The sequence below is a fragment of the Panicum hallii genome, chromosome 4 (genome assembly GCF_002211085.1).
Source record: "Panicum hallii strain FIL2 chromosome 4, PHallii_v3.1, whole genome shotgun sequence".
In the NCBI taxonomy this organism is placed as follows: domain Eukaryota; kingdom Viridiplantae; phylum Streptophyta; class Magnoliopsida; order Poales; family Poaceae; genus Panicum; species Panicum hallii.
The window spans coordinates 36,578,779-36,650,867 of NC_038045.1; the positions used below are offsets into that span (position 1 = coordinate 36,578,779).

At 47.4% G+C, this 72,089-nt stretch overlaps 1 protein-coding gene and 1 pseudogene across 1 annotated transcript in view; one reads left to right on the forward strand and one right to left on the reverse strand.

The window, feature by feature from the left end:
- The window catches only part of LOC112890785 (auxin-responsive protein IAA21-like), a 3,552-nt gene extending 2,377 nt beyond the window's left edge, over positions 1-1,175 (forward strand). Inside the window, exons 4-5 of the mRNA XM_025957644.1 lie at positions 433-494; positions 807-1,175. Coding sequence (XP_025813429.1) covers positions 433-494; positions 807-844 — 100 coding nt within the window. The 3' untranslated portion in view covers positions 845-1,175. The remainder of the gene's footprint in view (positions 1-432; positions 495-806) is intronic.
- A 3,099-nt stretch (positions 1,176-4,274) lies between these two features.
- Positions 4,275-52,250, reverse strand: LOC112890454 (annotated as a pseudogene).
- Positions 52,251-72,089: the final 19,839 nt, after the last annotated feature.

The following is a 72,089-nucleotide window of genomic DNA, read 5'->3' on the forward strand; positions in this document are numbered from 1 at the left end:
CTGTTTACTGCTTTGGGTTTTGAAGTTCTTCGTTTGTGGGTGTTGATAACTTGATATGCTGCTCTTAGTCCTGTGTAAGTTCTATAGGGAAGATTTTGTAGATCACTTTTCATCAGCACATGGATTATTGTTCCTAAAGGAATATGGGAAAGATTAATGGTTTTTAATTAATAAAGTAAAACTATAAAAATGCTAAGGGAAGCTCGAATTTGAACCTGTTGAATCCCTACCTGTTGGGGGAGTGGTGGAGGTTATCTTCTCCCTTAACACCTTGTTATTCTACATCTTCCATAGGCCTACACAGGGTGCCAGTTACTGCCCCACTAACATTTTGCATATTCCGATGAGTTTTTGACTTGAACCAAGGGTGCAGGAACTGTGCTGTCTTTGAAAATAAAGCTGCTTCATCTCTGAAATTTTGCTCTATTGCAGAATGTTCATGGGCAGCTGTAGGAGGCTCAGGATCATGAAGGGCTCAGACGCAGTGGGCCTTGGTAAGTACAAGCGATATGTGGTTGAATATGGATGTATTGCTAGTGTTCATGCCTTTTTTCTGTGGCGGCATATCAGAGAATCTACTGCCTGCAGTTCTGCTGTCTGCACTGGTGCACCTTGTATAAGCTTTTCTATAAAATTATTAGAAATTCCAATTTGCTTGAACTAGGTCTGGTCTATTCCTTATACTGTGCACGTGAACATGTGTTCACCCTGCTTTTCTGGTCATGAATCAGGAAGCGAGTCTCCATTCTTCACTTGTTTTCATTTGTTACAAGTGTGTAATCCGATAGTGTACTTAATATTTGCAGCACCCACAGCCACCGAGAAGAGCAAGAACGGTAACTAGGAAAAAAGATGAACATGCTCTGCTCCCAGCAGCCTCATCATACTCTTACCTGTAAGGTCCCATTCTCAAACCCACAAGGTTAAAGGACTTAACATGTGAGAAGGGGATTACTTATATCCATATGTACCCCTATGGTTTTTGTTTTTTCCTCTTATTTTGCTTCTTTTTTTGGGTTTGGACTCAGATATGTTAGGTTGCAAACATAAGATGTGTGAGTATGTCTATGTCTGTCTATTTGACCGTGTATCATGTTTTCTGTTGTAAATGGTTTTTATGCTGTAAGTTGCCAACTGTTTTTGGAGTGCTGCTTTGTGCTTACTAACTTCCCGCATGATCCAGCATCTGTTTCTTTGTGAAACCCTCTCTTGAAGGGCCGCATTTCTGTGTGAGCATTCTTTTGTAACCTGATGATCATTCAGGTCCTTTAGCTGTTCTTGCAGAACCGTCAAATCCTGATAATTCAGCAGTTAGGAGATCAAATCAGGCTGTCATAATCATCTGTTCCTATTCCAAGCCATTGCACTTGCTCAGTTGCTCGCTTCAGTTACTGGCTCTGTGCATCCAAAACCCTACCAAGTGAGCTGGTCCAGAAGTCCGGAGTCCCTTTTGGTGTCTGGTCCATTCCAGTCTCTATGCAGCATGCACTGGAAGTCTGCAAGCGTAGTGCAGATCCTATTGTCAATAGTGGGCCTCAACCAGTGCTTGTGTTAGTGGGGGCCTCCCCCCCCCCCCCCCCCACCCCAATCTGTTATCCTTTTCCTGGTGCCATGATACTTTCTTTGGAAAGCAGGGGGTAGGCTTCCCTGCAATCATTCATCCAGCATCAAGTAAAGCAGGAGATGGTGGTGGAAGGAAACTGAATAAAATTCGGTGAGGGTTGTTCTCGTTGTCACCGCCGCGAATTCGGGCTTTTTTGTTTTTCTTGCAGGGCTCTTGATGTGTGTACAACATACACTAATATTTCTACACCGATGCTTTGACTCTGTTCATCATCCAGATCATCCAGGGGCTATGTTTATGTTTGGCAGTGCGGCTCGGTGGTTGGCATTGTGGTTTTGTTGGCCCATAACTGCATTGCATATTCTTATTATATATAAAGACGAACTGCATTTGCATATTGTGCTGTTGCTTAATATATGGATTGGTGTCCTTTCATGCCGAGACACAGGAGATGCTGATGCCTCCTGTCTTGCTTGTGCTGCCACTATTCTACCTAGTCCTGCTTCCTGCATGCTGCCATTGGCTAGTTTATTTTTGACGGGGAGAAAAAAAGAAAAACAACCAAATTAAAATGAAAAAGAAAAGAAGATATGTTCTGATTCCTCAGCAACTAAGCAAAGCTGCAACATGGTGTGGTTTTATTGCCTTGTTGGTGGCCTTGCTAGGGCATATATGTGTTCAACTGCTACTAGTGTGGTGTGGCCATCGGTGTAGCGGGTTGGTTTTGTTCTGATTCCTCAGCAACTCGGGCGCCAAATGTGGTCGCCCAACCAACCAGGGCCGTCGCGCATCGCTTTTGCCTTTTTGGCCGCTGCTGCTGTACGCGGTGGTCCTGCGCCTGTTGCTGCTGGTTCGTTCGTTCCTGTGGCATGTGCAACATTGTCAATTCATGTTTGTTTCCTTACCATTACCATATTATTCTCGCTCTCCTACACAACCAGACCTTTTTTGCATTCCCATCCCTGCTGCAAAACCTTTGCCTCGGATCCTCGTCGTCGGAAATGCGTGACTTCTGCGTGGATTTTAAGGAAAAATGTGTAGTTTATATGCAAATTTAATTATACACCCTTGGGACGCGATGATTGCAGCGAGGACATCTGCTTTGATGACTGGATCGCTAGATGTTCTCGCCATCTTGAGTTCTATGAAGTTCTTTCACAGTGTGACGAATGATTATATTGCAGGAGTTCCAACCGCACAAGCGCAAAATCTGCTGCTGCTGCTGGTGCAGAACGCGAGTGCCTACTCTCGGGATGCCTTTTCCGGTTCCCCTTTGGGTGTCCAAGTAACGAAGCCCATCCATGACTCCTCCATCGAACGTGCAGCTGCAAAGGAAAGGGAGGGAGCGAAGAACCGCGCGTGCGCGCGTGCATCAGCGCGTCCGGGCGGGCGTCCCTTGGAAACGTCTGTGTGGGTGGGTAAGCAGGAGGCCGTGATGATGGCCGGATCGAGAGTTTGGGGGCAGGCACAGTACTAATGGCAGTGCGCGCAGCTCCAACGGCCGCCGCACCTCGCCGCCGGCGAACTGGGGACACGGTGCGCAGGACTGCAGGAGGATCTGAGGTGCACCTGATTGTCCATCTCTGTGTGTGTTTGTGAGCGTGCTACTCTGGCTGTGGGGCGCTCGCTCTTGCTACGCTTCGTGGTCCTACGTACGAATTATCAGACGCGTACGAAGGCGTAGAAAGTGGCTCGAAGCAGAAGGGTCCAGTCCATTTCGAGGCCGCGGGCATGTGAAGGAACAGTTGACCCGGGCGCACACGGCGGATCCGCATGTGTTGCACAGATGAGATACCACCGTACCTTACGTGCAGGTGATGTACCCTGCTGCTAGTAGAATGTGAGACGTACAACCGTGAGGGCAAAGGCAGTTAACAGAGAGGGATGACATGTGACGAGCTCTAACCGTAGTAAATGATGGGGCGACAGGTATTCGCCTCTTTCCCCGCCGTATGGATAAAAAAAAATGAAAAACGTGCTGCAACTTTGAGTGGAATTTCTATGCATTATATGTGAATGATAAGAAACTGGGGAAAATGAAGAATTTTAGTGTGTGGTAATAAAAAAAACTCTACAAGTGGATAACAAGGGGAAGAGTAAAATGCAAACTGAATTTAACTCAGCCAGTACGTAGTAAGGTCGCTTACGGTAGAATACACTAAGGTTCGAGGTTCGAGTCTTTGCTCGGCACGTCTGCCTGTATTTTTAAAAATTTAATATATTAATTGACCGGTGTTATTCTTTCGGTGGTACGTTGATCGTGAGATGTCTATAGAAATCTTCAGTGGTAGGTATGGGTAAGTGTACATGTATGTACGTGAGCTTTGTTGTTTCGTAAAAGGAAAAAAAGAAGAGAAAAAAGAAGGAAAAAACACATGAAGGAAAAAAAAACTGTCCTGTAAATGTGCGACCAACTCAGCGCCGACATGTTTAGTGGTCGAGCGCGCTAGTTTATGTGCGATCGTTGAAACTTGCTAACGGCGAGCCAGCGTGGGAAACAATTTTCTTGTCTCTGATACCTTTTGTTCCACCTCCCAAAAAGTTTTCATGACACAATAGTAAATAAAATCTTTAAACCAATGAAACCATTTCATCTTTTCCTGATTCTTTGTGCGGTAGTGTCCTGTCTTCGTTTATTCATGTACGCAATCAAGCGAGAGAAAAATCATGGGCCAGCAACTTGCGACTGATGAACAGGAGCCGAGTACTGCTAGAGGCGGCCACAGTCGTAGTCGGCATGGTGACGTGACTCGTTGCCTAGAAGAGCCAACATGGCCACGCAGACAAGCTTCTTCAGCGGAAAAAAAATTGGCTGGAACACAGTTCTAAACTTACAGCGATGGAGCCCCTCACGTCCCTGTCAGCGGGCCTACAAAAACAGAACCTAGCGCTGGGACTCCGATCGGCTTCGGCTTGCGGTTGGGGCTCCGTCGTTCTTTCGGCTCGCTCACAGGTTAACGCGATTTACTCGATGCCGGCCCTAGCACGTGTCTGCAAGCCGAACTTTCCATCGCCTCGCAGTTTTCTTCCGCCGCCGTCTCACCACCTGTCCGTGCCTGCGCCGCCGATCGGATCTCGGCGATCCTCCTTGATGATTTGGAGAGGTGCAAGGGCCGGCAATAATGGATGGAGGAGGGCCTGAAAACTCCGTAGCAAACGACGAGCAACAGATTACACAGGTAGATAAAACTTTCTTTTACACGTAATGTAATTACCATCGATCTGTATTCTAATTATTATCGATCTGATTCATCATATATATACTAGATGACGCAGAACAACGAGTCCATGACTATGGAACCAGTGGCTGATCCGCACACATCATTGTTGTCCGTCGGTGCAAACACCCAAGTTGATGACGACATGGTAATAAATTAAATTGTATTATCATAATGTTTGTTTTTTATTCTAAACAAAATTTCACAATAGGTTGTTGATAAAGATGGACCACCTGTGATTGTTCCCAAAGTCGGAATGTCTTTTGCGTCGAAGAATGATGCGTATGAGATGTACAACACATATGCCGGTATGATTGGATTCAGCATTACAAAAAGCATGATAAAGTGTCGAGCAGATAAAACTATATATAGCAGAGTTATAGTCTGTAGCAGCCAAGGATATGCAGAAACAGGATCATCACATGCCACTACAAGAACAGGTTGCAAAGCTCTTATTAAGTTCAATGTCAGCAGAGAGGGAGTTTGGACAGTACAAAAAATTGAACTTGATCACAATCATATTTTAGCCACACCAAAAAAGAAATGTATGTTGAGGTCCCAACGATATGTTATAGATGCAGACAGACAACTCATTGCTCAAATACGGGAAGCCGGAATGAGGCCAACGCAAGTCTATGAGTTTATGAAGCAGTTTTATGGTGGGGCTGACAAAGTTCCCTTCTTATGGATGGATTGCAACAATGAGATTGGTCGCGAGCGGAACAAGTACCTAGAATCCAATGATGCACAAACATTATTGGAATACCTGAAGAACAAGCAGACAAAGGATCCTGCATTTTTTTATGCCATGGAAATTGATAAGCAAGATGGAAGGTGTGACACCCTAGGTGTTAAATATAGCAAGCAAATAGGAAGAATATTTTGTATGTTTAGAATTGTGTGAAATTTGTGTAAAGTTATGAAAATAAGGGTATTTATGTAATTTTACAAAAGTACAAGTCCGTTTATACAAAACGTTTTGAATTACAAAAGTAACTTTTACTTTTACTAAGGGCTAAAGTGTAAAGTGCTAGTCATCATTACACTGCAGATAAACTTGCAATTAGGCCCTAAACTTAGTGCAATTTATTTGGATTAGGACAAAAACTTTATATTTTTGCATTTGGTTCAATATTTCAAAATAAAACTTCACCCTTTGAGTTTGTGAACTTAAACCCTAAAGCAATGTTGTAGGTTTTGAAAAGTTCTACAGCTTTACTTTTGACTACTTTTTCATTTGAGCTTTTGTTTGGTGGGAAATTTTTGTTTACAATGAGGTCCCTAGACTTTTCTATTTTTGCAAACAAGTCCCTTGGACCCCCTCTCTCTTCTCTTCCTCTGGAGCCCCTGCTGCTCCTCTGCTTCCCCTCTGCTCCGCCGCTCACCGCCGTTCTAGGCCGTCCCCGGCGCCACCTCCAGCTCCTGGCTGCTCCACGCGTCTTCCCCTACCTCTCCCGATCCTACTCCCCTCCCCTCTGGCCTTCCCCACGCACGACACGCCGCCTGCGGCTCCGCCCGAACGCCACCGCGCCACCGCCGTGGCAAATACCGGCGCCTCCTCCCTCCCCTCACTCCTTCTTAGCTTGCCCGTGAGCTTCTTCAGCTCATGCCCCTCCCATTTCCCTCCCTTTCCCTTGCCGCGCACACCCCGAGGCCCGAACACCACCGCCGCCCCCTTCCTCCACTCCGGCGACCCCCTGTTAGCCGTGGGCCGCCGCCGTCAGCCCCCCATTGCCCACTACGACCCCTTGGAGAGCTTCCCCGTCGCCCCCTCAAGCTCCCCAGCCCATCCCTGCCCCGGACTCTCACCGGAGTACCCTCGCCGTCGAGCACCTCTCCACCGCCGCTTCGGTCCGCCGTGGGAACCCCACCTCCGGTCGTCCCTTCCCCTTCCCAAGACCTCCATAAGGTGCGCCTTGAGCTCCTGGTGCTCGCTGGGCGCTCCTTCTCCACCCCCGCCGCCCCACCTCGCCGGGATTCGGCTGGCGATCCTCCTGCCCCTTCTTCCCCCATGAGCAAGGACCCAATTGCTCTGATTTTAATCTTTCTAGGGTTCTGTCTGCAAATTTCCAGTCCCTCCCCCAAATTCAAATCAGTGAACTTCAAAAATATGTAGAAAATTGTAGAAAATTCAGAAAAATGCCAAACCAGTTTTGTTTGAATCCTTAAGTTAAATTAGACTACTTTTATATAGTGAGTTTGAGCTGTATGTGTGTATTTTATGATGTAGATTAAATATTAGGAAAAGAGTGTTTTAATTGAATCTCTTGTTCCATCTGTGCTGTAGTTGAAACTTGAAACTTAGGTTTTGTGTGTTATGTATAGCTTTGTGTAAAAGTTTCAAGTCCTTTACTGCTGTTTTGCTTAGACATTTAAATGCCTTTGTTTTATGTTGAGAAAACATTTAGGATTTATTTAAGGATGCTTCTGTTAGTGTTTGTATCTGAAATTTATACCCTAGCTTCCTTTTTGTATGTGTAATCCATAGTAAAAGTATTAGGATTAGTAGTAGGCTATGGACCAAGTTATGGATTTATGCTTGTTTTCAAAGATAATTCTTTTATACTAGTTCTTGCTTATGAAAAATGATGTAAATATTTTGAGGTGTTGCTATTGAGTAGTGTAACATGTTTCCAAAATTTCAGAACAAGTTCTTGTGTTGAACTACAGTTATAAATAGATCTTAATATGTTAGTGCTGTTCTTGTTTATTTTTGTGGCATGGTTTCTGTAAGGATAAAATTTTGATACTTTTGCAGTAGCTTAAACCTAGCTTTACCTGTAGCTGGTAAAAGTTTCAACCCCAGTTCTATAGTAGTTTGTTCTGTAAAAATGAAACATGTTCTAGGTGTTAACTGTTTGCAATAATTCTTCTGATTTATGTACTGCATAAAATGTTCTGAAAATTTAAAGGTAATTTTATTTCTATTTGTTCTGTCTACCATACTTGCTGTAGCATCAGATCTTGATCTTAAGATCAGATGGGTATATTTTATAAATCATGTTTGTTAGGTTAAAATAAAACCAACCATAGTTGTTTTATGAAGTTAAATATGTTGTTTAGTGTAGTTAACTAGATTAGTTTACACTCGATAAATGACTGCCCAGTAGAAGAGTGAATGATATGTTTGATGAGTGAAATGTGTTTCCGTTGGATTGCAACTTTATAGTGAAGTAAGAATGAAAGTGTATGCATCTCTAAACTGCATTGTTTACATGATATGTAGACTCGACACTTCTTGCTGACGGAGATTATCAGATCCTCCCGGAACCGGAAGTGAAAATTTTTGAAGACCCTGGGAACGTCGTCGGAGATTTAACTGAAGCCCCGAACCCGAGTTCGGAAGAGTTTATTAACGTCTCTGACCCCAGCCTCACCGGTGAAGGCAAGCCCCGGACATAAACCCACTACATTATAACACTGCAATTCATTTATATATCTACCTATGTCTACTTGTGCATTCAAGTTCATAGGAGTTATAATGAAACCCCAGTTGCACATTGTTAGGTACCTATGTATTGAATAGAACCTGAGTCCGACTAGTGCTATGCTAATAGGACCAGTAGAAGTCAAGTGATTTCCTATCACTCGCGCGATATAGGAATTGGTTGTTTACAATCTGCAATCACTATAAGAATGACAGACGGGGTTAGGTGCAGTATCATGGAAAGGAATGATACCCCGTCTATGTTGATGAATTTGGTTAAGGTCGCAGTGTGTGGTAGTGGTGGTTAAGCGTTTGAAAGTACTAGCCACATGCCGTGAAGTATGGTAAGCGGTAAGCCTAGTAACCAATCGGCCCTGGAAGTGGACTCGTCCTCCACCACTCGACTTTTATTTTATGTTTACACGCACCGACGTGTGGGAGTATGTTCTGCAGAGCAGACGGGAATACGATCATGCAGTCGCGCTGTAGACGTATGTCCTGCACATTGGATGTGCGTATGGTCCTGCAGTCGCTTGTGGTGGCATTGTTCCACAACCCGGAATGAAAGGCAAACGGTTGCTTCGGAATGACTTGTCGGTGTTCCAAGCGTGTGAGTTAGGTTTTCCTTGCAAGGGTTGAAATTCGATTCAGAATCATCCGTTTCTCACGGAGATTGAGACTGCTTAATACTTCTACTACATAGAGTAACAAGAGCAATCTTATGATGAGTAATACTAAGGTATGCTTTAAAAAGGCTCTACCTTGCTTGAGTAGTTACATGTGCTTACCTAGAATGGTTAAAGGAACTAGAACCTGAAAGCTAAAATATGAAATTAAGGACCTACTCTTTATTGCTTTTCAGCTGAGACAAAACCTAAAACCCCATTAAGCCTTCATGGTCTAGTTATGGGCTAAGTATACCCTAATCCCAGGTAAGCCTTGCTGAGTATTAGTATGCTCAGTCTTGCTAGATTTTATTTCAGGTATGCCCCTCGAGACTCTAGATGCTAATTCTTCTTGGCCCCGTTCTGTACCACCTGGCTGGTCCGTGGAATGGGATCCGTCCCCGGCCGGCAATGAGCCTTCAGAATGACGCTATACATTGGGCTGAGTGTGGTGCCTGTCGTCGCGGCGTGTAGTCGCGTTATATCTTCTTCCGCTGCTGTCTTTAAGCACTGATCATGGAAAACTGAAAGTTTTTCAACAATGTTTGTATAAATTTTCTTTAGCTAGATATGACTACAACTTATGTGTAATAATGTTTAATTAACCTGTGATGTAAAAATGTGATGGTAATTGTATCTCTGAACTCGCCTTCGTGTGGGGTACGCTTGTTTTGATCCGGAGTTAGGTGGTTTTATCGGGACTTTATCCGACAGACCAAGGGGTTACACCGTTTGAAGTGCGGTTGAGTCTTTGCTGCCTTCTGAGAAAGGACCAACGCACTTGAGCCGGTGTAATTCAGGTTGGTTCTGCCACAGAAGGATAGCTAATTTTTTTTGGGCCGACGGTCAGTCTATCATGGATTACGCATGCTTTGGTGATGCAGTGTCGTTTGACACCACATTTCACACAAATAAGTTTGAGATGCCTTTTGCTCCACTCCTTGGAACCAACCATCACAAGCAAACAATAATTTTTGGAGCTACATTGTTGTTTAATGAAACTATTGAATCATTTGTTTGGTTGTTTCAAACCTTTTTGACAGCAATGTCAGGTAAGCATCTAAGTACAATTTTCACTAACCAAGAAGCAGCCATGGCAGGAGCAATTGCTTATGTATTTCCTAATACAAGTCATCGACTTTGCTTGTGGCACATTTATCTTAATGCTGTTAAACATCTTGGTCATGTAATTCATAAGCATCCTGATTTTCTATATGCTTTTAAAAGATGTGTCTATGAAGATAGATCGGAGGAGTTTTTCACAAAGAAGTGGAATAAATTGTTGACTAAATATGACCTGGAAGAGAACTCATGGTTGCTAAATCTATATGACTTGAGAAGAAAGTGGGCTGCTGTTTATCGTACCTTTTTTACAGCTGATATGACCACAACTCAAAGGAGTGAAGGTATGAATAATGTCTTTAAGAAAATATTTTGTAGGAAACTTGGTATTTTTGAACTCCTTGTCGAATGTGACAAGGTTTCCGCTTCTCTACGTGAAAATGAGTTGGATGAAGATTTTCAATCACTTATAAAGATCCCAGTTAATTATATCTCCAATTTACCTTTGTTGAAGACTGCTACTGAATCATACACTAGGAGGATGTATGCAGAGTTCGAGGCAGAATTTAGAAAACAACATGAGTATTCATGTCAGTTGTTGCAGACCGAGGGGTCAATATCGACATTCATTGTTACACATATGCATTCAGATTATGGAGCAACAATTGTATTCAACATTGCAGATATGACCATTACATGCTCTTGCAGAATGTTTGAATCCATAGGTATGTACACTAATTTTAAAATAGAGTTTTGGTTGTCATATATATCGCTAACCACTATCTTCTGTATATTATAGGTATATTGTGCAAGCATACCTTCAAAGTATTCAATAAGAATGATATTTTCATTTTACCATCTCAGTATATACTAAATAGATGGACAAAATATGCAAAAAGAGGGCATTATGTTGAGAAGAAAGGCAGGGATAATTTAAACTTGAAAGCACGTGCTGCATGTATCTCTCGAATGGCAACATCTATTGCATTGAAATGTTCAGCACCAGAGCCACTTCTTGATGATTTGGAGAGGTCATTAGAAAAGTGGGAAGTGGAGGCTGATCGTTCACTAAACAAAATGCGAGAAAATGAAGCTCCTATAATGATCTCAAATGATCATGTTACGGATACAGAAAGCAGTACAATTTCATTTAGAATTCCTCATGTCATAAAAGGCCCCAAAAGTAAACGAGCAAAGAATGTTGTGGAAAAAAAGACAAGAAAGAAAAAGAAAAGTTGTGAAGAGAAAGGTACTAATTTAGTGGTGCATGTACTGAATTGTTTATTACCAACTCATGTTTTTTAATTGTTGCAAATATATTTCAGATATCGTAGGAGAAGAAGTGAGGAACACTGGAGACAATATTGGTGACAATGTTGCGGTACCAAACACTTCTAGCAATATCTTGATCAACTTTCCGACCACCGCGCCTAATTTGATGCAAGGAGGATATACAAGTCTATTGCTTTGTCTTGATCAAAATGCTTCAGCTGCACGGAAATTACACTTTGATACAGGAGCAAATGATACAACATTTGAGGAATAGGCCATCTTAGTTTTTGTCCTCTAGTGGCTGCATGCCTTATTTTCCTATTAGTTACACCAGCGTACTTGCTTAAGTTGCTTTCATTCTGTTTCGTCTTGCTTACAGTAGAGCTATATCAGAAAACTGAACTCCTTTACTTGTGCTTGTTTCTGGTTCCGATGGTAGACAATAGACATGTCACTTAAATTTCCTTATTACTTGGAAAATATTGAAACATTTGTTCTTCCATATTGACATATTTGTGTTACAATTTATTTACAAACACACAGATGCAACACGATTTATTTGCTCAGCTACTCTTCCCTAAAAAATGCAAACACCTCTGATTCCACCATACATATTGCAACACTTTGCATACATAGAGAGAATTGGAGACCACAACAGCTTGAATCTGTCCACGAATCACACAAACTGAATGCAGTCGCCTCCCATGGCTAAAAACCATCCTGCTGAAGCAACTAGAGCAAATAGATCAAGTGTCATCTCTCATCTGGTTCAACAGCTCATCAAATTTATAGAAAACACCCGTACTGCAAGAATCCTGCAATGAGAACAGTCCAAGACACACTTGTTCTGCTCACTTTGCCCTGCATCAACACAATCGTCATCAATTGTCATCAGCCATCAGTCCATCAAGCAAAATATGCACCCAATTTGCTCTACCAGCAACGACAAGGACCGAAGACAATCCATCAGTTTGATGGCCGATGGCCTTTCCAACACTACAAACCAGTCTGATGGCCGAAGATAATCCATCAGCAAGTGTCGCTCCTTGTCGACGATGGACTGCAGTCTGATGGCCGACAAGGATGAGTGAGGCGGCAGCGGCAGGACCAATCTCCCATGCCTAACAATTACAGAAATTAAAGTTAACCAAAGGGGTACACTCTATTAAAAAAATGAATATTGACCAATCCTCCATGGCTGCGCCTCCCTGCGCCGCCGGCCGATGCCCCTTCCTGCGCATCGAGTAAATCACGTGCTAGGGCCGGCATCGAGTAAATCACGTTAACCTGTAAGCGAGCCGAAAGAATGATAGAGCCCCAACCGCAAGCCGAAGCAGATCGGAGTCCCAGCGCTGAGGATTTGTTTTTGTGGGCCCGCTGATAGGGACGTGAGGGGCTCCAGCCAATTTTTTTCCTCTTCAGCAGTGACTTGGCAGACAGCAACGTTCCGAATACGGAAGACTCCAGAGACAGCAGGAAGAGCCGTGGTCTCCTCTCCGTAACGTACTTCCCCAACGCCACACGGATCTTCTCTTCCAGTTCAAGGTCGTCACTTGGGCTTCCATTGGCGACGACACCGTCGGGTGCAGACCGCGACAGCGACCGGGCAAGCACGACAGCATCCTCCAACGCGGTGGAGCCGCCCTGGCCGAAGAATGGCGCCATGACGTGCATCGCGTCGCCGGCGACCATCACAGTGCCCCTCTGGAAGCGTCCCAGCATCACCTGCCACAGAGGACGTACGGTACCACACCTTGGTCACAGTTTTCGTCTCGGCGTCGCGCCGCCGCACCATCTCGGCGATCTCGTCAGGGCACTCCTGGAGCTTCTCGAGCATGTACTCTCATTGGTGAAGCCTGAATCCAGATGACACATTGCTCCAACATGTTAGTAACTTAGCGTTCAGTTCATCATTGGTCTAAATTCTAAAACAAATAACAGCATACACCAGGGGTAATGAGCAGCTCTCTTTCTCGAACAGTGAGTACATGAATAGGTGTCAATACCTGTGGAAGGGCTTGGTCTAGTCATGAAGAAATGTTCATTGATAGGCATGCGTCCGACTGCGAAATCGTCACTTGCGAAGCGCAGGAACCGGGTTCCAAATGGATGCCCGTGCAGGTAGCTTGTGAATCCGAGGACCAAGCGAGGAAGATGCGATGGGGTGCCTAGTCCCAAGTATTGGGCAATCATCAAGTTCGCCCCATCACAACCAATCAGGACCTGCACTGCATTTGTTCAGTTCAATCGCGTACAGATAGCTTTCGATTTGCGATCAGAAACAAACACGGCAATTTTGAATGGTGAGCTGCTGATGGTGGCTGTCGGAGAAAATCTCCAGCCGGGTGGTGGAATGCACCCGCCTAATCCTAGTTAAGGATGGGTTTGGAGGAGACTTAGGAGCGCTCGATCGGTGGACAGATGAACGCAGGAAAGACGCGAGGATTTAGAGTGGTTCGGGCCGCCGGAGCGTAAAACCCTACGTCCACTTTGGTTTTGTATTGATTGTGTAAGCCTGGATGGAAACTAGCGTGAGCTTGTCTAGAACTTGTCCTCTAATGAGTGCACTCTCCCTTTTATAGTTCAAGGGTGGTGCTTACACTGTGCGGGACCCCGACAGGTGGGCCCGGCCAACAGGAGCCTACTCTATGTGATATGGAGATCTCCATCTCCAGCCGCTCACTGTAGCCTTCGCGGTTGGGAAGATAATGTGCATATCCACAGCCTGGATACGGTCGTGTGCTGCCTTGCAGGCACAGTGACTGCTGTCAGTGTTACTCAACAGTGGAGCCGTGCCACCACTGTTAAGTGAGAACCTGTCAGGCGAAGGAGCATCGCTGACCCGTCGCGCCATTGCTTCCGCGCGCACTGTAGCAGCGCACGCCTCGGCTCTCCTGTTGCAGGCCATCATCACGCACGCGCGCGGCGCCGTGACGGGACTGTACGCCGCTTGCGCACAGTAACGGTGATACGACGCGCCGCCTTGGAAACAAGCGGGCTTACCGTGGTGTCAGCCTACCTGCCCCGTGTGTCAGGGGCAGGTCACATTTTTTGACTTGGGCGCGCCCGGCCCAACTACCGCATTAAATGCTAGTAGGTGGGCTGAAGACCCACGATGGGCCTCCTGCCTCGGGCACGCGGCAGGGCCAGCCCCGCTCCCACCGTGGGGGCGGCACGTGGTGGCACCGAACCCCTTCCCGGGGGAAAGGGAATCCGGGCCCCCAAGGCCAGTTGGAGCGGTCAGACCTGTGATGGTCCGGCCATCACACGTGGCGGCCCCGGACCTCCCTGGGGAGTCCGGGTCCGCGGGAGCTACCTGAGAGCTCTCCTGCCTCCCTGAGCACGTGAAGGCCCCGGACCTCTAAGAGCACGGGGAAGGTCCGGAGACCATGGTCCCAGCTGTCAGGCCCGGGCCGTATGCCAAGTCACCCAGAAGGCGAGGGGGAGATCACGTATGGTGATACGCTAAGGGCCTGGACACCCTAGCAGGAGGTACCCCTGTCCGTATGTACCGACAGAGGCCCCCGGGCCCGCCTCGGGTGAAGGATGAACCCGCAGGTGGGGCCAGATCCCATCATTGCGCTGGGTGGACAGCTTGTTTGTCACACTCGATTTATAACAACATATATCGAGCAATCATATATGCGCCAGGATCAAGTCACGCATATATACAACAGAATCATCAAGATATCACAACACGTATCTCGAAATAAAAGCGTATAAATTATAAATGAATATCTTTATTACAACTGAATCAAGAATCAGTTCAAGGAGTGTGGAAGCATAAAATGAATACAGGAGAAGCAGGGCGCCACAGGGACGTCGGCTGGGAGACAACGCCTAGAAATCGTCGAAGCCGCTGACGTAATCCTCCACGTTGCCGGGCACTGAGCAGCAGTCGAAGATATCCAAGAGAACAGAAGAGTGGAGAGGCAAGTGTGAGTACAAACTCGTACTCAACAAGTATAACACAAACTATGAGGCTCTAAGGTTAGCTGACTCAACTGCATTAGCTTTTAGACTTGGCAAAATTTTATTAAAGCTAATTACTACAAGTGGATGAATTACCATAAACCCGAATTGCATAAGAAATTAATCAATATTAATTAAGAACTACTGAGAACCATCCAAACCACCAAGATAACCCCACTAATCAGACGGAGGATCTGGGCCGCTCATGACTGTGAGCACAGCTGATATATCAGTTTTACACTCTCGAGAGGTTGCACAACTTTACCCACAAGTCGTGAGCTACGCTAGTTGTTCATCACACTTCCTTAGGTGAGATGGCTAGCAAGCACACTACGAGACCGTTACAAAGGATCACGTTGGTAAGGTGTAACCGCTAAGGATTCTTGATCAGCGACGATGGGGCCCACATCCGGGGGTACAAGCACACAGCACAGACCAAGCCGGAGGAGCAGGGACCATTGAAGCCTACCACCCCTCTTGCCCACGCAGGTAAGTTACTACCGAACCAACACGACCTAATTAGTAAGTCAAGACCGTCCCATTCCAGTCTTGTGGTTGCGCGGTTGTCCCAGGTTGTCGCTCTATGAACCGGTCCTTATGGAGAGTGGCCAACCAAGCACTAAGCACCGTGCTGGCCCCCTAAACCAAGTTTCTACAAAAACATATTTTAAGGAGACGTGAGCCGCTCAAACACACAGCATAAAGGGCCACTCTCAGAATCAAGTTGCATATACCATTAATCAGGTTTAATTAAAAACGACCATTATGTGTGAGAGCGCAGCACCTAGCACAACTAACCAAAATGCAACCCGAGGTATTATATAAAGGATAACAGTGGCTAGGAAATCCTTATAGGCATACAGTATTAAGATGCAGTATGAAATTGTATTAAAAGTGATAGGAGGTTCATGTTATACTTGCCTTCCTCAAAGTTCTCCTGCTGCTGCTCAAACTGCTCTGCAAAAAGGGGCTCCTGGTACTCGTCCAAAGGCTCAGCGTCTACTCACGATCGCAATGCCAAAACATGGTCCAGCACATACACATTCATGCAAACAAAAACAAAAGATAAGAAATAGTACAATATTGCATAAAAACAACACATAAAACTATGATAGAACTGTTCTACGCGTTACAACGATCGCGTGAGCGCAAAAACCACCTAAAACAGAGCTAAGACGCGGAATCTAGGGCTAAAACAAGGTCCAGGGACCTTTCTGGAAGAAAACAGGAAGTTCTAAGGGGTTCTGCGCGAAAACTAAGGGCCTAAACGTAATTAAACTATAGACACAGGGGCTAACTGGCTAAAAACCCTAGGGCTGGATGGCGGGTTCTATTTCCAAAGAACTGGGGGGCCTAAACGAATAAAACCGGACCTAACTGCAATTACTTTTGAACTAAGGATGGACTGCGGGTTGGTTTTCAAAAAGCTCAGGGGCTCTTTAGCAAAACTGGCAGGGCGAAGGGGTACGCGGCTTCTAATCAGGCGCGTCGATCTCAGATCGAACGGTTCGGACCCGATCTAGTTCAGACGGTCCGATCTGCACGGCAGGGGTCCGGACGGTCCGATCTGGATCGGACTGGTCCGATCTGGTTGGGCTCGCGGGGACGGCGGGTCGGCACGGCGGCGCACGCCGGCGACGGCGTTCCGACTTCGGGTGCGGCCTACGGTCCATGATAGCTAGCGTAAGAGGGAGAGGGGAACGTGCTGATGCTCACCAAGGGCTCGAACTGGCCGGAGAAACAGCGTAGGGTGGTTGGCGGCGAGGGCCGAGCGGCGGGGACGGGCGGCGCTCACGGAGGAAGATGATGCAGGGGCCTCCGTGCTTCTGGTCACCGTGGATGGACTCGTGGAGATCCTGCGAAGATCCTACGGGGGTTAGGGAGGTCCGGGGATCACCGGCGGCGATCAATTTTGGTAGAGACCGAGGTCACCGGCAATGGCGGTCGGCGAGAGCGAGCTGGGCGTGGCTAGGGTTGCGGTCGCGGTTTAGGGAAGTCACAGGAGAGGCGGCCTGGTGATTAAGAGGCAGCGGGGATGCCCTAGGCGTGCGTGCCGCGGACTCTGCGGTGAAAGCGGATCGCGCAACGGATTTGCGCAATCCCGGCTATGGGGGCTCGGCTTCTAGAAGGTGAGGGCGCCAGCGGGGCTGGTCAGTGGGCCTCGAGCGTGCGCACTGGAGGCGGAGCGGGGCCACGGGCAGCGAGGGAGCGGCCGGGACGGCGGAGGCGGAATAGAGAGAACTGCCGCGGAGAAGAAGAAGGAAAGGAAGGAGATGGTCACTGACAGGTGGGGTCAGACTGAGGGAATGACTGAGAATAGAAAGAATAACTGAGAATATAAGGAATGACTGAGAATAGAAGGAATGACTGAGAATAGAAGGAATGACTGACCTACTTTCCTGTTTCCTCCCTTTTCTTTTTCAAACCAACTCGATTCTATTTGAATTCAACTCAAATTTGAATTCAACTCCTATGCACTCAACCAAATAAACTTATGCACCAGCATGAATGCACAAACATGTTGAACCTAAAATAAATTTTAATTCTTTATGAATTAAATTATAAATAAATGCAAGCTAGGCAAAATAAATCCTTAGAAAATTACTGGAGCCCAATGAAATTCATTATAAATCTCGAAATTTTTACCTTAGGGTGTTACAAACCTACCCCCCTTACAGGAATCTCGTCCCGAGATTCAGATAGGCTAACTAGCAAAGAGATTGGGGTATGTCTTCCTCAGCTCATCCTCTCACTCCTAGGTAGCCTCCTCCTCGGTGTGATGACTCCACTGAACACGGTACATCTTGATCTTCTTGTTCCTAGTAACTCTCTCAGACGTCTCTAGAATCTTCACTGGATGCTCGGTGTAGGTCAGATCCTCCTGTACTTCCAACCCTTCCAATGGTGCTTGCTCTTCCGGCACTCTCAGGCACTTCTTCAGCTGGGATACATGAAACACATCGTGCACTCCTGAGAGGTTGGGAGGCAACTCCAAGCGGTATGCCACCTCACCTTTCCGTTCCAACACCTTGAACGGACCAATGTATCGAGGGGCTAGCTTCCCTCTCACATTAAACTTGCGAATTCCCCTCATCGGCGAGACCTTCAGATACACATGATCACCCACGGCAAAGGTCAGATCTCGGCGATGAACATCCGCGTAGCTCTTCTGACGAGTTTGTGCGACCCTCAGATTCTCTCGCACCTGCTGTACCAGCTGTTCTGCTTCCTCAGCAATATCCGGACCAAATACCTGCCTCTCGCCAATCTGATCCCAGTATAGCGGAGTCCTGCACTTCCGACCATACAGGGCCTCGAAAGGAGACTTCTTCAGACTGGCCTGATAGCTGTTGTTGTAGGAAAACTCTGCATACGATAGGCATTTATCCTAGCTGGTACCGTACTGAATAGCGCAGGCTCGAAGCATATCCTCCAACACTTGGTTGGTTCTCTCTGTCTGCCCATCTGTCTGAGGATGATAGGCGGTACTGAAGCGTAGCTTCGTATCCAGTGAATCATGCAACTGCTCCCAGAACCGTGAAGTGAACTGAGATCCTCGGTCAGATATGATCTTCTTCGGAACACCATGTAGACAGACAATCCTGGAGATGTACAACTCTGCGAGTCTAGCGCCGGAGTAAGTAGTGTTCACCGGAATGAAGTGAGCAATCTTCGTCAACCGATCCACTACTACCCATATGGAGTTGTACCCTTTCTGAGTACGAGGCAAACCAACAATGAAGTCCATAGTGATCTCCTCCCATTTCCACTCTGGAATCTTCAATGGCTGCAATAGACCTGCTGGTCTCTGATGCTCTGCCTTGACACGCTGACAAGTGTCACAAATAGCCACGTACTCCGCAACGGAACGCTTCATTCCATACCACCAGAATCGCTCTTTGAGGTCATAATACATCTTTGTGCTGCCTGGATGAATGGAATACGCCGTATCATGAGCCTCGCTCAAGATCAGCTTCCTGAGATCTGCTACATCTGGCACACATATCCGACCCTTGTACCACAAGGTACCCTGATCATCTTCTCTGAAATGAGGTGCCTTGCCAACCTTGAGCAGTTCACGGATCTCCTGCAGCCTCTTATCTTCTTTCTGATGCTGCCTGATCTCTGCCTCTAGAGTGGGTTCTGCCTCGAATGCCGCACTCGAGGTATGATGCAAGAAACCCAGACTCAGCTGCTCAAACTCCTCGCATAACTCCTGAGGCATCTGAAAAGCCACGGCCATGTTAACATAGCTCTTCCTGCTCAGAGCATCTGCTACAACATTGGCTTTGCCCGGATGATAGTGAATCTCCAGGTCATAATCCTTGACCAACTCTAGCCATCTTCTCTACCGCATGTTCAGCTCATTCTGTGTGAAAATATACTTGAGGCTCTTGTGATCCGTGTAAATGTCACACCTTTGCCCAAACAAGTAATGCCTCCATATATTCAGAGCATGCACAACTGCGGCTAACTCCAGATCATGAGTGGGAAAATTCAGCTCGTGCCGGCGCAACTGCCGCGAAGCATAAGCTATCACTCTGCCTTCCTGCATCAGGACGCAACCAAGACCATCCCTTGAAGCATCACAATACACTGTGAACCTCTTGCTCTGGTCGGGCAGAGTAAGGACTGGCGCCGTAGTTAACCTCCTCTTCAGCTCCTCGAAGGCCTTCTGACGCTCATTAGTCCAAGAGAAATCCACACCCTTCTCCAGCAAGGAAGTCAAAGGCTTCACAATCTTGGAGAAATTCTCAATGAACCTCCGATAATATCCTGCTAAGCCCAGAAAAGAGCGGACTTCCTTCACCGTCTGTGGTGCAACCCAGTCAAGCACGTCCTTCACCTTTCCGGGGTCCACAGCAATACCTCCCTTGGAGATGACATGACCGAGGAACGGAACCTCGTCAATCCAGAATTCGCACTTGCTGAGCTTGGCATACAGCTTGTGCTCTCTGAGTCTCTGCAACACAAGCCTCAGATGCTTCTCATGCTCCGCTTTTGACTTGGAATATATCAGGATATCATCAATGAATATCACCACAAAGGTGTCCAGATAATCCATAAAAACCTTATTCATCAGATGCATGAAGAAAGCCGGAGCATTGGTCAAGCCAAAGGACATGACCGTATACTCGTATAGCCCATACTTGCAGGTGAATGCCGTCTTCTGGATATCCTCAAGATGAATCTTCAGCTGGTGATAACCCGAACGTAGATCAATCTTCGAGAATACACAAGCACCCTGAAGCTGATCAATGAGATCCTCAATACGGGGCAATGGATGCTTGTTCTTGATAGTGACTGCATTCAGGTCCCGATAATCGATGCACATCCTCTTCGCGCCATCTTTCTTCTCTACCAGCAATACAGGGAAAGACCAAGGAGAGAAACTACGACGGATATAGCCCTTGGCTAGCAACTCGTCGACAGTCTTCTTAACTTCCTCATGTTCAACGGGTGCCATACGATAGGGCCGCTTAGCAATAGGAGCTGTGCCAGGCAAGAGATCAGTAGAAAACTCAATGTCGCGATCAGGCGGCATACCTGGCAAATCATCCGGAAAGACTTCCGGGAATTCAGACACCACGCGAATACCATCCATGGGTCTAGCCTCCATCTGACAAAGAATTCCAGAAGGCTCCGAAGCACTGACTGTGACCTCCTGTCCATCTGGTGCCGACAAGTGGACAGTCCTCTGAGCGCAATCAATCTTGACACCCCATCTAACAAGGGTCTCCATCCCCAAGATCACATCGATACCCTTGGTGTCTAGCACCATCAGGTTGGCACTAAACTCTACCCCCCTTATGACAACACTGACTCTGGGACAGAAGATATGAGACCTCAACTGCCCTCCCGGTGAAGATACTAACATGCCCCTCTTTAATGTGCTAGTATGAATGCCGTGATGCTCAACAAAAGACCGGGTACTGAAAGAATGCGTAGCACCAGTATCGAAATGCACTGTAGCAGGGTGAGTATTGATCATGAACGTACCAATGACCACGTTGGGAGCATCGGCCGCTGACTCGGCCGTCACGTGGTTCACCCTGCCCTAGGATGGCGCCTTGGGCTGAGCTGGGCGCCCCTGCTGTCCCGACTGCGCCTTACGGGGACAGACGTTGGCGTAGTGTCCCGGCTCGCCTCAGTGGAAGCACACATGTGGGAGTGCTGGAGCCTGCTACCCGGCAGAAAGAGCAGGCGCTCCCTGCCGCGGAGCTGGTGGAGCCGGTGGAGCAGAGCGTGCCGGAGGTGCTGGAAGCCTCTGGCCCTGTCCCGCTTGCTGCTGCTGCTGCTGAGGACGGGGCGGGTACTGCTGCTGGCGCTGCTGGTACTGCTGGATTTGCCTCTGGTGCTGCTGCTGCTGGTGGTACTGGTACCAAGGTCGAGTGTTGCTACCCGACGCAGCAGGAGCCATCTTCCTCTTCTTGTCCTCAATCTCCCGGCGTTTGCACTCGGTGTTGAGGGCAGAATCAACCAGATGGTTGAAGTTGTCGAAGCGGTGGTTCATGAGCGCGTGTCACACCCTAAAATATTCAATTTTAGTATGTGACTATCTTTTACAATGTGTTCATCTATCAATAGGATTTTTCCAAGAATTTTAAAGATTTTTCTGGCAATTATTCTATTTGTCCAAGAGCTAGATCCATTTTTTTTACTTGGAAAGCTCTAAAATTCTTTTTCATGAGTCCCAAATATTTTATTTGGAATCCTCGTGACCCAAATTACCTCCTGAGTTTTCTCGGAAATTTTTGGGATTCTTCCGGATATATTTTTCTTGGTTTGAAATATTTATCTGGATATTTTCTAGATTTATTTTAAACATAAAAATATGTTCTGGAAAATATTTCTATTTTGATTTTCATCGCAGTCGGACGAGCCGTATCTTTGTTGTATATCCTTTTAACCTTATCTTCTCTAAATCATTAAGAAGTTCCGTCGAGCTCCTGATCCTCTAACCGTTTCCCCCGATCAAGTCATGTTTGAAAACGACGCCTCGTGGCTCGTCTTCGGTATTTTTTTCTGATGATGTTCGATCGCCGTCAGCCCCAACGACTCGGCCTAATCCCTTCCTTCTCTTTTCGCGCTCCCGAATAAACCGTTCGCGTTCAACCAGCTCTGTCAGCTCGTTTTCATGTTCGACCCTCACCCGAACCTATTTCGGCTCGTAACCGAACTCGCTTGGTCAATCTCGTTTTCTTTTTCCGTTACCTCCTCTATCCTCTCTTTGCTCGCTAAATTGTGGGACCCGCTGGTTAGCCCTATCTCATCTCTCCCATGGGCAATCTAGACTCAGGAACGAGTCCCAGCCCGATGCGCGTCCTCAACCCTGCTCGCCAAATTCTAGATCTCCGCGCTCCTATAAATCCTTGGGCCTTCTTCTTTTTCTGTGCCCTAGCTCCTGCTCGCACCCTCCCCCGAGAAAACAGCGCCGCACGTAGCCGGTCCTAGTTTTTCCTCGCGCCCCTGCTTCCCCTCCTCCTGCACATCCATGAACAGCTGCTGCCGCCGGCCACCAGGAGCGCCGTCGCCCTTCTGTGCGTCTCCGGTCGCAGCGCTGCCGCCCCCTGCCAGACTCCTCGTCGCCCTGCTCCTCCTGCAGCGCCCAGCGCCGCCCCTGCTCCATTCTCCCTCTCCCGTGAGCCCCTGTACGCTTGCGCCCCTGCCCATCGCTCCTGCCTCGTGCGCTCCTCCTCCTGCAACCGTGCGTCGCGACCCTCCTAGTGCCGTGCGCTGCACCCCCTGCCAGCCGCCCGTGCGTCCCCTCCCCTCCAGCGCCGCCCCTGCCCCTTCCCTCTCCTGGCGCAGCCCGCTCTCCCCCCTTGCAGGCTGCATGCACAGAATCACCCAGAACAGATGAACAGACCCGTCGCCGCATCTTCCTCCGCGAAATTCGATCACCTCGATGCGTCCCCGTGGTAAGTAAGGTATGGAACGGAATCCCCTCGTCGTCCTCTTTCATTTGCCCCGCTTCCCGCGATCTCCCGTGCCCAAAATCAACGGGAATTTGAGCTACAGTACCCACCGGTCACCATTGCTGCCTGTTTCAAGCTTTTTGCAGATTGGTCCCTGGAAGATTCTGTAATTATCGTGTAAATTTTTGTGTCTAGCGAAAATTGCAGAAAACCCCCTAGATTTTTCCATCTTTTCAATCCAGCCCCACCATGGAATTTTTCAAATCTAACCCTAATCTTTTCCTGTTTTGCAAGCACTATTTTCTATGTCTTGTATTTCTTTTCTGCTAACCCCTAAAGTCTATAGTTAATTGCGTATAGGTCCCTGCAGCGCTGTTTTATGCGTAGATTCCGCGTTTTAGATCCGTTTTGATCCGTTCTTTTTGCGTTAGTCTTCTAAAACCCTAAGCTATCGTTTAGTAGTGTTGTTGTGCCGTAATTCCTGTTTTTAAAATTAAATATCTATTTAATTTGAATAATACCCTCTCATCTAGTTTTTCGAAATAAAATCCAATTAAGTCTTTTCTTCGGTTTTCATAAGTAATGTTAACTCAATTAATATGAACTTAAATGTGTTTATAATTTAATTTGTTTAGTTCAACACGAATCATAAAGTTCGACGTTTAGATGTTCTCACCAGTTTCTTTTCTAATTAATTAATTAATTAATTAGTATAATTTGTACATAGAGAGTTGTATATAAAATTTGCTAAGTTCTACTTCGTATTTATAAATGCAAATATAATATGAGTTCATTATAATTAGAGATATTTCTCTTTTATATCTTTTACATTGGTTTTCTAAATTAAAATAAATGAAAGCCTATAGTTCTTTATTTCTTTTTAATATAAATGTCCCGATAGCTGTATCTTTTCAACCCTAGCTCCGTTTTCCGTGTTTCTTTCTTTCTCGTGATCGTACACACCCTTATCCTTTAGTTCGCTCTTCTAAAGCTTTCCTTTTGTTTGTTCTATCTGTTCTTAGTTGTTCTTGTTTGTTTGCTTGCTTGTATGCTTCGGTCGGATGCTTGTGTGACGTTAGAAGAAGCGCGATCGAAGAGTTTTGAAGATTTAGAGTTTCAAGAACAAGAGCTGAAGACTCTGAGTAGCTATTCTCTAAAAGAAAGGCAAGTGTTTCCTTGATCATGCTTTTGTCCTAATAATCACAGTAAATATAACTTTTTCTTTATATGCTTGCATGTTTCCTAATTTTGATGGATCCTAATTAAGGATATGCCTAGTCTTTATGATCATTCCTTGTCAACCTGGGTTTTATCTTTATTGTTGGGTAGCTATTGCTTAGTTGCTTCAACTGGTTATGGTTTGGGAATAATATATAATCATGATGACAACAATGAGGATGTTTCACCTGTTCTATCCATGTTCATGCGCTATGCGTTGTTAATATAAGATTATATGTTTAATCGGAACATGGAGAACCACCCAGGAAAACAGTGCAACCACAATACTATATGGCCCTGGTCTTGGCTAATTAATTAGAGACTCTAGCTTATGATAATCTTACCGAAAGGGCAAGAGGGGTTGCATCGACGGGGTATAGCTCGGTCCTTTTGAGGCACATGGCTATGTGGTCCTTGGCTAAGGTATTTCCTCATTAGGGAGGGTTATGACCGCTTTGGCTTGAAACCTTAGCGGATTATTATAAGTTAGGGAATCTTTGTAAAGGCCTCGTAGTGAATCCCTTGCCACTCACCTCGGAAGTGTTTAAGAGGCTAGCTACCTCGGGCAAATCGGGAGACACGAATTGTGGGTAAAGTGTACAACCTCTGCAGAGTGAAAACTGATATATCAGCCGTGCTCACGGTTAAGAGCGGCTTGGACCCTCACATGATTAATTGAACTTGAAGATGAATTAAATCGTGGACCATGGTTATGGTTATGGTTATCGTGGACCATGTTTATGGTTGTGGTTATGCTTATGCTGTATCTCTTCTCTCTCTTTTAATGTGGGTTTTTGGTATGAATTTTTATCTTAGTAATCAGGTGCTAATAAAACTTGACCAACTAAAATTGCTTATCGCAGTAAGTCAGTCATCCTTTCCTTGATTTTGGCCTTCATGTCATATAATTCCCAACACTTGCTGAGTACCAACCATAAGTGTACTCACGCTTGTTATAATTGCTGCTCAGAGGAGAAAGTGATGTGAAGTCTTTTGAAGATGATGCTGAGTTCTAGGCTTGCGCAACCCCCGGTCGATTGCCTGTGAAGTGTGGAGTCTTCGTTTCCAGGATAAGCTGTATAACTCTGATAATCTTTATAGTCTTTTAATTCTCTTTTCGTGATACTGTTGCTGATTATTCACTGATGAAGTCACTATATGTATGGAACTTGATCCTGGCATACATATAGTTATGCATTCGGTTTTGTCCTTTAAAAACCGGGTGTGACAGCGCGTACTCCAGATGGTCATCGAGTCCCTCCCTGAAGCGCTCCTGCTTATCGCCATCATGGGCGACCTCAGCGGGGGCGTAGCGAGCAAGCTGGAGAAAACGATCATGGTACTCTGTCACCGTCATAGATCCCTGAAATGATAATCACCGGGAAAAGAGGATGGAATTTTGTTCAGCCTTCCAATTTCACAAAGATAAGCAAGGGTGGGCTTGAGCTCAAAAAGAAATTGCGGAAAGATTTTACTCAGATTTACCTGCTTAAGCGCAAGGAACTCCTTGTGCTTCATTTTCATCACTCCAGCAGGGATGTGGTGGTTCCTGAAACGCTCCCGGAACTGGACCCAGGTGAAAGCGTCACGGCCCCGAGCTGGATAGGACTCCCTCCAGTCAAGAGCCGAACCTCGCAGCTACCGTGCCGTGAATATGACTCGCTCCTTGTCGTCGCACTGAGCGACATCCAACTGACGCTCCGCTGAACGAAGCCAGTCGTCAGCCTGGAGTGGATCAGCTGTATGAGAGAACGTCGGCGGGTGTCCTCTCAGAAAATCCACACGCCTGTCGTGAGGCTGCGGAGGTGGAGGAGGTGGTGGCTGAGCATGAATCTGCTGCAGAGCCTGAACAGTGTTGTTCAGAGTGGCCATCACCTGCATCTGGAGCTGGAAGAACTGCTCCAGAGTTAGAGGTGAAGGCATCGGCAGCGGCTGGTCAGTGCTCTGGTTGTTCTGCCCCTGCTGGCCAGAATCGGTGCCGGTGCTCCTGGTGTTCACCATCTGTTTGCAGCAGAACGAAATTTATGAGAAGAGGATATTGTGCAGCTGCGGAAATGAAACTTCGACAGGATATGGCAGAGAGAAAAGAGTATAGGTTTTACCCCCAATGATCTAACTCAATTCTATTATTTTGTTCATGTCTGTGTTAGGGTCGATTTGCATGAACAAGTGTAACTACTAGACTATGCAATCAACCAAAAATCCAAATCAAACATTTGCATAATAACAAACATTCAATATTCACAACTTAGTCAAGTTTATCACACTACTCGACTAACACACTGATTCTAGCGTATTTTCATTGGGATAGCTTAAACTTATAGCTTATAGGGTTAGACACTCAGGCCAACGTCTACAGAAAACTCAAGCTATTTCTCAGAAAAGATAGGAGAGAGATAGCAAATCAAGGACTTAAGACTCCAGGAATAGAAGTAGGAAATGATGTTAGAAGATTTGAGGAAGCAAGGCAAGAGAAAAGAAGTCCTAAACTCGACCAATTCTATCTAGGCTTCGTCCTACAGTCGATATGGCTCTGATACCAATTTTGTCACACCTGATTTATAAGAACATAAATCGAGCAATCATATATGCGCCAGGATCAAGTCACGCATATATACAACAGAATCATCAAGATATCACAACACGTATCTCGAAATAAAAGCGTATAAATAATAAATGAATATCTTTATTACAACTGAATCAAGAATCAGTTCAAGGAGTGTGGAAGCGTAAAATGAATACAGGAGAAGCAGGGCGCCACAGGGACGTCGGCTGGGAGACAACGCCTAGAAATCGTCGAAGCAGCTGACGTAATCCTCCACGTTGCCGGGCACTGAGCAGCAGTCGAAGATATCCAAGAGAACAGAGGAGTGGAGAGGCAAGTGTGAGTACAAACTCGTACTCAACAAGTATAACACAAACTATGAGGCTCTAAGGTTAGCTGACTCTACTGCATTAGCTTTTAGACTTGGTAAAATTTTATTAAAGCTAATTACTACAAGTGGATGAATTACCATAAACCCGAATTGCATAAGAAATTAATCAATATTAATTAAGAACTACTGAGAACCATCCAAACCACCAAGATAACCCCACTAATCAGACGGAGGATCTGGGCCGCTCATGACTGTGAGCACAGCTGATATATCAGTTTTACACTCTCGAGAGGTTGCTCAACTTTACCCACAAGTCGTGAGCTACGCTAGTTGTTCATCACACTTCCTTAGGTGAGATGGCTAGCAAGCACACTACGAGACCGTTACAAAGGATCACGTTGGTAAGGTGTAACCGCTAAGGATTCTGGATCAGCGACGATGGGGCCCACCTCCGGGGGTACAAGCACACAGCACAGACCAAGCCGGAGGAGCAGGGACCATTGAAGCCTACCACCCCTCTTGCCCACGCAGGTAAGTTACTACCGAACCAACATGACCTAATTAGTAAGTCAAGACCGTCCCATTCCAGTCTTGTGGTTGCGCGGTTGTCCCAGGTTGTCGCTCTATGAACCGGTCCTTATGGAGAGTGGCCAACCAAGCACTAAGCACCGTGCTGGCCCCCTAAACCAAGTTTCTACAAAAACATATTTTAAGGAGACGTGAGCCGCTCAAGCACACAGCATAAAGGGCCACTCTCAGAATCAAGTTGCATATACCATTAATCAGGTTTAATTAAAAACGACCATTATGTGTGAGAGCGCAGCACCTAGCACAACTAACCAAAATGCAACCTGAGGTATTATATAAAGGATAACAGTGGCTAGGAAATCCTTATAGGCATACAGTATTAAGATGCAGTATGAAATTGTATTAAAAGTGATAGGAGGTTCATGTTATACTTGCCTTCCTCAAAGTTCTCCTACTGCTGCTCAAACTGCTCTGCAGAAAGGGGCTCCTGGTACTCGTCCAAAGGCTCAGCGTCTACTCACGATCGCAATGCCAAAACATGGTCCAGCACATACACATTCATGCAAACAAAAACAAAAGATAAGAAACAGTACAACATTACATAAAAACAGCACATAAAACTATGATAGAACTGTTCTACGCGTTACAACGATCGCGTGAGCGCAAAAACCACCTAAAACAGAGCTAAGACGCGGAATCTAGAGCTAAAACAATGTCCTGGGACCTTTCTGGAAGAAAATCGGAAGTTCTAAGGGGTTCTGCGCAAAAATCGAGGGCCTAAACGTAATTAAACTATAGACACAGGGGCTAACTGGCTAAAAACCCTAGGGCTTGATGGCGGGTTCTATTTCCAAAGAACTGGGGGGCCTAAACGAATAAAACCGGACCTAATTGCAATTACTTTTGAACTAAGGATGGACTGCTGGTTGGTTTTCAAAAAGCTCAGGGGCTCTTTAGCAAAACTGGTAGGGCGAAGGGGTACGCGGCTTCTAATCAGGTGCGTCAATCTCGGATCGAACGGTTCGGACCCGATCTAGTTTGGACTGGTCCGATCTGGTTGGGCTCGCGGGGACGGCGGGTCTGCATGGCGGCGCACGCCAGCGACGGCGTTCCGACTTCGGCTGCGGCCTACGGTCCATGATAGCTAGCTTAAGAGCGAGAGGGGAACGTGCTGATGCTCACCGAGGGCTCGAACTGGCCGGAGAAACAGCGTAGGGTGGTCGGCGGTGAGGGCCGAGCGGTGGGGATGGGCGGCGCTCGCGGAGGAAGATGATGCAGGGGCCTCCGTGCTTCTGGTCACCGTGGATCGACTCGTGGAGATCCTGCGAAGATCCTACGGGGGTTAGGGAGGTCCGGGGATCACCGGCGGCGATCAATTTTGGTAGAGACCGAGCTCACCGGCAATGGCGGTCGGCGAGAGCGAGCTGGGCGTGGCTAGGGTTGCGGTCGCGGTTTAGGGAAGTCACAGGAGAGGTGGCCTGGTGATTAAGAGGCGGCGGGGATGCCCTAGGCGTGCGTGCCGCGGACTCTGCGGTGAAAGCGGATCGCGCAACGGATTTGCGCAATCCCGGCTTTGGGGGCTCGGCTTCTAGAAGGTGAGGGCGCCAGTGGGGCTGGTCAGTGGGCCTCGAGCGTGCGCACTAGAGGCGGAGCGGGGCCACGGGCAGCGAGGGAGCGGCCGGGATGGCGGAGGCGGAACAGAGAGAACCGCCGCGGAGAAGAAGATGGAAAGGAAGGAGATGGTCACTGACATGTGGGGTCAGGCTGAGGGAATGACTGAGAATAGAAAGAATAACTAAGAATAGAAGGAATGACTGAGAATAGAAGGAATGACTGAGAATAGAAGGAATGACTCACCTACTTTCCTGTTTCCTCCCTTTTCTTTTTCAAACCAACTCGATTCTATTTGAATTCAACTACTATGCACTCAACCAAATAAACTTATGCACCAGCATGAATGCACAAACATGTTGAACCTAAAATAAATTTTAATTCTTTGTGAATTAAATTATAAATAAATGCAAGCTAGGCAAAATAAATCCTTAGAAAATTACTGGAGCCCAATTAAATTCATTATAAATCTTGAAATTTTTACCTTAGGGTGTTACATTGTTCCCGCCGGGGAAGGGCATGGATGACCTTTCCCCCAGCGCGAGATCCCCGAGGGGCCCGTCCCCCGCCCGCGCCGTGCGCGTCAGGCGGTTCAGATTCTTGTCTTATTCGAGCCCGTCCCGCAGCTCGGGCGGTTCAGATTCCGCCTTTCCCCCTTTCCTCCAGCGGTCACGCCTTTGACTGGCGGGCCCGGGCCCACCGGTCATTGGGTGTGAGAGGAGGGGGCCTGGTGCAGGCAACCGTTCGACTTCTCCTCAGTCGTCGCAGAGCACAAGAGGGCAACAGCCTTTTGCATAAAAGGTAGGCACCAAAGGGACCGGCTACCTTTTCGCTCTTGCCATCAATAGACGCCGTAGCGCCCCTTCATCTCCGCACCCTTTCTTGCGATCAGCTTCCTTGCACCCGGCTTCCTTGCGCTCGGCTTCCTTGCGATCCATCCTTAGCGACCTCAACATCCATCGCCATGTCTTCTCTTCCTTTCCCGCACCGCTTCCAGAGCCAGACATAGCTGGACTCGGTGCGCCGCCTTCTGGGATGGTCCGCGCCGGCGCAAGCCGGGAAGATTAGGGCCGGCGAAATTCCCCTCCGCGACCTTGCCGCGGGGGAGTTCGTTCTCTTCAACTCGTACATCATGTGCGGGTTGGTTCCTCCGATCTCCTCCTTCTTCCTCCTGCTCCTGGAGGAGTTCGGCCTCCAACTTCATCATCTCACCCGCACTCCGTCCTCCTTGTGGCGGTCTTCGCCCACCTTATGGAGATTTTCATGGGGGTGCGCCCCTGCACCACCATCTTCCGGCATTTCTATGCCTTGGTCGGGACTGGGAGGAGTAAGCGCGAAGTCGGTGCTTACTACTTCCAGCTCCAGCACGGGATGGCGAACTCCTACATCGCCGCCTTCTCCAGCTCCAAGTGGGAGGACTAGCGTGAAGGCTGGGTCATCGCGGAGGCTGACCCCCACGACCGCATGGAGCTGCCAACAGATGGACCCTAGAGCGATCGAAGCACCTGGAAGGCCAAGCCAATGATACTGAAGGAGCTCGGCCCGGTCCTTGATCGGGTCAAGGATCTCCAACGGAGTGGCCTGACATCCTTGATGGTGCTAGGTGACTTATTGAAGTGGCGGATCGCCCCCCTGCAGCAGCGGTCCCGGATGGCCTACATGTATACAGGACTGAACGACTGCAGCAGGATCATACGGGGGCCCGGCTCAGAATTCACCAGGGTGGAGCTGGAGGCGGCGCTCCGGGCGATGACCGGCGAGGCGTTCAGCCCAGAGTCCCTGGTCCTCCTGAGCGGGGTCAAGGCCCTGTGCAAGGACCAGGCGTTGCGGTCATCAGTCCTGGCGTCGATGCTGACCCTGGACGAGGGTGGCCTGGCGGTCCGGCAACTAGGAGGCGACCCCAATCGCGGGCTCCAGATCCCCGGCGCCACACCGGACCGCCAGCGGCGTACCAGCGAAGGTCCCGGGGAGCCAAGACCCGGATGTCCGGCCCTCGGCGGGAAAGGAAAGGGGAAGGTGTCGGTGCTAGAGCACCGGCATAAGGACAATGCGGGTGCTGCCCCAGCCCAAAGGAGCGACGAGGCCCAAGGGGCGGCACCCGCACGGAGCAGCCAAGCCGAAGGGAGCAAGTCCCAGAGGCGCTAGCGTGGCGACGGCTCCTTGGTCGCGGAGCCGGCGCCCAAGCGCCAGAAGACGGCGGAGGCGGAGGGGCAGAGTGGAGCTCCACCACCTCCGCCACAACACCAGCAGCTGGAGAGGAGACCGGAGGAGGCGCGTCGGCCTTCTCTGAGACAGCAGACTTCACCCCCGCCAACGGCGAGGCGGCGCCCATCGACGCCACCACCACCACCGACGGAACCTAGGCCGCAAACCCCACCCCCGGCAGGGAAGAAGGTCCCCCCAGCCGCCCGGGGCAGATGGGAGTGGTATGACTTCTCGTAAGTAGTCTTCTCAGAGTTTTTCATTACCCCTCTTAGCTTCTGGGCCTTAACCGTATCGGTGATACGGCAGGCCCCAATCTTCAGATGCACCAAGCGCGTCCGCCGGGGTCACTCCAATTGGGGGATCCGGCCCCCAGCCAGCGCCGGAATCTTCAGCGTCTACACCAGCAGGACCCTCGCCTGGGATAGCTCCAGAAGCCTCCGGACCTAGAGGTCCGGAGCCGGAGGCCGTCACGCCACCACGACCCGAAGCTGCCCCCCAGGAGGAGGCCGCCAGACCCGCTGCGGTGTCCGAGGCACCGGCAGTAGCGCCGGGTGTCGAGGCCGGGCCCTCTCCAGCTGAGCCAGCAGTAGAGGGGGCCGCTGCAACGGCGGAGGCTGCAGCGCAGGAGGCAGCGGAGGTGCCGGAGACAGCGGCGCCGGAGGCCACTGAGGTCATCAGCACCGCCACTCCACCTGCGCAGGAGGAGGAACCAGAGGTGGTGCTGGGAAGGCGCCTCCTCCCGAGCACAGCGGAGATCCCCCTCCCCCGACTCTTCACCAAGTGCCAGCAGGCTCAGCAGGAGCTGGAGGCTGGCATCCACCGGGAATGGGAGAAGCTAGAGGCGGAGCGTCTCCAGCTCTCCAACTGGGAGCACCTTCTAGGGGACCGTCCGTCACCGCCCGCTGCGCCGATGAGCGTGCCAAGCTCATGCAGGGGCGCGAGCTCCTGCAAGAGCAACTGCAACAGGCTCTCAATCGTGAGGCAGCTGCGGCCCAACGGGAGAGAGCGGCCACACGGCGGGAGAAGCGCGCCACCGAGCGGGAGCTCGCGGCGGAGCTGAAGGTGCAGGCGGCTGCGGACAGGGAGCAGACCGCCCTGGAGCTGGCCGACCAAGCCAAGAAGGTGGTGGCAGCGATCAAGGCGTAGGAGACTACTCTTGCAGAACTGGCGGCAGCCGCATAGAAGAGAGAAGAAAGGCTTGCCGCCCGCGAAGCAGAAGAGGTGCCCCGGCTCCAGGAGCTCCAGAAGCGGGAAGAGGCCGTGAAGGAGGAGCTGGCAGCCGGGACCCGGAGGCTCCAGGAGCGCGAGGCGGCCCTCCAGGAGCGGAGCGCCAGCATCGGCCAGATCACAAGATGGGTCGGTGCGGTGAACCCTCTGCTAGAAGCACTCGGAGCTAACCCCATCCAGGTGACGGAGGCTCCATCTCCACTTGGCGCTGCTCTCCAGGTGCTGGACTCCACCGCCGAGTGGCTGCGGGACGTGGAGGCAAGCATACAACACCTCCTGGAGACAAAAGGGTGAGTTGTTGCTCGGGGGATGGCAGAGTACATCCTCACTAGCTTCCGGAGCCACGACCCCGCAATCCAACTGACTCCCATCCTGGTCGGACCCCTCCGGGCAACGGCAGCCGCCACACAAGAAGTTGTCCAGGAGGCGGCCGACATGGTTGTGGCCTGTATCCGACGCCGCCCCGAACCTGCACAGAGTGGGGGTGCCTCCGGACCACCAGAACAATAGTGCTAGAAACTTTTTGTTGTTTCTTTTGTAATATAACTTTTGTTACTGTAAGATAACTTTGTGATGTTGTGTACATTATCAGTAATGCATTTAAGTATTTCGTGCATCTACTTTTTTGCGAAAAACTTAGCTGTTTTCCTGATTGTCGATCTGTAAAGTGTTCTTAGGCACACCGAGGTCCCGTGGCCCCCTGGGAGGTAGTCACGATAGGTCGGGACTAGCTGCCATAGAACCGAGGTCCTGCACATGACTTAAGATCGACGTTTAGTAGATGGTCCCCACGAGGTCCCGGACTGGCGAGCAAAGGCCTCCTGAGTTGCGTAGCGGGTCAGAGCGCCGGGGCCTAGGTTCGGGGATTAAAAGGGTCCCGGCCCCCGGGTCTATGGTTCGAGGTGCAACGGTACTCACCCTAGGGGGGTAGGGTGTGTAGGCTTAGGGTACGGAACCAAGCTAAGTGGCTACACGGCCCTGGACCCCAGCAAAGAGCGAGCACGTCTCCCTGAAGCCAATTCCCGGGTGCCCGGTTCCTTTTCTCCTGCGAGACAGAGGTCCCGGGCAGAGACGTAGTGTAGCAACTTAAGAAAGGCCTTGGGCACGACACAGACGCGAGAGGCCACGTGGGGGGTTAGCGTAACAAGAAACGACAAAATAGAATCGCATAGACTTCAAGGACACACTGAGAACAAATTTTTCCTTAATTAATTGGTACAGGGGAGTTGTGCGATGTACGCTAGGGGCCGGGTTTACGAGGGCGGACCTCCACCGCCCTGGTCCGCACATTGATGCTACCAATTACAAAGGAAAAATTTCCTCTCAACCAGACCCTAAGGGTAGAACTTACGGACGTGTTCAATGTTCCATGGATTGGGTAGTTGCATGCCTTCCTCCGTAGCCAAGCGAACAGATCCGGGTCAGCATACCTTTGTTACCTTGAAGGGTCCCTCCCAGCTGGGGGAGAGCTTGTGCAGGCCCTCCCGGTTTAGGATCCGCCGCAAGACTAGGTCCCCGACCCGAAGCTCCCTACTACGCACGAACCGTTGGTGGTAGCGCCGGAGCGCTTGGTTGTACCATGCGTTTTGGACTGCTGCTCACCATCTGCGCTCGTCGACGAGGTCCACGTCTTGGTGACGCTGCTGTTCCTGCAAGTCCTCATCAAAAGCCTGGACTCGTAGAGAGCCCATGGTGATCTCCGGGGGAAGGCACGCTTCGGCCCCGTAGACCAAGAAGAAAGGGGTTTCCCCTGTTGCCCGGCTAGTGTGGTCCGGTTTCCCCACAGTACGCTCGGAAGTTGATCAATCCACCTTGTGCCATGTTTCTCAAGATCGCAGTAGGTCCGGATCTTGAGTCCTCTGAGGATCTCAGCGTTAGCCCGCTTGACTTGGCCATTACTCCTGGGATGCGCCACTGAGGCAAAACAGAGCTGGATGCCAATATCCTCGCAGTACTCCTGGAAGTATTGGCTCGTGAATTGAGTCCCATTGTCGGTGATGACCCGGTTCGGGACCCCGAACCGGCACACAATTGACTTGAGGAAAGCGGTTGTTGACGCCTTGGTGATGTTGACCACTGGAGTTGCTTCCGGCCACTTGGTGAATTTGTCAATGGCGACATAGAGATACCGGTACCCGTCGACGGCCCTAGGGAAAGGTCCCAAGATATCCAACCCCCATACAGCGAAGGGCCAAGAGGGAGGAATCATCTGTAGTGCCTGAGCTGGAGTGTGTATCTGCTTTGCATGGAACTGACACGCTTTGCAGGACCTTACCAACTCAGCTGCATCCTGGAGCGCTGTTGGCCAGTAAAAGCCATACCGGAAGGCTTTACCAACCAGCGTGCGGGATGAAGAGTGACTTCCACACTCGCCTCCATGGATCTCCGCGAGCAAGTCGCGGCCCTCTTCCTGGGTGATGCACCGTATGAGGATGCCGTTGGCGCCACGGCGGTAGAGATCCCCTTCTACCACCGTGTATCGCTTAGCCATCTGGACTATGCGCTCAGCAGATGCTTGGTCTTCAGGAAGGAAGTCTTTCAGGTAGTCCCAGACCTTAGAGATCCATGCATTGGGACCTTCCTGAGAATTTGGGCATGGCTCCCTGAGGTCTTCGGGATCCTCGAGGGAGCACACGACCCTTGGCGGGCTCCACGGATGGAGCGCCGCCGGGACCGCTAGCTTCGAGGTGCTAGTCCGGCCCCCTTCACCCAGGTCGGCAGGCTGGGCGGAAGGCTTCAGCAGACGTCTCTGGAAGATGCCCTCGGGCACGGGTGCCTGAGTCGATGCGCTCGCGGAGAGTGCATCAGCTGCTGAGTTGCTTTCGCGTGGAACATGTTGCAGTTCCAGCACATCGAAGTCCTTCTCCAGCCTCTTCACATGAATGAGGTAGGCTGCGAGCTGGGGATTGTTGCAGCAACATTCCCCCCGGACTTGCCTGATGATGAGTTGGGAATCTTCTTTGACCAGGAGCTCCCGGACCCCCAGGGACAGAGCCGCCGTGAGTCCAAAGATTAAGGCCTCATACTCCGCCATATTGTTGGTGGCCTCAAAGTCAAGATGCACCATGTACTTCAATTGCTCGCCACATGGGTTGATGAGGACCACGCCAGCCCCTGCCCTCTTGCTGCGGGTGGACCCGTCAAAGAAGAGTGTCCAGTGGGGTCCGGTGAACACCGGAGCCCTGACCTCCTGACGTGGGGGGTTTGAGCCGTCACCCGGACCCCCAGGGACGCTTGGCGATGGCGTCCACTCTGCGACGAAGTCAGCGAGAACCTGACTCTTGATGGCATGGCGTGGCTGGAAGTCGAGCTGGAATCCAGCGAGCTCAGCTGCCCACTTGGCGACGTTGCCCGTGGCGTTGGAATTGTGGAGGATGGCCCTCAATGGGTAGGAGGTCACCACCACAATTTTGTGAGCCTGAAAGTAGTGGCGGAGTTTCCTGGACGCAACGAGTATGGCATAAAGAAGTTTATGTGTCTCAGGATACCTGGCCTTTGCCTCATGAAGGACCTCACTGACGTAGTAGACTGGCTTTTGGACGGTCCTGACTCTGCCAGCCGGAGCGGATCCTTCTGCTTGAGCTGGGGACCCATCGGACCCCATGTTGCTCGGTGCTTCTCCGGGTCGGGACCCGGCCGGACCCTTCGAAGTAGGGCCGGTTGCTGGAGTGGTGGAGGCTGGACCTCCTTCCCCTGCAGGGGGGTCCACGGGGGCCCCCTGCAGGAGATGCTCGGACCTCTCAGTGACCAGCACCATGCTGATCACTTCGGCCGTTGCTGCAAGATAAAGAAACAGCGTCTCACCTGGGTCCGGTGCAACCAGGACCGGCAAGGAGGTGAGGTACTGCTTCATCTCTTGGAAGGCACGTTCTGCCTCTTTAGTCCATGCAAATGGACCGGACCCCCTCATCAATTTGAAGAAGGGAAGTGCCCTCTCCGCCAGCCTCGAGATGAAGCGGCTGAGGGCTGCAAGGGACCCCATCAACCTCTGAACATCCTTGAGGCGTGCAGGGGGTCTCATTGCCTCGATCGCCCAGACCTTATCCGGGTTGGCCTCGATCCCCCGGTGGGAGATCAGGAAACCAAGGAGCTTTCCCGCCGACACGCCAAAGACGCATTTCTCGGGGTTAAGCTTGGTGGAGGTCGCTCGTAGCTTGTCGAAGACTTGAGCTAAATTTTCTAGGAGGGAATTTGATTCTCTAGTCTTGACAACAATGTCATCAACATACACCTCAACTATTTCTCTAACCAAATCACCTAAAGTGATGTTCATTGCATGAGCAAAGGTGGGTAGAGCATTAAGCAATCCATAAGGCATTACTATATAACAATAAAGACCATCCACTATTACAAAAGCTGTATGCTTTCTATCATCCTCAGCCATTTTGATTTGGTGAAAACCAGAATAGGCATCTATGAAGGACAGCAAATCACACCCGGTGGTGGAGTCTACAATCTGGTCTATACGCGGAAGTGGATAAGGGTCTTTTGGACATGCCTTATTAAGAATGGTGTAGTCGATGCACATCCGAAGCTTCCCATTTGCCTTTGGGACCACGATTGGGTTGGCCAACCACACTGGGTGATAGACCTCTTCGATGAAGCTAGCCTGTAGCAGCTTGCGGACCTCTTCACGGATGAAGTTTTTCCGCTCGATGGACTGCTTGCATGGCTTCTGCCGGACCGGCTTGGCGTCAGGGTGGATCTTCAGATGGTGCTCAATCACCTCCCTAGGGATCCCGGGCATCTGCGACGGTTCCCAAGCGAACACGTCAACATTTGCTCGGAGGAAGGCGATGAGCGCGCTTTCCTATTTCTCTCCCAGATTCCCACCGATGCGGGTGGTCTGGGAGGTCTCCGCTCTGACCTGGACGGTCTTCACGGGTACGTTGTCCGTGTCGGACGGATGAACCTTGTGTGCCTTGGCCAGAGCCTTGGCATGCGAGGTGGAGCGGTCGGACCCCTGGGCGCCAGCTGCAGGGGCAAGCCCTGTTGCCAGCGCATGGAGCTTCTCGACCGCCATGACGGCAGCGGCCCGGTCGCTCTGGACGGTGAGGACGCCTGCCGGAGAAGGCATCTTCAGGACCAGGTACCCGTAATGGGCAATGGCCATGAACCGGTATAGAGCCGGTCTGCCAATGATGGCGTTGAAGGAGAGGTTAACCTCCGCAACCTCGAACTACACGTTCTCGGTACAGAAGTTGTCCTCCGTCCCAAATGTAACCGGTAGGGTGATGGTCCCCACCGGGTACACTGGGTCCGGGCCCACTCCGGAGAATGGGCGCGAAGGAGTCAGCTTGGACTCCGGGATCTGCAGGTGCTTGAACGTTGCATAGCTGATGACGCTGAGGCCTGCACCTCCGTCGATCAGCACGTGGTGGTGGCGGACGTTGGTGATGGTGGGTGCCGTGACCAGCGGCAACACACCTGCGCCCGCCATGTTCTTCGGGCAGTCCGATGGAGATGGTGATGTTCTTCCACCGCTGATGGGGCGCCGCCTTCGGCGTCGCCAGCCTCACCGAGAGGACCTCTCGGCGAAGGGTCTTGACGTCCCGCCGGGAGACAAGTTCCAAGCTGCCGCCGTACATCACGTACAGCTTCTTGCGGCACTCGTCACCACCGGACTCAGAGTCAGACTGGTGGAAGAGACCCTTAAGGTCTTTGTTGGGGGTTTGGTACCCCAACTCCCTCTCCGCCACGGCCGCATCGGCGTCGGAGACCCTCTCCTTGCCGGACCACCGTGGAGGGTAGGAGCCTTCCCTTGAGGCTTGGTCGCGCCTCTTGCTGAGGCGCTCCACGAGCTTCTAGATCTCGCGGCACTCGGTGGCACTGTGGCGAGCCCCAGGATGAACAGGGCACGACCCGGGGTCAGTGCGCTGTTGCCGTGGGTGCTTGCCACGGGGGTTCTAGCCCCCGGTCGTTGCTGCAGCAACGGCCGGACCCCCGATCCGTGACTTGTCGAAGCCACAGCTTTTCTTGTTCTTTTTCTTGCCGCTGCCAGGGGCAACGACACTGGGCCCACTTGTCTGAGTGGGACCTGCCTGGGTTGCAGAGTGCCATGCACGGCCTTCTGCTGCCTTGGCACATTTGTCCGCCAAAGCGAACAAAGTGGTGACGGTTTCCACCTGGTGGGTCGCCAGCTTCTCCAGCATCTTCTCATCACGGACCCCCTGGTGGAAAGTCGTGATAATAGACGCGTCGGAGATACGCGGAATTGTTCCACGTACCTTGGTGAAGTGGGAGATAAAGGCCCGGAGGGTTTCTCCGGGTTGCTGCCTCACAGCATGGAGGTGGGCTTCCACACCGTGCTGCTGATACGCACTGGCAAAATTTGCCGTGAATTGTGCGCACAGCTCACCCCAGGGTCGGATGGATCCCGGAGTAAGGTTCATGAGCCAGGTCCGGGCTGGCCCGGTCAAGGCTACATGAAAGTAACTTGCCATGACAGCATCGTTACCTCCAGCCGCCGTGATGGCGGTGATGTAGACCTGCAGGAATTCTGACGGGTTAGAGGACCCATCATACTTTTCTAGCAGGTGTGGCCGAAACTTGGACGGCCAGGCAACCGCGCAAAGGTGATCTGCGAGCACAGCGCAGCCCACCCCAGACACCGGTGCCTGGACAGGTCCCTGCAGGGCTGGAACCACCGCAGCAAATTCGGCATCAAGGTCGCGACCCTCGATATTGAGCCGGCGACCACGTGCCCGCTCGATGGAGACACGGGCGTCTTCTCCCGCACGTCTGCGGTTGAGGTCCGCCCGGAGGTCTTCGGTCCGTGCACTCCTCACTGACGGTGAGTGCACAGAATCGGATGCGCTGCCTTGACGACGGCGTTGCCTGGAGGTAGACCCCCCCGCTGAACATGGGGAAGCCTGCGCCAGGTTGAGGAGGCGGTCAACATCGCCACGCCATTGCCTCTGGGCGTCGGGCGATGCCGCCTCACTAGGGGGGTTGCGAAGCAACTCCCTGGCTGCCATGAGCGGCCCATTCAGTGCTGGCACCGATTGGGCCACTGAGGCCCGCGCCGCAGCGCGCTGTGGAGCCGCTCGCACCGCCGCCCTGGACGTAGGACGACGGGAAACATGTGGCATCGTGGACGCCACTTCCTGGCCCAACTGGAGGTCGTGATGACCATCTTCCTGCGCCATTGTGGTCTTGAAGGTCGACCGAGCGCAAACCAAACCTAGGCCCCCTACCTGGCGCGCCAAATGTCGGAGGAAATCTCCATCCGGGTGGTGGAATGCACCCGCCTAATCCTAGTTAAGGATGGGTTCTGAGGAGACTTAGGAGCGCTCGATCGGTGGACAGATGAACGCAGGAAAGATGCGAGGATTTAGAGTGGTTCGGGCCGCCGGAGCGTAAAACCCTACGTCCACTTTGGTGTTGTATTGATTGTGTAAGCCTGGATGGAAACTAGCGTGAGCTTGTCTGGAACTTGTCCTCTAACGAGTGCACTCTCCCTTTTATAGTTCAAGGGAGGTGCTTACACTGTGCGGGACCCAAACAGGTGGGCCCGGCCAACAGGAGCCTACTCTATGTGATATGAAGATCTCCATCTCCAGCCCCTCACTGTAGCCTTCGCGGTTGGGAAGATAATGTGCGTATCCACAGCCTGGATACGGTCATGTGCTGCCTTGCAGGCACAGTGACTGCTGTCAGGGTTACTCAACAGTGGAGCCGTGCCACCACTGTTGAGTGAGAACCTGTTAGGCGAAGGAGCAGCGCTAACCCGCCGCGCCGTTGCTTCCGCGCACACTGTAGCAGCGCTCGCCTCGGCTCTCCTGTTGCAGACCATCATCATGCACGCGTGCAGCGCCATGACGGGACTGTACGCCGCTTGCGCTCAGTAATGGTGATACGACGCGCCGCCTTGGAAACAGGCGGGCTTACCGTGGTGTCAGCCTACCTGCCCCGTGTGTCAGGGGCAGGTCACATTTTTTGACTTGGGCGCGACCGGCCCAACTACCGCATTAAATGCTGGTAGCTGGGCTGAAGACCCACGATGGGCCTCCTGCCTCGGGCACGTGGCAGGGCCAGCCCCGCTCCCACCGTGGGGGCGGCACGTGGTGGCACCGGACCCCTTCCCGGGGGAAAGGGAATCCGGGCCCCCGAGGCCAGTTGGAGCGGTCAGACCTGTGATGGTCCGGCCATCACACGTGGCGGCCCTGGACCTCCCTGGGTAGTCCGGGTCCGCGGGAGCTACCCGAGAGCTCTCCTGCCTCCCTGGGCACGTGAAGGCCCCGGACCTCTAAGAGCACGGGGAAGGTCCGGAGACCATGGTCTCAGCTGTTAGGCCCGGGCCGTATGCCACGTCACCAAGAAGGCGAGGGGGAGATCACGTATGGTGATACGCTAAGGGCCTGGACACCCTAGTAGGAGGTACCCCTGTCCTATGTACCGACAGTAGCTATTGCACCATATACTGTACAGTTACGTACCCTGGCCTTGATGGTATTTCCGTCCACTGTACTAAGAACGGTACAGTGGCAGTCGAAGTCTTCAAAAACTTTTGCAATGCGGCGCCAAAGCGGATTGTTCATACAGGAAGTTTTTTCGCCAATGCTTCGACTAGGTCCTTTCTTTTCAAGCAGCGGAGCTAAAGGTGTTTGTTGAATTAGAAGTTCATTGGAACAAAATGACGGATAGGCCTACTAGTGGGATGGGTTGAAATGGGTTTTATGGGGTGGGTTTTGATGTGAAGTGTGTTTGGATACATCAAAATGGGTTATACTACGTAATGGGATGGGACCGAGCGGGTTCTATGTAACAATAAATTAGTTCCTTGGTAAAAAAAGTTGAGCTTAGTTTTTTGATCCTTTTCAAATTGAACTTGGTTATCTAGTCCAAAATCAAATTTCGTTTTGGTTGTCGATCCTTCCGTCCAGGGCTGCTGTTAGCCAGCACATCCAGCGCGCGCAAAAAAGACCAGAGTACACCAAGTCACCCTTTGGCGCGAGCACAAAAAGGCTAGGCGCTTGTTTCTTGGGGCGGCGGGGATTTAGGCGGTGATGGAGTTCCTGCCGGCGGATGCACCCGCGTCGGCGCCGGATCCACCCGCGCCAGCGCCGGATCCACTGTGACACCTTGTTTTAAGAACAAAACCGAATGCATAACTATGTGTATGCCAGGATCAAGTTCCATACATATAGTGACTTCATCAATGAATAATCAGCAACGGTATCACAAAAAGAGAATTAAAAAACTATAAAGATTATCAGAGTTATACAGCTTATCCTAGAAACAAAGACTCCAAACTTCACAGGCAATCGACCGGGGGTTTCCCAGGCCTAGAACTAGCATCATCTTCAAAAGACTTCACATCACTTTCTCCTCTGAGCAGCAATTATAACAAGCGTGAGTACACTTATGGTTGGTACTCAGCAAGTGTTGGGAATTATATGACATGAAGGCCAAAATCAAGGAAAGGCTGATTGGCTTACTGTGATAAGCAATTTTACTTGGTCAAAGTTTTATTAGCACCTGATTACTAAGGTATAAGTTCATATCAAAACCCACATTTAAAGAGATAGGAGAGATACAGCATAAGCATAATCACAACCATAAACATGGTCCACGATAACCATAACCATAAACATGGTCCACGATTTAATTCATCTTCAAGTTCAATTATCATGTGAGGGTCCAAGCCGCTCTTAACCGTGAGCACGGCTGATATATCAGTTTTCACTCTGCAGAGGTTGTACACTTTACCCACAATTCGTGTTTCCCTTGATGCCCAGGTTTGCAAAGCCCTTAAACACTTCCGAGGTGAGTGGTAGGGATTCACTACGAGGCCTTTACAAAGATTCCCTAACTTATGACAATCTGCTAAGGTTTCAAGTCAAAGTGGTCATAACTCCCTCTAATGAGGCGGACGCCTTACCCAGGACCATATCACACCCTCAAGAGGACCAAGCTATACCCCGACGATGCAACCCCTCTTGCCCTTTCGATAACATCATCATAAGCTAGAGTTTCTAATTAGTTAGCCAAGACCAGAGCCATATAGTATTGTGGTTGCACTATTTTCCTGGGTCGTTCTCCATGTTCCGATTAAAACATATAATCTTGTGATCAACAACACAAAGAGCATGAACATGGATAAAACAGGTGTAGCATCATCATTATTATCATCAGGGTTATATATTATTCCCGAACCATAACTAGTTATAGCAACTAAGCAATAGCTATCCAACATAAAGTTAAAACCCAGGTTGACAAGGAATGATCATAAAGACTAGGCATATCCTTAATTAGGATCCCTCAAAATTAGGACACATGCATGCATATAAAGAAAAAGTTATATTTATTATGATTATTAGGACAAAAGTATGATCAAGGAAACACTTGCCTTTCTTTTAGAGAATAGCTGCTCAGAGTCTTCAACTCTTGTTCTTGAAACTCTAAATCTTCAAAACTCTTGGATCACGCTCTTTCTAACGTCATACAGCATCGGGCCGAAATCATACAAGCAAATAAACAAATAAGAACAACTAAGAACGGGTACACCAAATAAAAAGAAAGCTTTAAAAGAGCATACTAAAGAGTAGGGTTCGTTGCTACAGTCAAAAGAGCGCAAGAAACGCGGAAAACGGAGGTAGGGTTGAAAAGATACAGCTATCTGAAGATTTATATTATAAAAGGAATAAAAGAACTATAGGCTTTCATTTATTTTAATTTAGAAAACTAATATAAAAGATATAAAAAAGAAATATCTCTAATTATAATTAATTCATATTCTTTGCATTTATAAAGATGAAATAGAACTTAGTCAAATTTTATATATAATTCTCTATGTACAAATTATCCGAATTAAACAATTAATTAGAAAAGAAAATTTGTGAGAACATCTAAACGCATAACTTTATGATTCGAGTTGAACTAAATAGATTAAATTACAAACATATTTAAGTGGATATTAATCAAATTAACATTAATTATGAAAACCGGAATAAAGACTTAATTGGATTTTATTTCGGAAAACTAGATGAGAGGATATTATTCAAATTAAATTGATATCTAATTTTAAAAACAGGAATTATGGTTCAACAACACTACTAAACGATAGCTTAGGGTTTTAGAAGACTAACGCAAAAAGAACGGATCAAAACGGATCTAAAACGTGGAAACTATGCATAAAACAGGGCTGCAGGGACCTATACGCAATTAACTATAGCTTTCAGGGGTTAGCAGAAAAGAAATACTAGACTCAGAAAATAATACTTGCAAATACTGAAAAGTTTGGGGTTAGATCTGAAATATACCACGGATGGGGCTGGATTGAGAAGATGTAATAGATCTAGGGGGTTTTCTGCGAAATCTGCAAGACACAGGAAAGAACAAGAAAATTACATAATCTTCCAGGGACCTAATCGCAAAACCTTTACAGCACAGCACCCATGGCGCCAGCGGTACTGTAGCTCAAATTCCCGTCGATTTTGGGTACGGGAGATCGCGGGAAGCTAAGTAGGGCAAATGAAAGAGGACGACGAGGGGATTCCATTCCACCTATCTTACCACGGAGACGCATCGAGGTGATCGAATTTTGAGGAGGAAGTCGCGGCAGCTGTTCTGTTCCGTTCTGTTCCTGGGCTGATGGTGATCGAATGTCGTCAGAAAAACACAAAAAGACGAGCCACGAGGCATCGTTTTCAAGCATGACCTGATCGAGGAGAATGGTTAGAGGATCGGGAGCTCGATGGAACCTCTTAAAGATTCGAAGAGACAAGATTAAAAGGATGTACAACAAGATACGGCTTGGTTCGACTACGATGAGAATCAAAATAGAAATATTTTTCAAAACATATTTTTAAGTTCAAAATAAATCTAAAAAATTCCAGATAAATATTTCAAACCAACAAAAATATATCCGGAAGAATCCCAAAAATTTCCGAGGAAACTCGGGAGGTAATTTGGGTCACGAGGATTCCAAATAAAATATTTGGGACACATGAAAAAGAATTTTAGAGCTTTCCAAGTAAAAAAAAATGGATCTAGCTCTTGGATAAATAGAATAATTGCCAGAAAAATCTTTAAAATTCTTGAAAAATCTTATTGATAGATGAACACATTGTAAAAGATAGTCACATCCTAAAATTAAATGTTTTAGGGTGTGACATCCATGCAGGGTCGCCGGATCCACCTCGTCCTCGGGCTGTTCGCCGGCTGCTGCAGCCAGGGGCCTACGGGGTTGGGCGCCGGCCACCGAGAAGTAGGCGCTGGCCACGCGGCTGTCGGCGTCCGGCAATGCGTTCCTGGGGTCGGAGCACCTGATCCCACAGGACGAGGCGGTGTTCCACAAGACCATTGCGGAGCTGCTCCCGCGACGGGTGATATGCGTGTGGACACTACACCAAAACAGCTCAATTTCGTCGGCCGAATTTATTTTCGTCGGCCTATGGCAAGCCGACGAAAACCACTAAATTAGTTCGTCGGCCTACCCAAGCCGACGAAATTAAACGTATTTTCGTTGGCCCGGTCACGGCCGACGAAACAAAGGTAATATTTCCGTCGGCTTAACCTAGGCCGACGAAAATAAAGTGTAATTTCGTCGGCGTCATTTGACCGACGAAAATACAATTGCACTAAGTAGCGAACTGGCTCCACGCACGTTTTCTTTGTATGCCGCCAAACCCCCGCGCGGCCGCCCCCGTGCCCCACCCCCGCACCGCCGCCCCGGCGCGCGGCCGCCCCCGCGTCGCGGCCCCTGCGCCGCCGCCCCCTGTGCTGCCGCCCATGCTGCCCATCATGCTGCTGCCCATGCTGCCTGTGCTGCCCCCCGTGCTGCTGCCACCCACACCCCCGAGCCGCCGCTGACGCGCTCGTCTCAGCCGTCCCCTGCTCGAGCTTAGGTATTAACCTGTTGATTGTAGTTGTCTTTTGCTTAATCCTATTAGAAATATGGTTGGTCTTATTGTACCTATATTTGTGACTCTGTTAGTAGAAATTTGTGATTGTTATAAGATTTTTGATTCATTTCTTAGAAAATATATACCATTAATGATATCTAAAAAGATTTGTTTTACATATGCTTGATAATTTTTGTTTGCTTAGTATCGGTAATGAAGTAACATTTCTCACTTTCGTTAATGAAGCAGCTAGTTTGAGAAAATAAGAAATGATCGAAGTTGGATGTATGATGGTTGGAGAAGTAACAAAATGCCTACGCGAGAGTGGATGGTCAACACACAAGCTTTTGTTGATCATGTATTTTTCTTGTCTCCTGGTGGTGGTTTGACAAAGTGTCGATGTAACAAGTATCAGAATTGTTCTTGTCAAGTCAAGATTGATATGGAGCGTCACCTCTGCAAGACTGGTTTCATGCTGAATTATGAGAGGTGGTACGAGCATGGGGAGTCACAGGAGCAGGAGGCATACAACCTAGTTGATACCTTTGAGGAAAATGAAGATAGGATGGACGCAATGATGGATGATTTTATCAAATATGTTGAGAATGCTGTTGAGGTCCCGGAATATTTTGGTTTGCTTGCGTCATCAAAAGAACCATTACATGGGGCCACTACTCTATCACAGCTTGCTGCTGTGACATGGTTAATGGCTATTAAGTCGAAGTATAACTTTTCAGTAAGTTATTACAATGATCTTGTTGACTTAATATTGGACATGCTTCCAAAACCTCACAAGTTCCCGAAAGACTTTTACTACTCAAAGAAGCTGTTGGATGGTTTAGGGATGCCGTATCAGAAAATCCATATGTGTGAGAGCAATTGCATGTTATTTTGGAAAAAAATAAAAATCTCAAGTACTGTTCATTTTGTAAGAAGTGCAGATACAAGAAGGTAGTGAATAAAGATGGAAGTGTGTAGATAACAAGTGTGCCCGTTAAGGTGTTATGGTACCTACCTTTGAAACCAAGGCTTCAACAGTTGTACCTATCTCAGAAGACTGCAAAACATATGAGATGGCACAAAAAGGGAATTCGTAATAATACGGGATGCATGAGTGATCCATCTGATGGTACGGCTTGGAAGGCTCTCGATCATTATGATCCAAGTTTTCAAGAGACCCCCGGAATGTGCGTGTTGGGTTGGCCACTGATGGCTTCACTCCTTTTAACTCAAATGCTACCCCATACTCATGTTGGCTAGTGATTACAATTCCATTAAATCTTCCACCATCATTATGTATGAAGGATGAGTATGTGTTCTTGACTCTCATTATACCAGGGCTGACAATCCCAGTAAGCGTTTGAACATGTTCATGCAACCATTGATTGATGAAATGCATGACTTGTGGAATGGAGTTAGGACATATGACAACAGTAGGAAGGAATACTTCAATATGTGGGTAGCATTTCTTTGGTCTATTCATGACTTCCCTGCATATGGAATGTTCTCATGATGGAGCACGCACGGTCGTCTATGTTGTCCGGTATGCATGGGTGATACGGATGCTTTTCGTTTAAAATATGGTGGCAACTTCTGCTTTTTTTATTATCACCGTCGGTTCTTATCTCATGACCACCCGTTCAGGAGTCAAAGAGATGTCTTTTGCAAGGACACAATCGTTACTAAGGGTCCACCCAAGAGTTTGACCGGTCAGGAGATTGCGGCAAGCCATTGTCTGTTAATTGCCATGGATGATGGGTTTGAAGGGTAAAAGAGGATCATAATTGGACTCATATAGCTACTATTTGGAGCCTTACTTATGCTACTGCTTTGATCCTTCCACATAATTTAGATGTAATGCATCAAGAGCGCAATGTTGCAGAAAATATAATTAGTATGGTTAGGGACATGATGTCCAATGCTCGTATATAGTGTGTTTGCTTATACTACAAGAAAATCAAGCAGCAAGATATGAACAAGAAACTGGGCGCTTCTGAGATATATCCCCGAGAGGATGAGTATCTTCAAGTTGATATTAGCGGTTTGCCTTGGTTGAGAAAGTGTCCAGATGCTTGGCGAGCACTTTGTGCTTATTGGGCTTCACCTAGCTTTGTGAAAAATCCAACATGAAGAGAGCTAATCGTCAAGCAGGACCACGGGTTACCCAAAGATATGGGGCCGATGGACACCTTCGTTTGGCTAGTCGAATGGTATGTGTTTATTATTTCAATTTGATTACTATGTACTTTTTTGCAATATCACAATTTCTTCTTTGGCAGGAGGCACAAAGTGGGTGACCCCAAGCTATATTGAGACATACATTCGAGGCCACCACGACGCAGATCCTACACAGCTAGAGTTACTTTGTAGTGAAAATGCCACACAAACTCTGGTTAGTAAAATAATTTGATTTCAATTATGCGATGATTCGAATATTGTCATAATATTGCTTGCTTGAACGGTAGATCTAATATGGTGATGAAATGGTGGCACGTCATGGGGAGGAGTACAATTGGAGGAGGAGTGATGTGGATGTTGGTGCCTTATACTCAAGCGGGGGAGGGAAGGAGCATGGCAGGTTCAGCATGTTGAATGGTGTTATTGATACAAGTGGTGCTTTAAGTGAGGCAAGGTCTTCTCAGTCCTCTTGGAGTTGTCGGGGCTACGAAAAGGAAAGTCAACTGCAAGAGGAGATAAGGCAGCATAGAGAGGCGATGCAGAGGCAAGAGGAGTGGGCAAGGCAATAACATGAGTACATGCAAGGTTTTTTCGCTCAGCAACGACAGCTTCTGGTATTATGCAAGTTTGATATTTTTCAAGTCGTTGTGCACTTTTCATTGCTATGTGCACTTTTTATTGCTATAAGATATTTGATCTATTATCGGTTTTTAGGAAATGTTAGCGGCTACCCTTCGATCACAATTTAATTTGCCACCTCTTCCTTCGCCTTCTCCACCACCGCCGACTTTTGTACCATACATGCATCTACCATCTCCACAAGTGGTAATTCTTCCGTATAAGTAGCAATGATCAAATTTTCTTATATATATATATATACATTTAACTTTATCTATAATTAGGGTTCGACGAGTAGTCATCCTCGAGGTGTTTCTGGCAGTCCGTCCACGCCACCATTGACAACGCATAACATTTTTGGAGGTGACGATGGCAGCGGACATAATATTACCCCTTATTGATTTGTGCTTTTAGGTTTGGTTGACATATATATATCATTTAGACTATGGATTTCATGATTGCACTTATGGGATGTATTTCATGATTGCGTGATGATGTATGAATGCTGTGGTATGTTGTGCTTATGGATGACTATTTTTATGTAATTAACTGCTATTTGTAATTCTGGAAAACTAGTATGCAGCAGCTGTTTTTTTTAGCATGCGCTCAGTATTTTCGTCGGCCCGGCGAAAAAACTGGAGTGTACAGTATTTTCGTTGGCTGGGAGAGCCGACGAAACTAACAACGATTATTTTCATCGGTCTTCGAGGCCGATGAAACAATCTATATCTTTTTCGTCGGCTGTGCTGGCCGACGAAAATATGGTGTACATTTTCGTCGGTTGTCTTGGCCAACGAAAAGAAATGCATTTTTGCCGGCCCGACGAAAATGCATTTATTTTCATCGATTTTATTCCGTCGGTCCTATTTTTGTAGGCCGACTGATGAAAATATATATTTTCAACAGTTTTCTGTCTATTTTCGATGGTTTCTATTTTCTCGCAGTGGGAAGCCCCGCGAGTCGCCGGCGCCAAGCCCGGGGGCCCGCTATGGAGCGCTGGGTACCTCAAGGACAACTGGATCGACACGGACCTGCCGGAGACCAAGTTCGAGAGCAACCTCAAGTTCCTGGGGCAGCAGCTGCCGGTGGCGGACCAACGCATCTTCTACCGGGTGGAGAACACGGTGATGCCCAAGGCCGACAACCCAGTGCTGTGCGTGTCACCAAGCGCATCCACGGCTACGCGCGCCTCTTCATCGCCGAGGCCTTTGCCAAGGGCCTCGGCGACAAGCTGCAGGTCTTCTCCACCGACTTCATCGACGGCGACTTCGTCGACGCCTGCGCCGGCGTCACCAAGCCCGCGTGGACGGCACCGCCTGACCACAGAAATCGTTAGGAGGCCGACGCGAGCTCCAGGTGCGCATGGGCTTCGTAGCAATTAGAGGAGCCGCCGCGATTACAGGCAGGGCAGGCAGGCAGGCTCAACCCGTTGGCCTCGCTGGACTAGTAGTGGATCAGAACATTACAGTATTGTCTTGTGAAGAGTATTCGTAGCGTAGAGGTTCGTATACTTGCGTGTAGCGATTCAGACGTACGGCCATTGCAGTGTTTGTACAGTGTGGCGTACATTGTGTGATGTCACGTGCAAATATATATATAAAAGTAAAAATTTCATGCTTGTATAATTTACTCTACGTTCCTGTAGCGTTCCATTTAGCTCTGGGGTAAAAAAGTTATTTCACATTGCTACTAACACCCTTAGCTTGTCAAACTAACGGAAGGGCCAAAAACCAAACCAAAACGAAATTCGTTTTGGGCGAGACAATCAAGTTCAATTGAAAAAGGGCCAAAAACTAACCTCAACTTTTTTTAGGGCTAATGAACTAATTTACTCTCTATGTAAATGCAGGTTGGAGCAGATTGGGGCCAAACTAATGTGAGTCCCACGTTGAACCGGACCTTAAAATTAAAAACCACGCATTCATATCATAAAATTTTATCAAAATTGATTGAAATTTGTCGGAGATGACTCAGTATGACTGAAAGTTACTCTCTGCAAAGCAGTGTGGTTAGACATATACGTGGAGCCCATGTCAAGAGCTGGACCATAGAAATAAAACCTCACATTCACGCTATGAATCTTTATCGAAATTGATTGAAATTTGTTGGAAATGACTCAGTATGACTGGCGGCTACTCTATGCAAAGCGGTGTGGCTAGACCTACGTGTGGGCCTCACATCAAGAGCTGGACCCTGGAAATAAAATCTCGCGTTCATACTATAAAATTTTATAGAAATTGACTGAAATTTGTTAGAGATGAGTCAGTATGACTAGTAGCTACTCTATGCAAAGCGGTGTGGCTAGACCTACGCGTGGGCTCCACGTTAAGAGCTGGATCCTAGAAATAAAACCTCACGTTCACACTATAAAATTTTATCAAAATTGATTGAAATTTGTTGGAGATGACTCAGTACGACTGGTAGCTATTCTATGCAAAACGGTGTGGCTAGACCTGCGCGTGGCCCCATATCAAGAGCTGCACCCTTGAAATAAAGCCTCGCGTTCATACTATAAAATTTTATCGAAATTGACTGAAATTTGTTGGAGATGACTCAGTATGACTGGCAGCTACTCTGTGCAAAGTGGTGTGGCTAGACCTGCACGTGGGTATATATATATATATTCAGTAATTCTGCTCAGTTTAGCTATATATATATATAGAGTTAAACGTGGGTTGTGGTAAATTTAATTAGTAGGTCTAGCCATACCCATGGGTTTAAGAATCAAATAGGGCAAGACGGGGTGGATTATTTAGTTGAGCTTTTAGGCTGGGGTAGGTTGCTATTTGATCTCCATATGCATTGGGGTGGAGTGGGTAAGGGGTGGATTTAGCCCCTGCTACCCTACTACGGAGGCAACGTTGCTCAATCTGGTGCCCTATTAGCAAGGTTACTGTCATGCAGTATGACATATTTTCAGTATAATATATGCATGTGTGGAACAACGAAAAATATGGAGTTTGTAACATTGGATTATGTCATGATAAATAATTTTATGTGTATGTACTGACCTGGTAGGTCTGAGGGTGGTCTTGTTCTGCTTCGGCCACACATTGTGATGCCTGAGATGCCAGCGTATAACATGAGTGATTCAGAAATCCTATCTTTATTGCCAAAGAAAGTCTAATCTTTGATTTGACAAACCCTTTATGTCAGCAACAATGTTTTCATGCTATGAATTTAGTTGTGTTTAGATGAAAAATTTCCAACAATTAAGTGAATAGAAAAACGATATGACGCATTCAAATCTCCAAAAACTGGAATGCTTACTCAGTAATTATGCTGGCGGTCTCCCTGAGCTCAGTTGCAAGGCCAAGTTGTTCCAGGGCTCGCCATCCGTTGGCGTGAACACCAATGGCCACTCCATCTGAACGCAGAGTCTGACTTCTCTAACACAAGGCTACTTAGCCCTTTCCTGTTTGCAAGTCAGTAGGTGATTATGAACAAGAATAATACACCAAAATATTATTAGTCTCTGTTGAATGTTGTTTCAATTCTACACCTGTGGATGAACTTGAATGCGTCTTCTCATATGTGGACAGAGAAATTTGAATAAAACCAATGAATTTCGTTTGGATGCAAATTTCAAGGACCGCTAAGTGGTTTAATCGGCTAAGCATGCAGTTTTCCCATTCCATTCAAGTAAAAACTTTCTCATGAAGAGATGCTTGAAATATTTGGCGTCTTATACTACGCACAAGATGATTCTGGAAGCAGGAAAGCAACGTTGCCTAGAATCTAAGGAAATTAGGGGTGTGGCCTCACCGACGTAGAGCTAGAGCAGTGGCAAGGCCGCAGATGCCGCCGCCGATGATGACGATGCCATGGATCTCCTCCTCCATGTCCACTTCCTTCTCCCACTGCCCCTCTTTGGGTACGCAAAGAAGCAGTCTGTGTGATGCAATTCTAACTCTGTTGCTAGTGCTGCAGTGGAGGTGGGTTTGGTGGGTCTAGTGTTCCACCACTTCGAGGACCAACCAGCCATTCAGTGCTCTTTTTTTTTTATAGTGACTTCCCTACGACCAATTATTATTTTGTCTGTACACCTTTCCATAAATCCTGCAGCTTACTATATACTCATCTAACCCATTAACTATACCAGACTAGACCACTTGAGATTTTAGATCGATGACAGCCATTCAACCGGAGTAGCACATGCAAACAATTTCAAAACTTAAAAGTTTGAAGCTATTTTGTAAATCTATAAGACCCTTTTGCAAAAATGGTAAGCAAAGTAGAATACACTGGAAAAATATTTTCTCTCACAAAAAATATGTCATTGAAACGTAACAGTACGAGATCTTGTTTTGAAGCTCTTATTATAACAAACGCAATGGCGTAATCGGATTTTGATTTCGATTTTGAGACTACGGTTCTTTTATTTTGAAATTATGTGCATGCTACCCATTCTTTTTCTCCCCTCACATAAGTAGGCATGCGCTTACATTATTCCTCCTTTTTCTGATCTCCTTACCCCCTCACATGCATGCAGCATGCAGATCCCTGGTGTGTTGCCGAGGAAAGTTAGACTGTAAAGTTTTTTTCCTATCAAAAAGAGAAGAACATACCGATGGTTTATAATACGGCCGACCGTGAATTAGCCGCTTTCCTTTTCTTTTGCATTTCTGTTGCCCCAATAATCGGACGGCGAATCTTGCGGAGCACGATACGCTAAGGCCTAAGAGCTCTACTTATCTCCAGTGTAGGTCTTGCAAATTAGATTCATCTCCAGTGCAGGTCCTGCAAATTAGGTTCGTGGCGTGCCAGTCAATTTGACCTAGAACTGATAAAGGAAAAGAAATTTAATCAGTAAAACAATAAGGAATGTATCGGCTGGGATTCCGAATAGTTCCAAAAGACGCATCGGCCGGGATGTCCGTCACGCGAAACCGAGCATCGTCTTCAACATCGATTCCACGACGAGATAGGATTAAGAATAAAAACAACATGACTAAGTACACGTATTTAATAAAGCCAAACTCATTGTCACCATTAGTCGGATCGATCCTAACTGAGATAGCGCTAACAGCAGGGCAACAGCTGGAGCATAATTAATTGATGCATCTAGTTATATTAGAATTTATGCTTATCGTTGAATATAGAATCGGCCAGGAGAGCCGATTGATACTACCAAACCATCACCATCATACCATCATTGGCCAGTAGACAAATCCAGCCGGTAAGACCTGACCTAGCATCATTACTTAAGGATCGGACTCAAATGAATCGACCGATCGGACCACATGCAATGAAGTTCAAGATCGTAGATAGGTTGGCAGTAGAAGCGATAGTCAAAGAGTGAATCGGGATGAAATTACTGCATGAAATGATTATATAAAGCCGACAATGTAGTGACTACCACTTGATAAATTGTGAAATCTATTAAGAACTAGCAAGAGATATGCAGCCTTACAAGAACTTGATGAAAATCGATAACTTGTAGGTTAACCTAGATGAAACTATAGTGATGCGCCGGTAGCTAAAGCCTAGAGAATCTGATAAAAATGAACTTACCAACAAGCCGGAGATCGATTCGATGTAGCCCTACTTGTTGAAGAAGTCACCGAAATCTACTCTACTCCTACTCCTAGGGTGGTTTTGGCGAAGTGTCGAGAAAAGTTGTATTCATTGATGATTGTCCTTTTTACAAAACCCTTAGGTCTACTATTTATAGCCTGATACTAAAACTCCTAACTTAACATGACTCAAACAGACTTGAGCGAAAAGAAACAACTTACACTACCATATTTACAAGATATTTCAAAATGAAATCAGACGTCTACAAGATCTTCTGCTGAGGTAATCTTCTTGTCCGATTCAAACCTCCTCTGACCGCTCTTTGACCAAGTCCATGTTATCTTTGACCGGTGCATGCTTGACAGCCTCGACTTAGAAAACTCCTCCCGAACCTCATCAGCTTCTTTCTTTTCCAAAAATATCTCTGCAAAATTTTGGCGTCAACACATGCCCCCCAATTTTGGAATAAATAATTTGTTCCAAAATTCATGCAAGTCATGGTGATCTCTTGCCAACAGCCGACTCTGAACATCACCTCCTTTCTACCGCATTGACCGGTCTTTTCAAATTACACCGTTGGGTTCCTCTACCTCCGAGCTGTTGCTGGGATTATCCCATTAAACCACACTCGCGCACGTTTCATCTTTTTCCTTTCGCCATTGTAATTTTCTCTGCCTAGAAAACCTCCGCCGGCAGTCCTTGCCCAAGGTTTTATCGCCATCGCCCTCTACCCCAGGTTTCTTTGCACATTCACCGCACTCGACTTTCAAGCGGTCATCCTACACCGTATGTTCACCAAGCCCGCTGTGGTTCATTATCGATGGCGGCTCTAGGCTCTTCATGGGCGGTGGCTACCTCGGGTTCTTCATCAATGGCGGCTCTAGGAGCTCTAGAGGTAAAATCTTCCTTTACTCTTGCATATCGCCTTTTTCTTTCACCAGCATTCCCCAAACCCTACCGATTCTACTAGAACCCAAGAGACTATTTCTTAATTTTTCTTTTTGCTTTTGGTGTAGAACTTGAAGAACAAAATCTTGATTCCCAGAGAAGAAGGTTCCTCCTTGCTTTATCTAGGTCCGATTGGCAATCCTGACCCTCTCAATTTCATAACCCTAGAGACCAATTAAATTCCTTATAGACATTCCTCAATGAAATTGACCAATTGGACTCAAAGTTTCAGATCTTGGCCTAACCTAGTACCAGGATGGAGAGCGTATGTTGGCCAAAAGACCTTCTGGAAAGAACATGACATTGACCAATGCATAACCCTTTCTCATGCCGATATGGGAAAAAAATGGAAACCTCCTTATAGCTGCTTCCCTTTTCTGGTCCGATGTTCTCAACGCTTTTTTGTTCGGCAATGGGCCGATGACTCCCATGCTTCTTGATGTGATCATGCTCACTGGTCTCAACATATCTAAAAATGATAGACCCTTTGATACCATTACCAAACCCATTCATTGGCTAGTAACCAAAGGAGCAGGGGGCTGGAAGGGATACATCATTAAGCACACTAGGATAGGAACCATCAATAACAGAGAACACACAGCCTTTCTGAATATTTGGTTAAAAAATTCATCTTCTATGGATCAACTTGTGGGCCCACCACTAATATGCAATCAATGGCCGAAAGACTCATTTTTGGCCAGATAATTCCCTTGGGCAAGCACTTATCAAGAGTAGTTTATCATTTACTAAATCAAGTATCGGCAAGACTGGCCACCAATCACCCAATAAACAACATAGGTGGCATGTTGGTATTTCTTAACATTCACGAATAAGATCCGCAAGTGTACGGAGATACCATTGTAGCACTTCACCTAGAGAGTATTCAGGGTATCGTATAATTCTCTGGGAGTGGAGGTGTAACGGTCTCTAGCTAGTTTACCCAGGAAAAGGGAAGAGATAGGATGGTCCTGGGTAGTGTGGTTGACTAAAGATAGCGATACTTAGGAAATATAAGCTTAACTACTACTCGCTTGCTTCGGGCACTGGCTTACACCTGGTCTGCCAAGCGTATTTGGCTATTAGCTCTACTCCCAATCTGAAAGTGGGGGACTATGAAGAACGAACAGGGCTATCATCACCTGCCGCCTACCCTGACAGACCATGGGAAAGGGTAGCAAACAAAGGGGACTTCAAGCCTAGACACCACATCTATGCTGCCGATCACTACTTCTAACCCCAGCCAGACTCCATCTTAAGACTCAAGACCTTAGGCTTGAAGCAAACATCGAAGGATGAATGATGATCCCACAAGCGAATGATAACTAGAACTTAACCTTGATAAGTACTTAGCAACATAGACGAACCTGGATACTTACTTAAAAGAGGCTCGTATCTGCCGAGGTACAAGTAGAGGGAGGCTGACAACTCCGGCTCTCCTCCCAAACTTCACCTCCAAAGACTCCCTAACCTACTCTACAAAGTAGCTCTAAAAGGGTGGAGTCCCCCTAATTCTTCTCTTCTCCAAGTTGTGTTCTTTTGAATGAGGGAAAGAGGGCCTCCTTTTATATCCTCCTAGGGTGGTTCCCGCCATCTTTAAGTATGAAAACCTTAGCCATGGCCTTGAGGAAGCATAGGGGGTACTCCACATCAAAGTGCACCTGGACGGGAACCCATCTGGGTTCAGCCGAACCAAGGGTTTGGCCGACACTAGGTGAGCCTCCCCAGGCTCTGCCTTCCTCTAGCTGACTGGCAGGTGGGCTCTGGTGTTGCTTCTTGGTGATTCGTGCCTTGGCGCGCCCGTTTGGTATGCCAAATGGGCCCTTGAATCCGTGTGCTTGCCTCTGATTGGTTGGAGGTGTGTTTCATGGCCTCTTGGGTTCATTTGCTTCAGGTTGTGGGCCCTCCAATTCACGTGCTCGCATAGAATGCTCCGAAATATACTTTTTCCTTTGTTTGAGCATGGTTTTCCTCTATATGCAGACATGGTCTCCTGTAAATAGCGATTCACCAAAACTTGTGGAAATGGTTAGATCTCTAAATTTTGATGATTATTTATCTTTGAACGAAGTAGAGGTTGACGGTCGGACTTGTAACTTAATGACCGTCAACAACACCCCCACACTTAGCCCTTTGCTTGTCCTCAAGTAAAGGTTGAAGGACTAAGGTGGACGCAACTCCTTTGAATGTACCCTGCATACAAGTTATTCCAAGTTTCTACTTAAGCTGTGAACTTTTTGAGAGTCTACCAAGCTTATCTTGGTGATTAAGGTTTGGAATGGTGCAGACTTCAGGTCCCTTAGCCTTCCTTGCTTAGAAACTTAGGTTTTTTTACTTTTGAAATAAGAGATAGCTTTGTTCCTCAAATTGTTCTCTCGAATCTCTCTTTGTGTTTGAAAATTCTCACCAAGGCAAAGTGATGCCTTCTTTTTCTCCTACCGCTAATCAGGCTTATGTGGAGCTCAGGGTAAGGATGTAGAGGCATACTTGCTTTTCATATATTGCTAAGTCAAAAGTTGGATCCAAGAAGAAACAAGTCATGCAATCTGATCAGGAAGTGCAAGTGTGCGGAAATTTTGTGGACTTTTGTATGAACTCCTCTTTTATCTTTGTCTGACTCTCTTTCCCCCTTTCTTTTTTGGATATGGGCTATCTTTTTTTTTCCTAGACTTGAATGTCCAAACCATGCTTTTGAGCATGCTTTTATTCTCCACCATTTTTTTTCTTCTTTTACATAACCCATATCTTTCTTTTGTACTTGGGAGAGAGTCATATTCCGCATGGAGTCTTTATTTAAGAGATGGATGGATGGCATGTTTTTACGCAACTTCCAGTGTAGAAGTCGGCATATAAATTAGTGGAGTGTACGTGATCCTGATCATGAAAGCATGAAAGGTTTCTAGCAAGGGTCACAGAATTTGACAAAGCTCAAATCAAAGACAAGTAGTATGATCATAAGGTTTTTGCAAGGTGATCATTCTTTGACTTTGGTAGGAATTTAACAACTGAGGAGCTGAGCTAGAGGATTTTCAAAAAAAATTTCATAAAAGATAACCCAACTTTGCAAGGAAGAGTTTTGGTTCCCTTCATCCAACCATATCACAAAAGTCAATCATTAGATAGCAAGGGTTCCCAGTAAATTTTTTGTTCACAAGCACAAGGTGAAAGTCTAGGAATAAAGAGCATGCATGTTTATCATGAAGTGCATGGAGTGTAAGAGCCACTTTATAAATTTTATATTTAGACTTTTAGACTCACAATTTTATTTGAACATGGAGGTGTGTGATTTTGAAGTGCAAACTAGTGTGTTTGAAAGAAGCTTGGTGCCTTGTGGGCTTTGCCTTGGCTCGACCGAACCATGGGTTTGGCCGACCCACAGGTGGGCCTCCAGGCCCTGGGCTTCAGTGTGTTGCTCTCCACTAGTCTACACAACATGCTAGGGGAGGTCCTCCCCCACACTTATTTCTGTACCTATTTTATTCAAAGACAAGAGACACAAGTGGAGAAAAAACTATACCGGTTTGAATCCTGGAGAGTTCAGATTTTATTGAATTTTAAATATGAGGGTAAATTACAATGAAGGGAAAATGAAATTTTTGTCTAGAAGATGAATATTTTCAAAATCAACTAATTTGATAATATCTACCATTTCATTTAGATCAGAAGGCATAAGGAAAACTTTTAAATGATGACCATTTAACTTAGATATCTTACCCTCGTCGTCCTGGATCATGATTGCCCCATGTGGAGACGAGACGTGTTGATGATGATGTATGGTCCTATCCATTTGCTACGTAGTTTACCATGCCCGAAGAGCTTCACCTTGGAATTAAATAGAAGTACTTTGTCTCCAACTTTGAATTCCTTGGGCCTGATCCTCTTGTCATGCCATCTCTTTGTTCTATCTTTGTATATCTTGGCACTGTGTTAAGCTTTTTCTCTCCACTCTTCCAGCTGGGATAATTGGACATGCCTATGGGGGTCTTGAATGCTGTCCTATATGCCCAGAGTGCATCAGGTAGCTTATTCTTCCATCCCTTCCCCATTTCATTCACCGTCTTCTACAGAATGTTCTTGATTTGCTTATTGGATGTTTCTGCTTGGCCGCTGGTTTGTGGATGGTTTGGAGTTGCGATGTTATATTGTGCCCCAAGCTCCCTCAAAAATTTCTGGAAGGTCTTTTCAATGAAATGTGACCATCCGAAACTTATGACCATCCTAGGAGTTCCGAAATGAGGGAAAATGATCTCCTGGAACATCTTGCGTGCATGCTTGGCATCTGCAGCTCTGCATGGTAATGCTTCCAACCATTTAGACACGGAGTCGATGGCAACCAGGATGTACTCACAGTCTTTGCACTTTAGAAATGGTCCCATGAAGTCGATGCCCCATACGTCGAACAACTCAACTTGAAGGTTGTAGTTAAGGGGTATCTCATCATGAGTGGTGATGCCACCATGCATTTGGCACTTCTGGGATCGTTGGATGAATTCTCGAGTGTCCTCATACATTGACAGCCAGTAGAATCCACTTCGCATATTTTCACTTGAGTGCAAAATATACCAAAGTGGCCTCCATATGGTGCAGAGTGGCACTTTTCAATGATCTGGGCACCTTCAGCTGTCGGAACACATCTTCGGAGCAGACAATCAGAGCATACCCTGTAAAGGTATGGGTCATTCCATAGGTGGCATCTGCTCTCATACAACGACTTCTTCCTGTTTTCCCCCTGTGGTACGTATCCTGAAACCATAAAATTCATGATGTTTGCGTACCATGTGTTGGAGTTCGTTACCTTCAACAACATGTCATCGCACAGGAAATCATTGATGGGAAGATCCTGCGTCTTAGTGACAGGCATACGCAACAAGTGATCGGCAACAGTATTTTCTACTCCTTTCTTATCTTTGATTTCTACGCCAAATTCTTGGAGTAGCAAGATCCATCTTAGCATGCGAGGTTTAGCATCTTTCTTTGTGAGCAAGTATTTCAAAGCAGCATGATCAGTAAAAATGATAACCTTTGCACCAACCAAGTAAGATCTAAACTTATCGATTCCAAACACAACAACCAGGAGCTCTTATCCAGTGGTTGGATAATTTAATTGAGCTCTGGTCAAAGTTTTACTTGCATAGGCGATTGCATGATGCTTGGCCAAGGACTGCCCCAACAGCATAGTCACAAGCATCACGCGTTATTTTGAAAGGGAGCATCCAATCAGGGGGTTGAATGATTAGAGGTCAAATGAGTGCTTGTTTTAAAATACGAAAAGATTTTAAACACTCATCGATAAATTTAAAAGGCGCATCCTTAGCTAGAAGGTTCGTGAGAGGTCTAGCGATCCGAGAGAAGTCCTTAATTAACCGTTGATAGAACCCCGCGTGACCTGGGAAGCTATGGATCCCTTTTACGTTTATCGGAGGTGGAAGCTTTTCTATGACTTCAATCTTGGCTCTATCCACCTCAATCCTTCTCTCGGACACAAGGTGCCCGAGCACGATGCCTTCTCGAACCATGAAATGGAACTTTTCCCAGTTCAGTACCAGATCCTTCTCTTATCACCTCTGCAAAACATTGTCCATGTTCTTGAGACAATGATTGAAAGTTTTCCCGTAAATGGAGAAATCGTCCATGAAGACCTCCATAATCTTTTCGATCATGCTGGAGAGGATTGACATCATGCACCTTTGGAACGATGCGGGTGCATTGGAAAACCCAAATGACATCCATCAGTAAGCACATGTTCCATGAGGGCAAGTGAAAGTGGTTTTGCTCTGATCGTCGGGGTGGATGGGGATTTGATGATAACCTGAATACCCATCAAGGAAACAGAAGAAAGAGTGCTTCGCTAGCCGCTCTAACATTTCGTCAATGAAGGGTAGGGGGAAGTGATCTTTCTTTGTTGCCGAGTTGAGCTTTTAGTGATTTATGCACATCCTCCACCCCATGACAGTTCCTTGTGGGATCAGATCGTTTTTACTATTCTCAACGACCGTCATTCCTCTCTTCTTCGACACTACTTGAACGGGCTCACCCACTCACTATGAGGCACGGGATAGATTATCCCAGCGTGGAAAAGCCTGAGAACCTCTTTCTTGACTACCTCTCTCATCACATTATTAAGCCTATGTTGAGGCTCCCTAGAAGGTGTGCTGGCTGGGTCTAAGGGGACACGGTGAGTACAGAGGGTAGGGCTAATTCCCTTAAGGTCCTAGAGCGAGTAACCGAAAATAGGCCTATGCTTTTCTAAGATGGCTAGCAGCTTGGCTGTCTCCTTACCAGAAAGTCTATCGCTAATGATGATGGGAGACTCCGTGTCACCATTCAGGAAAGCATAGCGAAGGCTAGAAGGAAGGGGTTTCAATTCGATCGATGGTTGTGTTGGACGTTCATGGGTTGGGAGATCAAGAGTTATTTCTAAATCATCCTCTTCTTGGATGAAGAGTTCAACATCATTTTCTAAAGATGACTCAAAGGACTCAAAGGGTGAAATGGCCGTCACTTCCTTAACCGGCTCCGACTGGGGGAGAAGTTCAGCGGGAGAATTCTTCATCTGAGAAATCGGAATCGAGAATGTCTCTCTCCCCAGTTTCACATCAAGGATTCCTAGAATGGGAGCTTCTAGGAACAACTTCTCAAAGGGGTGCCCAATTAAGACATCAAAGTCATAGACATCAAAGATATGAAAATCAAGGGCAACCTCCAAATCATCATGACGTAAAAGTACATCATGAATTACCCCAACTCCCTCTAGGATGGATCCTGGTGCATTTCTAAGGGTTTTCTTGGTTGGAACAAAAGAGTGCTCCAAATGCGTGAACGCATAGGAGGCTGACATGATGTTTGCTCCAACCGTTGGATTGTATATGGCCTTCCCCAAAGTTCCTTGGATAAAGCATTGAATGGTTAAAGAGGGGGTGATGATCTGAAGTGGTTCAGAGGATAACTCTCCCTCTTGTACCCATTCGCTGCTCATAACAACTGTCAGGTCCCTAACCGTCTCTTTAAGGAAAGCCTTATTGAGAGGTTCGGTAGGGCCAACTGGATCTAGGGTCTTTTCTGGTAGAAGTAATTCGAGGTATTTCTGAAATCTTTGAATAAATCATTCTCAATTTCAAAAGGGAACTCTGGAGGTTGAATTTGTTCTTCCTCCATTATTCCTAGTTCGGGGAAGGCTTGGTGGTTAAGTCTGGGTAGGTAAGAAGTAAGGGTGCCGACTCAATCAGCAGGACTTCCTCGTGGCTTGAGGGCTCTACAATCGGGAGGGACTCAGTGAAGGAGGTATTTTCTAGGATGCGTTCTAGAAGGGCTTCTCCTTCAGCTGTGGTTTTGTGCGTGAAAGACCCTCCGGCAGCAGTGTCAATCTATATGTCAGACTCCTTGCTAAGCCCTAACCAAAAGTGTTGAAGCAACATGTGGTCGGGAATAGACAAGTCTGGGCCAGCATGGGTTAGCTGGGAGAACCTAGCCCAGGCTGCAACCAATGTTTCCTTCTCGTCCTGATGAAAGTTGAGGATCTCTTTTCGTAGGGAAGCAATGCAAGAAATAGGGAAGAACGCAAGGTAGAACCTGTTCCGTAGTTCATCCCACTCTCCGTTTACCTTCCCTACATTATGGGCGTACCATTGCTTCGCTCTCTCTGCAGGGAGAAAGGAAACAACTTCCACCGAAGTGTTTCTTGTGCCAGTTCTGCAATGGTTAGGCACGAGCACAATTGCTTGAACTCTCGCAGGTGGTGATAGGGATTTTCTTCATCAAAACCAGAGAAGGTTTGTTTCCGAACCATGGCTATGAAGTTAGGATGGAGTTCGTAGCCAAAAGCCATGATGGGAAGATTGTGGTGGCTCTAAGAACTCACCCTTGGGAACATAATGTTTTTGAATAGAGATAGGCTCCATAGTAACTAAAAGGATAAAAGAAAAGAAAGGGTAAAAGAAAGGGTACATGGGCAAACTAGCTTCAAAGACAACTACAACAACCGATTCCCCGGCAACAGCGCCAGAAATGTTTGTTGGTATTTCTTAACATTCGCGAATAAGATCTGCAAGCGCATGGAGATACCATTGTAGCACTTCACCCGAAGAGTATTCAGGGTATCATATAATTATCAGGGAACGGAGGTGTAACAGTCTCTAGCTAGTTTACCTAGAAAAAGGAATGGTCCTGAGTAGTGTGGTTGACTAAGGATAGAGACACTTAGGAAAGATAAGCTTAGCTACTACTCGCTTTCTTCGGGCACTGGCTTACACCTGGTCTGCAAAGTGTATCTGTCTATTAGCTCTACGCTCAATCTGAACGTGGGGAACTATGAAGGACGGATAGGGTTGTCACCACCTTGCGCCTACCCCGATAGACTCTGGGAAAGGGTAGCAAACAAAGGTGACTTCAAGCCTAAACACCATGTCTACGCTATGGGTCACTACTTCTAACCCTGGCCAGACTCTGTCTTAAGACTTAAGTCCTTGGGCTAGAAGCAAATGTCCGAGGATGAACGATGAGCCAGCAAGCGAATGATAACTAGAACTTAACCTTGATAAGTACTCACCACCATAGACGAACCTAGATACTTACTCAAAAGAGGCTCCTATTCGCCTAGGTACAAGTAAAGGGAGGCCGACAACTCCGGCTCTCCTCCCAAACTTGTCCTCCACGCACTCCCTAACCTACTCAACAAAGTAGGTCTAAAAGGGTGGAGTCTTCATACTTCCTCTCTTCTCCAAGTTGTGTTTTTTTGAATGAGGGGGAGAGGGCCTGCTTTTATAGCCTCCTAGGGCGGTTCCCTCCATATTTAAGTATGAAAACCTTAGCCATGGCCTTGAGGAAGCGTAGGGGGTACTCCATGTCAAAGTGCACCTAGACGGGAACCTATCTGGGTAGCCGAACCAGGGGTTTGGCCGACCCTAGTTGAGCGTCCCTAGGCTCTACCTTCCTCTAGCTGGCTGGCAGGCGAGCCCTAGTGTTGATCCTTGGTGATTCGTGCCTTAGCACACCCGTTTGGTCTGCCAGATGGGCCCTTGAATATGTGTACCTACCTCTGATTGGTTGGAGGTGCGTTTCTTGGCCTCTTGGGTTGATTTGCTTCAGGATGTGGGCCCTCCAATTCACGTGCTCGCATAAAATGCTCTGAAATATACTTTTTCCTTTGTTTGAGCGTGGTTTTCCTCTGTATGCAGACACGGTGTCCTATAAACCACAATTCACCAAAGCTTGTGGAAATGGTTAGAGTTAAACCCCTATCTCTATATTTTGTTGATTATTTATCTTTGAATGAAGCAGAAGTTGATGGTCGGATTGTTAACTTAATGACCATCAACATGGTCCTTGGTGGTTCATCCAATTGTGGCTGAATATGTACATCCATAAAGGTATCGGAAAATAAATTACCAAATTTGACTTCCCAGCATATCATCTGGAAGAAGAAAATCAACCACGAGGCCTATGTTCATCCTTTGGAGAGGCAGCATCTGCCATGCCCCATGAAAAGTTAGTGCCAAGCAAAGTCACCTATTTCTTCAAGCTCTTTTACAATGTCTTCACCCATGATACGTTAATCTGGTATGCATATGAGGAAAATGCCGATCACACTTCGAGCGGCCATTCCTTTTTAAACTCGCAAAGGTATGCGAGGAGGATGACCCCAGCAAGAAAGCCTTACAAACGGCATACACTCCATGTCTCTTGCCAACTAATATCTCTTCTAGGAGGAGTCAGCCCTACTCTTATGAAATCTATCATCCTTTAGTATCAGCTCATCAATTTGGTTTCGGTCAACTGCCAATCCATCTTTTCTTTGTAAATTGGATCCAACCAAGGGAGATCCTTGAATCAAGTCTGCAATATAGTCGGCTGAAAGCTCTGACCAACATCCTTACCGTCACTGATCTATCGGAATGGACCCCCGCTCATTTCTGCTCAGATCAGTACAAGACCTGGTGGAGTGATTGGAAATTTCATCTTTGGAGCCAACCAGCCTCTCAATACTGTCTGATGATTGACCCTGGTCAGACTTTTACTTCTAAAAAGGTACCTCTATCTCTTTCACTTTCATAGACTTTTCGCTCTTTGTTGCTCGCTCATTTACCTCCCTCTTGCTAGAGCGTTGATGTGACACTTTTAGCTAAAAGCGCCAGCGGGCAGCCGATCGAATATTCGCCAGTCTCGGTCAAACCTTTGATCGTCCATAATGCGCCAACATTGAAGGACTTTATGAATGACAAACAGACCCGAAGTACCAAATCATTGGTCTCTAGAAAAAGAAAGAAGATAACTGGTGGCTCCCCATCGGCTACTGCAACTCCAACCCCGGATATCTCCGTCATGACCGCTAATCTGATTCAATCCATCTAGGTATTCTCTAGTCGATTTCAACAACTCTACGACTTATCATAATGTATCACATTTTCTAATATTTCGTGGAATCGGGTATTGTGCTACCACAGCTGACCGGTGCAACAGAAAACCTGATTTTATCATTTCCAGAGGATCATCCTTCATCACCAGCTCCAAAGCCCAGTGCAGAAAGAGAGGTATACATAGGAACCGAACCCAAGAAGTCCTAGGAAAGATTAAACCGAGCTTTCGCAAAATACCTCCGCACCAAACCAACCGAACAGTCATCGGTATAAACACTTAGCAACATCTCCTCTGCTGATCAAGACACGCCATTGGATATTGAGAATGACGCCATGGCTACCTCTGAAGACACTCCAGCTTTTGATGAAACGGTATGCCACCCGATCCCGATCCCCCTAGGACTATTCTAGTTCACATTTGCTACTTTCCTTTGATTTTGCTCATCTGGTCATCCAGATGATCTAGAGGGTGATCGAGTTGTCACCAACCTTTTCTCCAACAATAAATAATCCATTAATAACACAGAGAAAAGAGCAAGCTTCCGAGCAATCAGCCGATGCAACAATCCCGCCAGACGCCCCTCCTTCATCGGCCATGATACCCTTCAAGCTGTCGTCCCCAATTTTCAACCCTGAGGTGGAACTCCGATGGAAACAAGTATCTGCCTGACCCCATCTGTGTCTTTCCAGTATTTATTTTAAGACCCAGACTTATTCTATTCTTCCAGGAATAGGATACTCCTTCAAGCAGCTTATTCTCGTCAGACATGGAGGAGGTAGTGAGTGTTGAAGAAATCAATTCTAGAATCCACCAAGATATTCCGGATAGTGTCAAATTCAAATTCCAAGGCATGCTCTAGCTCCTTGAGAAAGATGTAATGTCTTGGTGCAGAATGTAGAGCTGATCCGAACCATCCTCACTGAGGTGAGAGGCTCACTGACTCCTGACTCAGCAGTGGTTTTAACCCTAGCGGCTTTCCTCGAGGGCTTTCAACCCCTCATCTTGGTAGCAAGGAAACACATAGCCAATCATGCCGCCTGCCAGAATTAGAAAGAAAAGGACTAGGCTCATGCCAAGAAGATTAAGCAGAAAATCTCTGACATAGAAGCTTCATCAGCCCTGATCTCTGAGGAACTTGATCAGTTGAAAAACAGAGAAGCAGAACAGCTGAGAGAACTTCAGAAAACCCGTGAGGCCATTGCAATCGAGAGAGCTAAGCTGGAGCCCATTCCAACTCTTGTTACTCAGGTCAAGGGCGAATACTCTGCCTTCACTCGCCAAGCCAAGTTGCACCATAGTGCTTCTAAGTCAATCCCTAGGTCGGATGAGGAAGATCTAAAACACATAGCTGATGTCGACGGCATCCGCCTGTGAGCGGTAGAAGCAATCTAGAGGACCCTAGGATTGTTGTAAAACATCCAGCCATATGTCGGCCTTAAACACTTGATACTTTTGCGTCCTGCTGGCATATTTGATACTTTGGTATGACATACCCATCGTGGTGAGGAACAAATCACTGGGTGTAAATATTTTTTGCACTAAAGGCTATACTTGTCGTATTGGCTATTTCTTAGTCGATGCTTTATTGCTTACATCAGCCTTCACCTTCTCGCTTATTTTTCCACTAAACTAGGTTACTTGCACATCCTGGCCAAACCAAACCAACAGACTCAAAACTTGCCCCCCGAGGGAATATCAAAACTAGACTGATGCTTTCCTCTTCTAATGCACTGGCCGGTACCAACTCGTGTCCTATCTGGCCTTCTTCACTAAACTTGTTATAAAAACAAACTATCCGAGCCGATGGCTTGGATTGGCATTTAGTCCCAAATTGGACATCTGCAATAACTCTCCTTCCCATGCTTTCCCTCACAGGCACTTTATCCCGTCGAACTCCCAAGCTGGTGCATTGGCCATAGCAACACTAACAGTTGTATCGGTCGATACCAATTCGATGCCATTACCTTGCCATTGGATGAGACATTGATGCATGGCGGAAAGTACACAACATTTTGCATGAATCCAATCGCGTCCAAGGAGCAAGCTGTAAGATCCTTTTCCATCGATAACAAAGAACTTCGTAGGTAAAGTCTTACTGCTGATGGTGAGTTCCACGTTCAAAACCACTCTGGCCTATGAGGAATTCCCACTGAAGTCCTTGAGCGTTATATTGGTCTTTACTAAATGTTCTTGAGTCTTCCCAAGCTTCTGATACGTGGTGTATGGAATGAGGTTGACGGCGGTGCCTCCATCTACCAGCATCTTTATCATCGGCTTCCCATCAATAAAGACCTTTAGGTACAACGCTTTGAGATGCCGATGCTTCTCCTTCTCTGGCTTGTTGAATCATGCTTGCATAGGGTGTAGGATCAAGTGTGTAGAGGCTTCCTCTTTGTCTTCTTCATTTGGGTAACTCCAATATTCTGCAGGCAAGAAGAAGACCATATTTATATTGGCCGACGTTCCGAGCTCGTCAGCCTTTTTCTTAGGGCACCAGATATTAGCAGCCTCAACTTCTATCTCAAGCTGCTCAGTGCATCTAAGACACTGTAATCTCCTCTTCTGGGACCTGGTCAAACCTCCGGGACACCATTGCGAGTCAGATTCTGGAATAAACTCGCGGTAGTATGTGGGTTCATCCAATTCTTGATTCGGCCCTGCCTAGCCGATTGCTTTTGAGGGAATCTCAACCTTTCATGCACTGGAACTCTTTTCTGATGCCGATCATGACGATCATAATCTTCTGATTGCTTGTCGCGCCTTGGCCTTTCTCCTTCCTGAGATTGGTATTCAATCCGATCATGGACGGAGCGACATTGCCTCTTGTAGTTGTGATAATCTCCTTGATAATCTCGGACAGAGGGCAGCCTTAGGCCTTCGTTCTAGCAGTAAGCGAAGAAAAGGCAGCACTAGTGTGATTCCTGATCACGTTGCTCTGCGTCTCAATGCCTCTAGTCCTCCTGTTGACGCATGTTTTTGCTCAACAGCATCTGTGATGTCTCTCTCGGATAGCGTGTAGCTCCGGAGGTTCATCCTGCCTCGTGCCGATGAGCGTGATGACCATCACCCTTGGCTTCATCGGTGTCACACCTGGAAACGAAGACTCCAAACTTCACAAGCAATCGACTGGAGGTTGCGTAGGCTTAGAACTCAGCATCATCTTCAAAAGACTTCACATCACGTTCTCCTCTGAGCAGCAATTATAACAAGCGTGAGTACACTTATAGTTGGTACTCATCAAGTGTTGGGAATTATATGACATGAAGGCCAAAAGCAAGGAAAGGCTGACTGGCTTACTGCAATAAGCAATATTAGTTGGTCAAATTTTATTAGCACCTGATTACTAAGGTATAAGTTCATACCAACCCATATTAAAAGAAATAGAAGAGATATAGCAGAAACATAACCACAACCATAAATATGGTCCACGATTTAATTCATCTTCAAGTTCAATTATCATGTGAGGGACCAAGCCACTCTTAACCGTGAGCACGGCTGATATATCAGTTTTTACTCTGCAGAGGTTGTACACTTTACCCACAACTCGTGTCTTCCAATTTGCCTAAGGTAGCTAGCCTCTTAAACACTTCCGAGGTGAGTGGCAAGAGATTCACTACGAGGCCTTTACAAAGATTCCCTAGCCTATGACAATCCGTTAAGGTTTCAGGCCGCAGTGGTCATAACCCTCCCTTTGAGAAAGATGCCTTAATCAGGATCATATCTAAGCCTCAAGAGGACCGGGCTATTGTGGCAGAACCGCCTGAATTATTTCGGTTCAAGTGCGCTAATCATCACTATACAGTCGACAACAACTCAACACACTTCAAACGGAACAACCCATTGGTCTGTCGGGTCTCCGCCCGATACAACCACGGTTCAACAGGATCGAAGCAGGTTTACCTCACACGAAGGTGAGTTTACAATCTCAGCATAGCTCATCAACTTTTAACTCACAGATATGCAAATATTATTACAAACCTTGTTCAACTTAAAATTTATACAAACAGTGTTTAAACCGACAAGCTAAACAGCTTGTCCAGGCTTACAGCGGAAGGTAAATAAATACGTGACTACACACATCGCACAGGTTGACACCGTGCTTAGCCCAAGGCCTGGTTTCACTCAGGAGGGTCACTGCCAGCCGGGGACGGATCCCATTCCACGGACCAGCCAAAAGGAACAGACGCTGGCCATGCAGGGTTGTCCGTGGGATTCTCGAAGGGTATACCTGAAACAGATACCAGTAAGGCTGAGCATTCTAATACTCAGCAAGGCTTTACCATATTTCCCGGCATGTGGCTAGTACTTTCAAACGCTTAGCCACCACTACCACACACTTCGACCTTATCAACTTTAATCAACGTAGATGGGGTAAACTTCACGTCATGTTACTGCATATGACCCCGTCCATGATCCTTATAGTAATTGCAGAATAGTAAATCATTCAACTCCTATATCGCGCGATGTCACACCCAATTTATAAAGAACATAAATCGAGCAATCATATATAAGCCAGGATCAAGTCACACATATATACAACAGAATCATCAAGATATCATAACACATATCACGTATAACCATAATATACATTGTAAATAAATCGTAAATGAATTATTTTATTACAACTGAATCAAGAATCGGTTCAAGAGTTGCGGAAGCGTAAAAGGGATACATGAAGAGTAGGGCGCCACAGGGACATCGACTGGGAGACAAACGCCTAGAAGTCGTCGAAGCCGCTGACGTAGTCCTCCACATTGCCGGGCCCTGAGCAGCAGTCGAAGATATCCAAGAGAACAGAAGAGTAGAGAGGCAAGTGTGAGTACAAACTAGTACTCAACAAGTATAACACAAACTATGAGGCTCTAGGTTGGCTGACTCGACTGCATTAGCTTTTAGTCTTGGCAGAATTTTATTAAAGCTAATTACTACATGTGGATGAATTACCATAAACCCGAATTGCATAATAAATTAATCAATATTAATTAAGAACTACTGAGAACCATCCAAATCAAAACCACCTGGGGAATCTCCCTAATCAAAGGTTGATAACCCCACTAATCAAAAGGAGGATCTGGGCCGCTCATGACTGTGAGCACAGCTGATATATCAGTTTTACACTCTCGAGAGGTTGCACAACTTTACCCACAAGTCGTGAGCTACGCTAGTTGTTCATCACACTTCCTTAGGTGAGATGGCTAGCAAGCACACTACGAGACCGTTACAAAGGATCACGTTGGTAAGGTGTAACCGCTAAGGATTCTGGATCAGCGACGATGGGGCCCACCTCTGGGGGTACAAGACACACAGCACAGACCAAGCCAGAGGAGTAGGGACCATTGAAGCTTACCACCCCTCTTGCCCACGCAGGTAAGTTACTCCCGAACCAATACGACCTAATTAGTAAGACAAGACCGTCCCATTCCAGTCTTGTGGTTGCGCGGTTGTCCCAGGTTGTCGCTCTATGAACCGGTCCTTATGGAGAGTGGCCAACCAAGCACTAAGCACCGTGCCGGCTGTCACACCCGATTTATAATAACATAAATCAAGCAATCATATATGCGCCAGGATCAAGTCACGCATATATACAACAGATTATCAAGATATCACAACACATGTCACGAATAACATTAACATAAATCGTAAATGAATCATAAATGAATTATTTTATTACAACCGAATCAAGAATCGGTTCAAGAGTTGCGGAAGCATAAAAGAGATACACGGAGAGCTGGGCGCCACAGGGACGTCGACTGGGAGACAAACGCCTAGAAGTCGTCGAAGCCGCTGACGTAATCCTCCACGTTGCCGGGCACTGAGCAGCAGTCGAAGATATCCGAAAATAGAACAGAAGAGTAGAGAGGCAAGTGTGAGTACAAACTCGTACTCAACAAGTATAACACGAGCATGAGGCTCTAAGGTTAGCTGACTCAACTGCATTAGCTTTTAGTCTTGGCGTATTTTATTAAAGCTATTTACTACAAGTGGATGAATTACCATAAACCCAATTGCATAATAAATTAATCAATATTAATTAAGAACTACTGAGAACCATCCAAACCGAAACCACCCGGGGAATCGCCCTCGTCAAAGGTTGATAACCCCACTAATCAGACGGAGGATCTGGGCTGCTCATGACTGTGAGCACAGCTGATATATCAGTTTACACTCTCGAGAGGTTGCACAACTTTACCCACAAGTCGTGAGCTACGCTAGTTGTTCATCACACTTCCTTAGGTGAGATGGCTAGCAAGCACACTACGAGACCGTTACAAAGGATCACGTTGGTAAGGTGTAACCGCTAAGGATTCTGGATCAGCGACGATGGGGCCCACCTCCGGGGGTACAAGACACACAGCACAGACCAAGCCGGAGGAGCAGGGACCATTGAAGCTTACCACCCCTCTTGCCCACGCAGGTAAGTTACTCCCGAACCAACACGACCTAATTAGTAAGTCAAGACCGTCCCATTCCAGTCTTGTGGTTGCGCGGTTGTCCCAGGTTGTCGCTCTATGAACCGGTCCTTATGGAGAGTGGCCAACCAAGCACTAAGCACCGTGCTGGCCCCCTAAACCATGTTTCTAACAAAACATCTTTTAAGGACGCACAAACCACTCAAGCACACAGCACAGAGGGTCGGCTCCAGAATTAAGTTACATAAGACCATTAACAAAATTAATTAAAAAGGACCAAGTGTGTCATAGCGCAGCAACCTAGCACAACTAACCAAAATGCAACCCAAAGGATATATATAAAGGATATAAAGTGGCTAGGAAAGTCCTTATAGGCATGCAGTATTAAAATGCAGTATGAAATTGTATTAAAAAGTGATAGGATGTTCATGTTATACTTGCCTTCCTCGTACTCTC